General features: G+C 37.1%; 3 protein-coding genes across 4 annotated transcripts in view; 1 reads left to right on the forward strand and 2 right to left on the reverse strand.

Annotated features, from left to right (window-relative positions):
• Window positions 1–6,986: 6,986 nt before the first annotated feature.
• On the forward strand, window positions 6,987–14,380 carry LOC104104310 (zeaxanthin epoxidase, chloroplastic). The gene is made up of 16 exons (XM_009612360.4): window positions 6,987–7,629; window positions 8,228–8,390; window positions 8,577–8,651; window positions 8,853–8,953; window positions 9,075–9,190; window positions 10,167–10,378; window positions 11,412–11,503; window positions 11,827–11,941; window positions 12,038–12,141; window positions 12,606–12,651; window positions 12,783–12,847; window positions 12,947–13,033; window positions 13,464–13,518; window positions 13,626–13,714; window positions 13,800–13,887; window positions 13,976–14,380. The coding sequence occupies exons 1-16, from the start codon at window positions 7,127–7,129 to the stop codon at window positions 14,057–14,059; spliced, it is 1,995 nt and encodes a 664-aa protein (XP_009610655.1). The 5' UTR covers window positions 6,987–7,126; the 3' UTR covers window positions 14,060–14,380.
• Window positions 14,381–34,273: 19,893 nt separating this feature from the next.
• Window positions 34,274–36,113, reverse strand: LOC104104311 (uncharacterized). The gene has a single exon (XM_009612361.4). The coding sequence runs from the start codon at window positions 35,812–35,814 to the stop codon at window positions 34,600–34,602; it is 1,215 nt and encodes a 404-aa protein (XP_009610656.1). The 5' UTR covers window positions 35,815–36,113; the 3' UTR covers window positions 34,274–34,599.
• A 29,937-nt stretch (window positions 36,114–66,050) lies between these two features.
• The window catches only part of LOC104114697 (uncharacterized), a 7,798-nt gene continuing 1,759 nt past the window's right edge, over window positions 66,051–72,089 (reverse strand). The window contains exons 5-13 of one of the 2 annotated variants that reach the window (XR_004511706.2): window positions 70,605–70,899; window positions 70,418–70,527; window positions 70,260–70,307; window positions 69,961–70,170; window positions 69,597–69,698; window positions 69,269–69,428; window positions 68,959–69,097; window positions 66,463–66,624; window positions 66,051–66,389 (exon numbers count right to left, since the gene is read on the reverse strand). Coding sequence is in view for 1 of the 2 variants with exons in the window: in XM_009625205.4 (XP_009623500.1) it covers window positions 66,365–66,389; window positions 66,463–66,624; window positions 68,959–69,097; window positions 69,298–69,428; window positions 69,597–69,698; window positions 69,961–70,170; window positions 70,260–70,307; window positions 70,418–70,527; window positions 70,605–70,899 (1,222 nt within the window). In the remaining variant the exon portion in view is untranslated. The remainder of the gene's footprint in view (window positions 66,390–66,462; window positions 66,625–68,958; window positions 69,098–69,268; window positions 69,429–69,596; window positions 69,699–69,960; window positions 70,171–70,259; window positions 70,308–70,417; window positions 70,528–70,604; window positions 70,900–72,089) is intronic. The other variant, XM_009625205.4, reaches the window with a different exon arrangement.

Here is a 72,089-nt window from a genome sequence, read left to right on the forward strand (position 1 = left end):
GTAAAAGTGATTGTATCATTTTTAAAAAAAATGGCATATATCCTAACTAGCATTTTTGTTGCAGAGAAACTGTTTTAAGATTGAAATAGTTATATATGTCTTCTTGAAAGTTAATTCACTTATGCCTATAATTATGAAGTAATAATATTTAAAGGCTCGAGTGCGAGTCCTAGTGAAGTTTGGCCTATTATGCCAAAGATTGAGGGTAAGACAATGGGTTCAAGTCCCAACGCACTATGTTGATGAAAAGACGTTGGATTTAAGTTCCAATACATTATGGCCTAGCATGCTTTTATATGGGTAAGGCATTAGGTTTGAGTCCTAATGCACCATATTGATAATAATAATAATAATAATAATAATAATAATAATAATAATAATAATAATAATAATAATAATAATAATAACTAAAGAAAAATAATATTTTTTTCATGAAAAACATGAAGCTTGTCCCACTTGATTTGCTCCATTCTTGAAGTGAATGTGATAGCAGTGCATGATAAGTCTAAATAAAGACAAGTGATTGACCAATGAATGTGGGTGTGCGAAAGGCCAAAATAATAATAGTTATTACTATGGTAATTATAAAAAGGGAGAACAAGACAATGTTTACCATTAAATTGGTATGCAAAAATAAAAATAAAGCACATTGTATGATTATACTCCATTCTTTGAAGAGAATGTGACTTGTGATAAACATTGAGAATGCATACTTATTCCTGAAAGTGAATGTAAAAATATATATGTGATAAAGATTTTGCATAATAATGTACTTGTGCATGGTTGGATAAATACTACAACTCACCTCTAAGGGAGGTTTGAGAAAACGAAAGATAATAAATATTATTATGTAGTTACATGAATATATCATTGATCGCATACATATGATACGCCAAATATTTTGTCAAGCCTTATGAAAGTTATTAAAGGCAAAATTAAAGTAAGAAATTATTTTGCTTATGATGATTTTGAACATGACAATTATTATGATATGATTCTCTTTGTGAATGAGACATTCATTATATGGATGGTGTGACAAAAGATCTTGTAGTATAAAAGCAGTTAAGAGCTTTGAAAGAACTAATTTGTTACTATCCGGATGAATGAAATTGTTTATGACATTAATCTTGTAGTAAGTCTCAAAAGAAATATTTTGATTTACAAATATATTAGCCAAAGTGGTTGGCATATTGAGACTATAAATGAAAAGAAGATTGAATATCTTTATATTACTATAATCATACCGGGTAATATGAAAGGTTACCTGACTTTTCTTCTATTTGTACTACACAAGTATAAGCATGATGATGCAATCACAAGCCACAAGTAAACTAGAGGTTTACTGAAATATATATTAGTTGGCATGACCGGCTGACCATCTCGTTCCAATTATGATGCGAAAAATTAATTGAGAATTACATTGGCATATACTGAAAAAATATAAGATTCTTCAAGAATTCTAATCTGTTGTTTATTCTCATGATATACCAGTTAAGATTGAGATTGAATCCCTTGATATATGGAACGAATAAAAGGTGATAAATATATGGGCTCAGTCACCTTCCATGTGGACCGTTTACTTTTATATGATTTTAATAGATGCATCTATTCTATGGTCACATGTGCATTTGTTATCAACTTGCAGTTTGGCTTTGGCAAGATTGATTGCTCAAATAATTAGAGCACAGTTCCAGAATATAAATAATAATGATTTATCTTGATAATACTGGTTTAAATCCAAGTTGGTTTAGCAAAAATTGTATGCCTCCAATTATATCTAAACCATTGGTTATGAGAACAAAATTGCCAAAATAAAATTTGGTATGTGATGTATTATTTAATATACAACAGCACTTGTACGCATCTAGCCAAGTTATGATAAGTTCTCCCTATCACAATCGATTCAGGGTCAGGAACCAAATAATTTCCATCTAGAAATATGAATGTGCTATATGATTTAATTGTTCCACCACAAAGCACAAAGATGGATCCCCAAATAAGGCTAGTGATATGTGTTGGTGATCCCAACAATAGGGGGAGAAAATGGGCAGCTGAAAAAGTAATACATGTAATGAATTATTATGAGTACATCTAGATCCTCGTACGAGAAAATGTGAACTTGAAGTTCAAGTGATAATTCATTTGCAAAATATTGCCAGGCGTATTTGCTGACCCAAAACTAAATATCATATTCAGCTGCTAATGCTCTAAATAAAATAAAGTTCATAATGAATAGAGTCTATGGCATGCATGAACTATAATAGACTAATCGGTTCCAAAGATAAAACTCCTTGAAGAAGGAGATGAACAAATGTTCAAGATGGTCACAATAAGGAGGCAAGTGCTCTAGAAGAGCATCACGACATAACACTTCATAAGGCCTCATGGGAGAGGCTCAGGTACCTAAAAATAATAAGATAAAGAGATCTCAATAAGTTATGTCTTTATTGGGTAATAGTAGAACCGATATAAAATGATCGTTGACGATATTGTTAATATAATATAGCTCTCAATATTATTAATATTGACGAGGATCTTGAGCTCAAATCTGTCATGAAATTTGGACAGATAAATGACTGGCCAAATGAAAAATACACAATGAAAATTGATTTCACCTGAAAAATATGAAGTTGGATGGATAGTCCCAACACCTGAAAGTATAAAGTCAGTGTAGGTATAAATGTATTCTTGTGTGGAAAAAAAAGGTCAAGTCGATAAACATAAAGACGACTTATGTCACAAGAAAATTTATAAATATCCTGGCATTGATTATATAGAGACATGTTCTCCTGTGGTGGATGTCGTCATTTCAGATTTTAATCTGGCAATACAAGAAAAACGTGATATGAGTATAATGGAAATCATTGAAGGATTTAAATTGTTCTGAAGCATATTAAGGTTTCCAAGAAATTTATTAAATAAAGCTTCAAAAATCCTTATACGGATTGAAACAATCATGGCACATGTGGTATAATAGCCTGAGTGAGTACCTGTTGAAAGAAGGGTACAAGAATGATTCAATTTGTCCTTGTGTCTTTATAAAAAGATCTGGATCTAAATTTGTTATAATTACCGTGTATGTTGATGATTTAAATATCATTGGAACTCCTACGGAGCTTCTTAAAGCAGTAGACTATTTAAAGAAAGAATTTGAAATGAAAGATCTTGAAAAGACAATTTTATCTTGGTCTACAAATTGAGTATATGAAAGATAAAATTTTTGTCTATCAATCAGCATACACTAAAATGATTTTAAAGCGATTATATATGGATAAAGCACATCCATTCCGACCTCATGAAAATAATGAAGAGCTTCTTGGTCCCGAAGTACTATATCTTAGTGCAATTGGTACACTAATGTATCTTTCTAACATTACAAGGTCTGACATAACTTTTTCAGTTAATGTGTTAACAAGATATAGCTCTACTCCTACAAGGAGACATTGGAATGGAATCAAACACATATTGCGGTATCTAATAGGGACTACCGATATGGGATTATTTTATGGCAATGATTGCAGTCCCGGTCTTGTTGGTTATGCCGATGCTGGGTATTTATATGACCCACACAAGGCTCGATCTCAAACAGGCTATGTGTTTACATATGGAGGCACTGCCATATCTTGGCGATCTACTAAGCAATCAATCGTGGCTACTTCATCTCATCATGCTGAGATAATTGCTATTCATGAAGCAAGTCGAGAATGTGTATGGTTGAGGTCTATAATACACCTTATTCGAGACAAATGTGGTTTGAAGTGTGACAAACTACCCATAATTTTGTATGAAGACAATGCAGCATGCATAGCCCAATTGAAGGGAGGATTCATAAAGGGGATAGGACAAAGCAAATTTCACCAAAGTTATTTTTCACACATGATCTTCAAAAGAATGGTGATATCAATGTGCAACAGATCCGTTCAAGTGATAATATGGTTGATCTGTTCACCAAATATCTACCGACGTCAACCTCCAAGAAACTAGTGTACAAGATTGGGATGCGAAGGCTCAAGGATGTGAATTGATGCTCTCATCAGGGGGAGTTAATACGTGTTGTACTCTTTTTCCCTTACAAGGTTTTATCCCACTGGGTTTTCCTTGCAAGGTTTTTAACGAGGCAACCAAAGGCGTATTTCTAAACATGTGTACTCTTTTTCCTTCACTAGGATTTTTTCCCATAGGATTTTTTTCTAATAAGGTTTTAACGAAGCACATTATCTATGGACATTCAAGGGGGAGTGTTATAAGAAAAATCATATTATGGTGGATGTCTAGTCTTCCTCCATGATCTTCTCAAATGCTTAATGACATATTCAATGACATATTTTTCTTTACTTTTTATGCCTATATAAATGCCTTGTAATAGATAAGAAAATACACACAATTGAAGAAGAAAATCGTTTCCTTCTCTCTATCTCCGATTCTTGTTCATATTTTAGTAAATTGCTTTTATTTCATAACATATATACTTGATCTTTTTATTCTTTAACTCCCCCCTCCCCCCTCAATATAATAGGAAAGTGATTTCCAAAAATATTAGGACAATGAAACAGAGACGTCTTACCTTCTCACAACATATGTTTTACATAACAATCCCCGTGGAAACTTCGAACAAATTTTCCACCACAAGATCATCAAAAGATCTAAAACCAAATACCCGTCTCACTGCCTCCCTCGGCCCAAATCTCTCTCCTTTTTAAATTCAACCACTAAATTAAAGTTGAACTAAGACTCGTGTTTTTACAGCTACGTCATTAAATATGACCTAGGTAAGGATGATAATTGAATAATGATTTGCAATCAAGAAAAAGTCATTCTCAAAATCCCGAAATCCTTGAGATTTTACCCATGCTAGTTACTTTAATGATCATTAGTTTGGTCAAAGTTTATTGTAACTTAAGTTCTCATATGTAACAATGAATGAGTTTAAGAAATCGTTATTTGAATTTCTTCTATATAGGTTACAAAATGTTCAGGTGTTTTGTTTCTGACGATATCTTAAAGTTAGAAGAACATGCGTTAAGTGAATCGCCCTTTCAATTGTTTTTAGTATTTTTAGGAAGAAAAAGATTATGAAACATACAAAAAGAAGAAATCGTGTACCCAGTTTAAGGGCACTACTTTTAAGTTCGTCTTTTCTAAAATGTATCAAAATTTTAGTCTAATTATTTTCTGGCTATGGTCTGGACTACGTTGTGCAGTATATGCCACGTAATCTATTTCCAATGCTCTTTAATTGTTTTTGTAAGTTAGTTAACTGAAAAAATCGTAAAACCCACTATATGGACCACTAAATATTCTTTTCTGTTCGTTCCACTACCGCCCCCGCGGGAAAACCAGAAAACCAAAGCCAAATATTTTCCTTTTTGCTTCACTTTTTAAGATCTTATGTTAAGGCAGAAGAAGGTCGGTTTGGTTTTGTAATATCGTCTAATAGAAAAACTTATAAAAGACTAATACGGCAATAATAAACAATCACATCTTCGAATTGATCAGTCGCACTACTACTTTCCACTCATTTATGTATAGTTAGGTATTTTGTTTATAGCAGCTTGATTATTTTATTGGTATCGGCTACTTTCTTTCACTACAAAATTCAAGTAATTTTGTTCACTAAAAAGTAAACAAATAAAAAAAATTATTTAATATATAGTTTTTTGCTTCTACTAGAATTCGAAGCTGAGATCTGATGATTCTCTCCCTAATATTTATGTAGTGAGGTAATTAGCGTATATATTCTCCTTTAATATGTCAGCCTTTAATTAGCTGATAGATGTTTCATAAAGGCTTAAAGAGTCATTTATGATATGACACGTGTATACCATCACAGATTAGTAATATTATATACAGCCTAGTGAAAAGACACCGCACATGATGAAAGATCGTAACTCGGCTCGGCATGGATATAAACATTTGTAAAGTGCTGAAATAATCAAATTAAAATGCTTGATCTAATATTGTTGTGCAAAATATTACAGTGGATGATAATATTGTTGTTTCTCTCACTAAATCCGCTTCACTAAATCTCTGTAGCATGCTATGTATTAGTTATACATAGGATAATACCAAATAGAATATATAACTAATATTTGTACTATTAGTAATACATAAGTTAAAAAACTGTACCAAATAAAAGATTAATAATACCAAAATTAATACATACATTTTTATCTCTAATTAATCCTACCAAACGATCTCTTAGTACATATGATTTATAGTAAAATAAGAATTTTTTCAATAAATACTAAAAATATAAAGTATGTCAAATTTTACGTTTGTACGCAGTTAAAAAATCCCTATTTACGCATGTGCTATCCGATAACAATCCCTATTTAAAAATTTATTCCCTAACTTTGTATAGCTTAAGAAGAAAAAACTAAACTGGAGTTGGACCAACTTCAGAAAACTCCCAAATCTAAGCTAGCATCCATAACAATCAGTACAATGCAATTACAAAAACCAAACTGCTATCTAAGAATAGAAATTTAATTCCTCCAGCCTTCTCGCTAATCTGAGCTTCATACCTTCTCTGCCGAAAAACTCTTACCATTTATTAACATCAATTAGTAAATCTATACTGGGAGAGTTAGGAATGTGTTAGGATAAATTAGTACAAAAAGCCATAGAATCTTCTTTAAAAAAGAGTTTCACACGAAAGAGACTTATCAGATATTTCTTCCTCTTTTTTTTTTTTTTTTTTTTGGGTTTTTAAAATTGATTTTAAGAGATGCATAACCACAAGAACCATAGTCAGGCAACGAAAAGAAAAAAATAGTAAACAAATACCGACCATAGAATGGTGGAACAAGTGTCGAACATCTACCTCAGCTTAGTAAACCCAAACAAGCAACATTGACATGCCACCTGTCCGTAGAGAATCTCCCTCATTGGTTCAGCTTCTTCATGTCCTAATGGATTGGTTCTCAATCTCCTTTGCCCCACCACTTATCAACCCCCCCCCCTTCCTCTTATTACATTTCCACTTCCTTTCTTCCCTCCTAAGGCCTAACGCACTTTGGCCTAATTAACAATTTTCTATAAATAATCTTCATTTCTTCCTTCACCAAATTATTTTACATTGCTAGAGAAGACTACACTCTTTCTTGAACTTGGGTTCAAGTAAAAGATGTATTCAACTGTGTTTTACACTTCAGTTCATCCATCCACTTCAGCTTTTTCAAGAAAGCAGCTGCCTTTCTTGATCTCTAAGGATTTCCCAACAGAGTTGTATCATTCTTTACCATGCAGTAGAAGCTTGGAAAATGGTCAAATTAAGAAAGTCAAAGGAGTAGTAAAAGCCACAATAGCTGAAGCTCCAGCTACTACTCCTACAACTGATTTGAAGAAGGTTCCACAGAAGAAGTTGAAAGTACTAGTAGCAGGTGGTGGGATTGGAGGGTTAGTGTTTGCATTGGCTGCAAAGAAAAGGGGATTTGAGGTGTTGGTATTTGAGAGGGATTTAAGTGCTATTAGAGGAGAAGGGCAATATAGAGGACCAATTCAGATACAGAGCAATGCATTGGCTGCTTTGGAAGCAATTGATATGGATGTTGCTGAAGACATAATGAATGCTGGCTGTATCACTGGTCAAAGGATTAATGGCTTGGTTGATGGTGTTTCTGGTAACTGGTAAATTTCACATCACTCTAATTTCTTCGTGCTAAGTCTTGTTTTTTCCTGGCTAAGTAGCTGAATAGACATTAATTTTACAAACTCCTCTTTGCTGTATGACTCTTATTCGAATTGACGGGTAATTTGATTGGATCATCTGTTATTTCACACTTAATAATAACTTGAATCTCTCTTAATTCTTAGATATGAAGTTTGTCCTTTGGCCAGTTCGAATTCACTAGTTATTGGTGCTTTAGAAATTGGAATCTTGTCTTCTTTATTTTTCTTAGTAATAATCTTACATAAGCTTTTAGTGAGGAAAAACCAAGAAAATAATGAATTGTTTGAAGTACTTAGCCTTTCAGAACTTAAACTGGAACTTAGTAGAGGGGAAAACCTTTAGAAATTGAATTAGTCAAAAGTTTACTGAGTCATAGTTGTCAAACTTATTTCTGGAAAAGGATCCATCTTTACCCTGCAATTTTACTGATAAATTGGTCTCAATTATTGTATTTGTATGAGCAGCTTTATTGCCTTTTGGGTTTTGGCTGACTTTGTTACGAGAACAGTTCCTTTAAATCTTGAGCTGCAAATTGTGACAATAGTTGGGTGTCAGGTATTGCAAGTTTGATACTTTCACTCCAGCAGTGGAACGTGGACTTCCTGTGACAAGAGTAATCAGCCGCATGACTTTGCAGCAGATCCTTGCACGTGCTGTTGGGGAGGATATAATTATGAATGAAAGTAATGTAGTTAACTTTGAGGATGATGGTGAAAAGGTAATATTAGATTTGATCTCTTTGTTTTCTTCTCTTCTCAAATATCAAGAAAGATTATAACTTTCTTAGTTTCATTCACGATCGTGTAGATCTTTCTTTGGAGTTTCATCAGTGTTAACTGTACCTAATTGTTCTGTCTTATTCATCAATTTTGAATACAGCTTCTCATGTGTTGTTTGAAATCAGGTTACTGTGACTCTTGAAGATGGACAGCAATATTCAGGTGATCTTCTGGTTGGTGCTGATGGCATAAGGTCTAAGGTATTCAAAATCGGTCTCCTTCTATTTCCTTTTATTATAATTACTACTTTGGTTAACAAGGATAGAGTGACTTGTGTATATTGTTACTTTAAGGTTGTGGTCCAGGTTAAAAAATAGGCCTGAGTCTGTATTGCGCGGTGAACCTTTGTTGGTTAATTCTACTTGGTTTAGAAGATCTCAAACATTGGCCTTTTATTGTAGGTACGGACTAATTTGTTTGGACCCAGTGATGTTACTTACTCTGGCTACACTTGTTACACTGGAATTGCAGATTTTATTCCTGCTGATATTGAGACAGTTGGGTATGAAATTTTACTTAGGATTTTTTTTTCCCTCTTCATGTCCTTATCTCTGTTGGTCTCGTTACGCTCACGCTAATGTTTTGATAGTAGAGGTTAAATTAAGTTATTTTTTTTTCTGAAGGTACCGAGTCTTTTTGGGCCACAAACAGTACTTTGTTTCTTCAGATGTGGGTGGAGGCAAGATGCAGTGGTATGCATTTCATAATGAACCAGCTGGTGGCGTGGATGATCCAAACGGTAAACATTCTTAGGCCACTTTAAATTATTTACTGGAAGACATTTTTGAATGCTTGACTTGTTACATAACTTCAATTTCATCCAAGGGGTTTCTTAACGGATTTTTCCTCACTAAGACCTGATTATAGTGTGGCAATAAGGTAAAGAAGAACTCATAGATTAGAATGAGATAAATTCGACGAATTATGCGTTGGGAAGTTTTGAACTGAAGTGCTGATTCGTATATAAACTAAAATTGTGGTAAGCAGGTGCACTCTAATTAATCTACTTAATTTCCGTAGAAGTTTCAGAGAATGATGCACGACAATTGGTTGTATCTACTCGTATATGTGAGGTTCTTACTTCACTGCAGAAATTGTTTGTTAACATATAGCTGAAAGTACAAGAATATTTTCATCGTAGAATTTATAGTGACAGCATCTGATTGTGTAGCGTAAAAAAACAAAGTCAAAACTGATAAGGTTCAAGAAACATCCATACTCTCGCAGCATTTGTGTAGACATTTATGTCATTGTATTGCAGAAAATGGTCATCAGGTTTTTATCTATTAGACCTCTAATATTCCATTTTCACTCTCTTGCCATATATTTTAAAGAATGATTCTTATCTCTCCCCCTCCCTTGCCTGCAACCATTAAAGTTGTAATCAAAAACTTTGTTTTCCGCACTCTCTATCCCCTTTTCTGGGGGTCCCCATGAACCGCATTTTAGTATTCGTGTTCGCCTTCTTTCTTCCTTCCCTTCCACACGGAAGGATCATGGGGTTCTCCTAACATACATATTCGGGGTGCAACTGTTTAGTAGGCAAGGTTCAGAACGGGTGGTGGTGGTTGGGGGGGGGGAGGGGGGAGGGGGAGTTATCAGGCAATAAGTATGTTATCATGAATATTTAAATTGCCACTATGATGCTCAAGAAGTTGAGAAATATTTATAGTCATTACATTGGTTTTACAATATATTTGTTGTTCATGCTGCAGGTAAAAAGGCAAGATTGCTTAAAATATTCGAGGGATGGTGTGACAATGTTATAGACCTATTAGTTTCCACAGATGAAGATGCAATTCTTCGACGTGACATCTATGATAGACCACCAACCTTTAATTGGGGAAAAGGTCGTGTTACATTGCTTGGGGACTCTGTCCATGCTATGCAGCCTAATTTGGGTCAAGGGGGATGCATGGCCATAGAGGTACACTCTTTATATTAGCCTTTGTGGCTTCACTTAATTAAAATGGCATTGTTGGTCGATTGTACCCCTTAGTCCCCTCTTGCTAAGAAGCAGGGCTGAGTGAGGACTTAAAACAATCGTGCATGACATAATTGTTAGGAGTCATGTTTAGGGAGATTGTAGTTTAGAGAACCTAAAAGTACAAACTTAGTCAATGGTTATGGGGGTATCTCTGGAACGTTATGGAATTTAACTACACCTAGCAAGAAAAAGTTTTTTGTTTTAGTTCGACCTGTCGTCGCATATGAAATAACGGACGGTATAAATTTAGCAACCCTTTTCCCACCGGATCCATTGCAGGAAAGGGATAATGTGCAATTTCGAATTGTCAATTATATCCTTTATGGAAATGGCAAACCGATTCGAGGAATTTCTGACACAAGTATTCAATTAGCTCGGACATGTTTAGTATTAAATTGGAACCAAGACAAAAAAAGTTCTTCCTGGTTAACTAGTCATTGGTCTTTGGCACCAAAGAAAGTCAAGAAGGTTGGGATGCAAGGTGGTTGTCGCTCAAGCAACTGTGGAAGTAGACTCCGTGAAATAGTCATGTGCATCAAAGAAATGGAAGGGCTCTCCTTCTCTATCTTGAACCTAGCTCTGCCCAGTTTGGATGAACAAAACCTTCGAGTGCGTATCTGGTGAGACTATGACTGTGTCAAGCGGGCGGGTACTTTGTTCTTTTTTCTTTTTTTCTTTTTAGTGGAGGTGGAAAGTGGGTATATGAGATTTTGGTTTCTGCCTTTTTTCCAAACTAAAACCCTTTGTCATGAGAAGACATTTCTGTATTTCTCTCCATCTACCAGTTTTTTAATATTGTTCCTGTCGTTAAATAAGGGTTAAATATTTGGAAAAACATTGGGGTTAAATATGTCCATGTAAGTAAGTATCATGAAGTGTAAACTGGATCACCTAATGCTCTTTGTATATCATCTTTGTCAAATACACGTATTATTGTAAGGTTGTATATGCCACTGAAATTTTCCTACCACAGGATAGCTATCAACTAGCACTGGAACTTGATAAAGCATTGAGCCGAAGTGCCGAGTCAGGAAGCGCAGTGGATATCATCTCATCTTTAAGGAGGTAATACATTATTTATTGGCTCAAGTGCTGTATAGTGGTTGGTTGAGTACGGGTTGCAACTTCATGATAATTAAAAAGTCAGTTCTAATTGGATGAAGTTCTAACCCACTCTACCACTAGCCTGAAAAAGACCTGCTTTAAATGCCATATCTGAACAAGTGCAGGAGATGAGGCATAATATTTGCATAACATTATATATGGAACTTCTCATCCATTAGTTCTGAAGCACCTCTCTCGTAGTCTGAGCTAAAAATTGTGGAGTGACTTGAACAGCTTCTATTTCTGCCAGTTATCTGATTTTTTATGATTTCCCTTGTCTCCAGCTATGAAAGTTCTAGAAAACTTCGAGTTGGAGTTATCCATGGACTGGCTAGAATGGCTGCAATCATGGCATCAACTTACAAGGCTTATCTTGGTGTCGGACTTGGTCCATTATCAGTATGGAGATCTGTCAATAACTTGAAATTGGAGTAGCTAATTCGTCTGATTTAGCAGAGCTCTTCTTATAGATATTGTTTTCTATTATTTTTGCAGTTTTTGACCAATTTTAGGATACCACATCCTGGAAGAGTTGGTGGAAGATTTTTTATTGACTTGGGAATGCCGCTTATGTTAAGCTGGGTTCTAGGAGGCAACGGGTAGGAATATGCAATCCTTATCTTGCTTCAATATGCTTAAACATCATCTTGGTTTCCTTGCGAGATCAGCCCATAGCTAGAGAGTAAAATTGCAATGCCACATCTATTTTTGCTTTTCGTTATAGCAGCTCTTGGGGTGCCCCTGCCTTTTATCTCAGTTCGTGGTTATTTGTTGATTCTGTTTCGTCAAAACTTATACTGGAAATTCTTTTATTACATCTAAAGCTTTCAAATTATTATTATTATTTTATTTTATTTACAGAAATATTAGAAGTTTACGATTTTCTATTGCTAGAACGATGCCTAGCAACTGATTTATAGGATGTTTTCAGCATCTGACATTAAATCTTTGAAGATACTAGTTACTGTAAAGTCAAGTGCCAACATTTGAATCCATGATGAATTTACTGGAATTCTTGGAAGTTGATACGTCCTCTCGGTTGACTCGTCTGTTTTTCTTGCAGTGAAAAGCTTGAAGGCAGAATAAAACATTGCAGGCTATCTGAGAAAGTAAGTTGTGTAAGGAACTATTCACTCAGCACACGAGCACAGAAAAGATTTGTGGCTTCTATTGTTACCTAATAAAGGTCGAAGTACTGAATTTTATGGGAGTAATAATATACTGTTTTGTGGTGATGAAGGCAAATGACCAATTGAGGAATTGGTTTGTAGATGATGATGCTTTAGAGCGTGCTACTGATGCAGAGTGAGTTTGAGAAACATAATATTTACAATTTTCATTTTCACCTGTCCCCTATTTTTCTAGTTTGCTTACTAAATTTGGTGCTCACTTGTTATCTTTCAGGTGGTTACTGCTTCCTGCCGGGAATGGCAATGCTGCTGTAGAAGCTCTTGTTTTAAGCAGAGATGAGGATATGCCTTGCACTATTGGGTATGCTTCTAGGTCTTAGCGCAAAGTAATCTTTGTTATTGTTTGATTTAAATCTGTTTTTAAAGATTTACAGCATTTAAATGACACAACTTTCTTTGAGGGGATGGTTTAAGTAATTTTACTGGATAAACTGAGCATTGAAGGCAAGAGTATAAAGCTACAGAACTTGAGATTTTTGTTTGTTTATTTGAATTCTTATTATTTAAAGCTCTTGAGGTATTCATAATTGTTCAAAAGATCATGCGTTGTGGTGCATCAATTGCAAATATCAATCTCCTCTAATAAACATATCTGATCCATTTGCATATCAAAAGTACTAAGCAGACAGGAAAGTAATGTCATCTAACCGAACATTGCTGTACGTAAGAGAGGAATAATTACTGCAATATTTGCTTCATTAGAAGAGTCACTGATGATCTTCTGGTTTCAGGTCTGTCTCACATACAAACATTCCTGGAAAATCACTAGTTATACCTTTGCCTCAGGTGGTTGCCATCTGTGCTCATCTCTTAAATGAGTCTAGAGCTAAGTATTGGACATTCTCCTAGTGAATGCATGCTTAGGTCATCTATTTTTCTTTTTCTAATCTCAGGTGTCCGAAATGCACGCCCGGATATCCTACAAAGGTGGAGCTTTTTTTGTAACTGATTTACGAAGTGAACATGGTACCTGGATTACGGAGTAAGTTCTACACTCAAGTATACTGTACTATTACACTGACTAGTATTTTATGAAGAGAAAATTAATGATTGTCCTGTCTTTGTAGTAATGAAGGCAGAAGATACCGAGCGTCTCCAAACTTTCCTACTCGCTTTCATCCATCAGATATTATTGAATTTGGTTCTGATAAGAAGGTGAGATACAAAACCTCTTCCTCGATATGCTTTAGACGAAGTATTGGCGTTAGCATTATTCATTTAAATTTGTGTGTATGTTATGCAGGCAGCATTTCGTGTAAAGGTAATGAAATTTCCTCCAAAAACTGCTGCAAAGAAGGAAGAGCGTCAAGCAGTGGGGGCAGCTTGAGAATTCTGAAGTTTGGCCTGATATAAACAGGGAAATTGTACAGCATTTTTATAGCAACAGCAGAAACTGAGCCATTTAAATCAGCTAATTTTGTATACTGTAGGTTTAGAAGATTGATAAACAGAACACCATGCAAGAAAATACAAAGATTATATAGTTTCCTCCTAAAGAAGCCTGGAGTTATTGGTCATTGTTTCTTTCTACCATTGCTAAAAACATAGTTTTGTATGTATATACAATTACGCAGTCCATAATGTTTAAGTGTCTTCCTTCATAAATTACGTTCATATATTTTCTTATAAATCTTTTATTGGAATTCAATCGCTATTTCAACTCTTTCTTTTGTTATTTTCTCTCTCAAAAAATTATATAGTGGGGAAATCTGGGGCAAATATTGAAAGTCAGGCCCAATCTCATTGGTTCTTTCTTTTGTTCATATTTGCTCGAAAGTTTTTGTTTGTAGTTAATTTCTCTAGGTGATTGATTACACTATTTGTTTTGTACTCTCAGACGATATATTGGAATTAAGAAATATTTTGAAAAATGTTTTCTTATTACTAAAAAATTATTTTTCAAGTATACTGCAGTTCTTTTATGTGGCTTTTTAAAGATTATTTATACAATGTTATTTTGTTTGCAAGACTTTTAATGTTGATGATCATTTTTTGTTATCTTTATCGCTTTGCCAATGTGGTAAAGGGATTCCGAAAACAAATTTATAATAATTTTATTTGCGCAGGGTCTAGTATTTTTCTCAGAGAAGGTGAAGTAATTTACTTATAACGCAATACAATAATGTGTGGACATTATCTTTTTCATAATAGTATTCGTAGATTTATCGTGTCCGTTTGAAATTCTCCCTCACACTGTTATTGAACTTGCACTTTCACTCTTTGTTAATTTTACACTTCAATAAGAATATGAAACATAAGTTAGCAAATGAAAAGTAATACTCTAATCATTTTTCAATGTATAATTTTTCATTTACCAACTAAAAGCTGAAAAGTAAAAATCAAAAAATGTTTTCCACGGAAAAAAATTCCTAGTGAATGGTCACATCAACTATTCGTTAAAAGTGGAAACGTTGTTGCCAAGCAGTGTAACACTTCTAATATTTGCCCACTGTCTGGACATTTGGGCCTTATATGCAAACAATTTGGGTTTATGATGTTGTCTGATATTTTTGGGGTATTATCATTTTTAGTCAATGTCAAAATTATTTATATTCACTAGCCAAAAAAGTGTATAAAATTTATATAACCTTGTCAGTATTGTGAATGTCTTTAGTTTTTCAATTGATTTTGTGACACGTAACCCCTTATTGACAAATCAAGTCGGAGATAATCATTAATCAAAGAGGTCGCAATACAGAAAAATTCAGGAAGAGTTAAATAGGATGGATACAAAGTTGAAATATTCCAAGAACAGAAATTGAAGAAACAGATGAACAATTTCTTTTATATCCTTATGCTTACTTTTAATTAGCACTATCAGTGGCGGACCCACACGGTAGAAAGCGGGTTGAACCCGCTTCGTCAAAAAATAATACGGTGTATATGTATAAATTATGATTAAAGTTGCATAAAGTTTATATAAATATTTTATTTGAACCCACTTGACAACTATTATTTTACGACTAAAATTATGTACTTATAAGAGTGAACTCGCATGCACAAAATCCTGAGTCCGCCACTGAACACTATGATTTTCGATCCCTATATATGTTCCCATCTACAAGAGGAGGTGTATCTAGTGTCACTTAGAATTAATCAAGACATAAGCCCAAATAGAAATTTCTAATGCTCCTAATGATCATTAGAATAGTGAGGTGACTTTTATATTGGCAAGGCCCTTGAACATGGCAGGTGGTTCATGCATTATGCATTAGTACTTTTATTTTATTATTTGGGATCTAAAATTTACTAACTTGACTAATTATGTCAAAGGAAAGCACTCCTTATAGGAGTTTGTATATTCTCAATATCCAAACTTGAGATCTTTAATTAAGAGTAAAGGAATCTTCATGCCATCATGCTCATTGGTAGTATAATGCATATTATTGATTGCTATGCACAATCATATGAACAAAGACGGATGTAACTCTACAAGTTCAAACTTTATATATATGTATATATATATATAGATCACCAAAATTTCGATAAATATTACTCTCGTGTGACCTCTTCCAGAGGAAGGACTCCCCACTCCCTAAGGTGTCGTGTCATATCCACTCCTGCCTAACTGACAAATCTCATTTCCATTTTCTTTCTTCAATTTGTCCTCACATCACATGGCAAATGGAGAAAATGGCGTCAGTGCTATTAGTATTGAGCAGTAGATCAGACACCACCATCTATGAACATAACTAACTTGTAGGATAAGGTATTTTTGCACCATTTCACGGACCAGAAGACAAAGTGAGGCCACTGGCCACCGCCACTACTTCTTCTTCAGACATAAGACAAATTTCATTTAATGTTGCATTCCTACTAACCGTCAAATTTTATCCCAACAAAAAAATAAGGCCCTCACCCTACACTTTGGACTGGCAAACTAGAAAACCGAACCGATATACTCGAAATATGTCTAACGCCAGTGGTAACAATTATATATCGCACTATCTACACTTATCAAAGTGTAATTTCTTCTTTTATCTTGTTTTCACCCTAGCTATTTACTTCAAAATTAAATTACGAGCAAGGTTGTTTACCGATATTTCTTAACATAGTTATTAGGAGTAGTATCTTTCTTCTATTTTCAACTGTTAAATATATAGCTTCTGGCTGGTGCTTTTCAAGGCGTTCAATCATTTGGGATCAGATTTAATAGCACAGAACACAATTTTTATACCCTCATCTCTCTGATCTTTAGTCCAACGCTGAAATTAAATGGTTCAAAATTTCTTACAAATTACATGCAAGAATAAATCAAATATGCGAATTTACTCTTCTTAAAATATATTCAGCTGGCTACAAACGAGGATAACCTTAGCTCATTCTGTCACAAAACCTACAAACACGTTACAACTGAGGCTGAGCTCCATACTCTTAAATCTTAGTTCTATCTCCAGTAGTACTGTATTTAATAGTATACGCGTGGGGGTGACAAAACTAACCCAAACCCATTTGACCCCTTCAACCCATGATGATGGTTTGGGCTGGAACAATTTTGAAGATGGGCTGTTTTGAACTAGCCCAAGTTAACCCATAAAAAATCATCAGCCCAAATGAATCCATGATAATGCCAACCTTGACTCATGAAAATGCTCAATCTTAAAGTTCTACCTTGATTCATGTTTTGAAAAATATTTTCTAATTTTTCAATATTTTGTTGGTTTAAATATTTGAAAAATATTTTCTTTATAAATTCGTTTTCTTCAATTGGTGAAAAATATTTTCCATATAAAGAGAAGGGAAAATATTTTTTAAAATTTTTTTTCAATCTTCCTCATCTCCACCAACCCATACCACCCCAATCCCCACCTCACCCCATTCTCACCCATGCACCACCCAACCCCAAGTCCCAACCCTAACTAATTGTTATTGACAAAAATAATCATCAAACATGAAAACAAATATGAAAATAAAGAGAAACACACTATCACAATAGAAAAAATAACAAATAAAATTTATATCAATAAAATGAAGAACGATATTGAGCTATTTTTTAGGTATCACAATAAAATAAAAGAAAGTACTCATTTTATTGAAATAAAAGAAAATATTTTTTCTTCAACATGAAAAGAAAGTATTGTTTTTATGAAAAAGAAAATATTTTTTTCATATCATGAAAAAAAGTAATCTTTTTCTTGAAACAAAAGAAAATATTTTTTCTACAACATGAAAAGAAAGTACTCATTTTATGAAAAAAAATATTTTTTCTACATAAAAATAAAGTACTTATTTTATTGAAATGAAAGAAAATACTTTTTCTACATTATAAAAAGATAATATTCATTTTATTGAAATGAAAAAGAAAATACTCTATCTACAATATTAAAATAAATTACTCTAAATAATATTTTTATTTAGGGTGGGGTGGAGGTGGTAGGTGGGAGTGGGTGGAAAGTTTCAATTTTACTATTTTTTTATTATTCTAATCTTTGTTATTATTATAAGACGATGAACTATCAAATAAAATTTTAAATTCAAATTGAGGAAACAAATCACTTGGCATGAATTGACATTTATTTCAAAATATAAGATAATTTTTATATATACTTATTTAAAAATTAAGAATAATACAAAGATTTGGGTCAATTTGGACGGGTTAGATTACAAGATCAGTAGCTCCAGAGACAAGGTAATACGCCAGTGTAGGCACATGATCACGAGCCAATGGCGGTGGGATTGACATGTGATGAGCCAACGGTCGGTTCAGATTCAGGTGGTAACCGTTGCAGCATTTACTCCCTCTCTTTACCAATTTCAGCTGAATTCCACCAATAAAACCTTGCTTACATTTTCAAGCAAAGATGTTGCAATTAAATCATGAAGTCAAACTTTCACATTCAAAGCAAATACATTTTCTATTGATTCCCGCAAATTGGATTAAAAATAACTCTTGAATGAGGTCAAACAAATAAAAGTCTTTATTGATTTTACTTTCTGTACACACCGATAACTACTGTAACAGTACTAGTCTCAAATAAATTGGAATCGACTATACTCAACTCATGTCATTATTAATACTAAATAAACTAAAAGAAAAAAGTTAGTTAATGTATATATATAACACTAGTAATAATAATAATAATATTTTTATTTAGATTTTTACCCGGTATTCGATACCTGCATTGGAGTCCGACTATATTCGGATTCGCACCGCGCAGGGCCCCATTCGGGGGAAGCTCTCCCTACTAAGAATTTTTCAATACCCATAACTTAAACCCGAGACCTCTAATTAAATGAAGAGCAGCTTTGCACCCCATCCTTTGGTGGTAATAACAATAATAATATTAGAAGTTATATAACAAGACTAAAAATTATTCCCGAATAAAATATATACCTAAGATTCTTTTTCTTTTTTAATTGTGCATGTCTTTAACTAAGTTTGTATTGACATCAATAATTTTTAAATCTTTCTATATACACTGATAGTTTAAAAATAAATTTACTATCTAATTATAGAGATTAATAACCTAAAAATAAGAGATATTACAACAATTGATGTCATAAAAATATCGCAAAGATTTTTCAAAATTATAAAAGGATCTAAACTTAAAATTAGTGGGTTCAAATTACTGTTCACTTACTATTAGTTTTAATACTAATACATATAAACTCTGTATAATTTCTAAAAACATTTTAATTGTATAGACAAAATTTGACAAGATATTGTAAATTGCACTAATCCCAAGTTCGCAAGTCCCAACCTATGAAAATCACCCCCTTAATGGCTCCTACTCCACTTCGCTCTTCATTTTTCCTTAGGTTCTTCATCGTTTAATTATATCGTTTGAAAGGATTCCGTTGGCATCCTTATGTAAGACCAGTCAAATTGAAATTCAGTCAAATACAAAATAGTTACCTGCCTCTCAGATTAGGACCCCGAAAGCAATTGAAAATTTCATCCTTTGGAAGATTTTTCTAAGTTAATAATCCAACATCTCCTTTTTATGACATGATATAAGGAATGATTATTAGGAGCCTTTTGGCATAAGCTTCCTCTTGAAGCAAATAGATGATCACCACTTAAATTTGTGTCGTTACAAAACAAAGAGTGCCCATTTTCCCTAGGAACTAATTATGACACTTGTCAAACAAAAGATTATCGATACATTAAGAAAAAAAGGGGTTTGTAGTAAATTGTATGATTACATTTTGAATAACCTTGAGTTAACACAACAGTAATATCAAGGGGAAAAACAAAAGGACTAGAGATAATCCTTGTATTAGCAATCTAATATTCTTTGATGCCCTCTCTAAAAGAATGCCGTTATGGTGTAATTGATAATAAAGTACCCTCAATGCAATAATATATGTCTAACTTGTACTTATTCGATTGCTTCAAAGTGGAAAGTGGCCCCTACTAGAGTACTACTACTATTTTTCATGCTTTGGCATTAGCCGTTCCTTGGATTTTGTTCAGTTAAGCAATGAGTACCCCTTTGCTTTCCTTTCTCAAAGCTTACTCGTTTGATAAATTACAGCACTCCATTCGTTCCATTTTATATGACTATATTTTTTTTCTAGTTCATTCTAAAAAGAAGATAATTTAATTTCAAATTTTTTATTTTATTTTTAATGAAATGATTTGGAGTAACACAAATATTTATGATTTGTTTTATATCAGAAGTTTCAAAAAAATTTCATTCTTTCTTAAACTCTGTGTCTATTCAAACTTTACTATATAAAATGGATCGGAATGGAGGGAGTATTAATTTTAGATATTTGATTTCTTAGAAAAATAATAAACATTTCTTACATCTTTTCCTAATTCACATTTACTGTTTCAATTAGAGGATTTTTACAATGGTTTAGATAAATACAATTGAGATGAGTAAATTTATTAAGGAGTACTGCGGAAAAATTATAAAATGAATGAAGGTAATATTTGTTTTTACCTGCTTGCCAAGTATAACAGAAACTCAACTAATAAAGGAAATGGATATGTTTTATAGCCTTTAATTGGAATGTCTTATAAGGACAAGGCATAGGAACGAGATTATCCCAAACTATCATCACTACCAAACTATTTTCACTATGTATATTGTGATTATAACAGCTGACAACGATAATTATGTTGCCTAGTATATATTTTTTATGTTGCAAGCTAAATATGATTTCAGATTTAGCTTTCCTACCAAAATGTTGTGCTTAGTCTTTTTTAGAAAATTTTGATATCAGAAGGCAAAACAACGGCAGTGGATACTCGGTGCCTAACCTCATTACGATGGAATGAAAGGGACATGGTCTTTTCAGAATAAGGCTCAACTGTCGAACTGGAAATTGACATAGTCGTTATTTATTAAGGCCATTATATTAAACCAACCTATTATTGTGTATCGTCACTCGATTATTATTTATTTTATCGAATTTAATAAATTGTTTTTATAACAGAAAAAACACTCTACTTTACTTAGTGTGTACGGTCAATACCGATTCTCGGTCATAAAGACTGACCGAAATGATGACGTCTCGATCAAAGGGTATCCACATAACCAACTGTGACGAATTCCGACGTAAGGGCGTCGAGTTTCGAGCTATAAGACCGATCGACGACAAAACTCGGTATCATTATCGAGTCTGTATCCGAATCGAACTACGAAGCAACTCCGACCGGTACAGGCCCTGAATGTCGATGCCCCAAGGTAGAATGGACTCGAACCAAGACCAGGGGTTCGACCTAACACCAAGCCCGAGCCAGCACCGAGCTCGCCGACAAAAGCCATTATAACCGCACCGAGGGAGAGAATCTTGGCAGGAATCAAGGAAGAGACAAATCATCATGGGTCATCCACTATATGTATTATTTTATTATGTTACTATAGATAAAGTAGTTATCCTCTATTATAAAAAGGGACATAGATTGCAATAGACCCATCCTCCCCAAGATACATTAAGAGTTCATGTTGCTTATTGAGCCTTCCAATTGATTATTCCCATTTTATAGCAAAATACTGGTATTGTCATTTTTGTATCATAAGGAATTTATGTATCCTTAGAACCACACCTAAATTCAAAGTTTTTCGATTTTCAGGTAAACAATTTGGCGTCCACCATGGGGCTAAGGGTAACATTGATTGTTTGATATAAATCTACAGTACACTCCAGCTTAAAACCTCAAATCAGCAATGGCTCTACCTATCGACCTCGAAGTCGGCCTTCAAGATGAAACCAACAACTTGGCGCCCGGGGCCGGAAGGCTACCTGACAACGGCAACGAGGCTCGGATCGAAGAAACCGAAATTCGAGCCGAAGTACCATTGGATATCAATTCACAAATAGCTCTAGGAGCAAATCAACGTTCTGAACCGGAGAGAAGCATTCAGGGCGGTGCTCGACCCATAGCCCGAGACACCCACAACACGGAGAAAATCGGGGTCAGCTTGCGTATGATTTTCTAAATGCTACAAGCCCAACAAGCAGCGACAACTCCGTTACAGAGCCAAACTCATATGCAAAGCAGGCCGAACTTCAATCCACTTCTTCGAGAAGTCACCCCCGTGACGGAGCCCGCCATAGTAAAATCAAACAAGCAAGAATTAGGGACCATTCCTGAAATTTCTAAATTACTCGAGAAACTCACAAAACGAGTCGAAGCGAACGACAAAAAAATGGAAACATATAATGCTAGGGTCGATCAAATCCTGGGGGATCCGCCGATGATAAAAGGGCTTGATTCGAAAAAAATTCATACAAAAACCTTTTCCCTCGAGCGCGGCCCCAAAACCAATCCCCAAAATATTTTGTATGCCCGAAATTCCCAAATAAAATGGTACATCCGATGCTAACGAACATGTCACCTCCTACACATGTGCCATCAAAGGCAACGATTTGGAGGACGATGAAATCGAATCCGTGTTGTTGAAAAAATTCGGAGAAACCCTCGCAAAGGGAGCAATGATCTGGTACCACAATTTGCCGCCAAATTTCATTGATTCTTTTGCCATGTTAGCAGATCCGTTCGTAAAAGCACATGCTTGTGCCATAAAGGTCGCAACAAGGAAATCAGACCTCTTCAAAGTAAAACAAAGGGGTAACAAAATGCTGAGGGAATTCGTATCCCGATTACAAATGGAACGTATGGATTTGCCGCCGGTCACAGACGATTAGGCCGTACAAGCTTTCACTCAAGGGTTGAACGGGTTAAGTTCGACAGCATCACGTCGGCTGAAATAAAATTTGATCGAGTACCCGGCAATAACCTCGACAGATGTACACAACCGTTACCAATCAAAAATCAGGGTCGAAGATGATCAATTGGGAGCCTCGTACGGACCCGCGCACCAGAACCGCACTAACACTAAAAATCAGAGGGAAATCAACAGAGAACAAAGAATGAACAGAGATCGATACCAACCATACATCACAGATCGGATGGATAATGGTTCAGCACGTGATACGGTTTGGAACAACCGAAGGACTGATCGGGGACAAAATTCTCGGGGACTTATGAGTAAGAGCGACTTTGATAAATTTGCCGATCCTATAGAAGTTCCTCGATTATCGGAATATAACTTCAGCATCGATACATCTGCCATCGTATCGGCCATCGGACGCATCAAAGACACTAGGTGGCCTCGACCCATGCAGACCGATCTTGCCCAAAGGAATCCGAATCAAATGTGCAAATATCATGGAACCCTTGGCCACAGAACGGAAGATTGCAGGCAATTAAGAGAGGAAGTAGCCCGCTTATTTAACAAAGGGCACCTTCGGGAATTTCTGAGTGATAGGGCGAAGAATCAGTTAAATAACAAGGACTTCGGCAAGCAAAACGAGCTAGAAGAACCGCAACATGTAATTCACATGATCGTCGGCGGCGGCGATACCCCTCAGGGACCAGTGCTTAAACACACTAAAACATCGATTGTGTGGGAAAAACGATCTCGAACTCAGGATTACACACCCATAGGGACTTTGTCTTTCAATGATAAAGATGCAAAGGGAATCATCCAACCCCATAACGATGCACTGGTAATATCCGTACTCATGAATAAAACTAAAATTAAGCGTGTGTTAATTGATCCAGGTAGCTCGACCAATATCATCAGATCGAGGGTCATAGAATAGCTCGGTCTGTAGAACCAGGTCGTACCCGCGACTCTGGTTCTAAATGGATTCAATATGGCATGTGAAACCACCAAATGCGAGATAACCCTATCGATAAATGTGGCCGAAACTATCTAGGAGATAAAGTTTCACGTGATCGAAGGCGATATGAGATATAACGCCCTTTTCGGAAGGCCATGGATCCACAACAAGAGAGTTGTACCTTCGACCCTACACTAGGTCCTCAAATTCCCTACATTGGGAGGTGTCAAAGTTGTGTACGGAGAACAACCGGCCGCAAAGGAAATGTTCGCCATCGAGGAGGCAAAATCAATATCTTCATCTTCACTGATAAAAGGAACGGGTTCAGAAGGAGATGCAATCGAAGAACAGAATGCCAAATAGCAATCACAGACATCGGCTTCGACCTAGTCAAGTAAGCGAAACATTGAAGAAGACGATGATCGATGGATCCCTCAATCCTTCGTAACCCCCGATGATTCCGATGCAACCAAATCAACGATTGAGGAACTGGAGCAAATCATACTGATCGAACGCTGGCCCGAGCGAAAGGTATACCTGGGGACGGGTTTGAACCCCGAACTCAGGAAGAAACTCATTCGATATCTTATTGATAATATCGATTGTTTTGCCTGGTCCCATCTAGATATAACAAGGATCCCGCCGGACATAACGATGTACCAGCTAAGCTTGGACCCTAGGTTCAGACCGGTGAAGCAAAAAAGAAGACCCCAGTCCGAGGGAAAGCATGCATTCATAAGGGATGAGGTAACCAAACTTCTCAAAATAGGGTCCATTCGGGAGGTAAAATACCCCGAATGGTTAGCCAATGTGGTTGTAGTGCCTAAAAAGGGGGGACAAACTTAGAATGTGTGTGGACTATAAAGATTTGAACAAGGCATGCCCCAAAGATTCCTTTCCACTGCCCAATATCGATCGCATGATCGATGCCACGGCTGGCCACAAGATCCTCACTTTTCTCGACGCCTATTCCGGGTATAATCAAATTCAGAAGAACCTGGACGACTGGAAAAGACTTCATTTGTGACCTAATATGGAACATATTGCTACAACGTAATCCCCTTCGGACTAAAAAATGCAGGAGCTACTTATCAACGCCTAGTAAATAAAATATTCGAAGAACATATAGGTAAATCAATGGAAGTCTATATTGATGACATGCTAGTTAAATCCCTGCGTGCAAAGGACTATTTAACCCATTTGCAGGAAACGTTCGAGATTCTGAGGAAATACAACATGAAGCTCAACCCCGAGAAATGTGCTTTCGGGGTCAGTTCGAGCAAATTCCTCGACTTCATGGTGTCAAATCGGGGAATCGAGATTAACCCCGACAAAATCAAGGCCATCGAAGACATTACCATCGTGGACAGCGTGAAAGTTGTACAAAGGTTAACGGGAAGAATTGCAGCCTTAGGCCGGTTCATTTCAAAATCAACAGATCGAAGTCACAAAATTTTCTCCCTACTGAAAAAGAAGAACGACTTCGCCTGGACACCAGAATGCCAGCAAGCGTTGCAGGAATTAAAACGATATCTATCGAGCCCACCACTGCTTCACACTCCAAAAACAGGCAAAAAACTGTACTTATACTTGGCGGTATCGGAAGTCGCCGTTAGCCGTGTCTTAGTTCGAAAGGAGCAAGGTACGCAATTTCCTGTTTATTACGTAAGTTGGACCTTAGGAAAAGCAAAAACTAGGTATCCGCACTTAGAAAAATTGGCACTTGCGCTAGTATGCGCCTCCAGAAAATTAAGGCCGTACTTTCAATGTCACCCCATAAGCGTATTAACCACCTACCCACTCTATAATATTTTACATAGGCTCGAACTGTCAGGCCGATTGGCCAAATGGTCCATCGAACTCAGCGGGTACGATATCGAATATCAACCCCGTACGGCCATTAAGTCTCAAATTTTAGCAGACTTCGTGGCCGACTTCGCGCCAACCCTCGTACCCGAAATCGAAATAGAACTCATTGTGAAATCAAGTATATCATCAGGGGTATGAACACTTTTTACAGACGGGGTTTCGAACGTAAAGGGGTTCGGGCTAGGCATGGTTTTGAAACCCCCCACGGGAAACATTATTAGGCAAGCCATTAACACTATCAGGTTAACTAACAACGAGGCCGAGTATGAAGCCATGATTGCAGGTCTCGAACTAGCTAGAAACTTGGGAGCAGAAGTCATTGAGGCGCATTGTGACTCTTTGCTCATGATGAGTCAAGTAAACAAAACCTTCGAAGTCCGAGAAGGTAGAATGCAAAGGTATTTGGACAAACTGCTTATCACTTTGCACCATTTCAAACAATGGACTCTACGGCATATTCCACGAGAACAGAATAATGAGGCCGATGCTCTTGCGAATTTGGGATCGTCGGTCAAGGTAGATAATTTGAGCTCGAGGACTGTCGTTCAACTCTCAAAATCGTTAATCGAAGATGGGCACGCCGAAGTAAATTATGCTATCTTAACCTGGGATTTGAGAAACAAGTATATTGAATACTTAAAAACGGAAAGCTCCCGCTAGACCGTAAAGATTCCAGGACCTTACGAACAAAAGCTGCTCGATTTACGTTGGCCATTGACGGAACACTATATCGAAGGACCTACGATGGACCAATGGAAGTATGCTTAGGTCCGGGAGATAATAATTATATCCTCCGGGAAGTACACGAGGAGCTTCACTCGGTCCTATCCCCATGGTCGTTCATGAAATGGGGAATGGACATCGTCGGCCCTCTGCCATCGACCCCAGGTAAAGCCAAATTCATTTTATTTATGATTGACTATTTTTCTAAATGGGTTGAAGCGCAGGCGTTCGAGAAAATAATAGAGAAGGAAGTTATAGACTTTATTTGGGATCATATCATATGCCGATTCGGGATACCCGGCGAAATAGTATGTGATAATGGGAAGCAATTCATTGGCAGCAAAGTCACAAAATTCTTCGAAGATCACAAAATAAAAAGGATACTATCAACGCCATACCACCCCAGTGGGAACGGACAGACCGAATCAATGAACAAGACTATTCTTCAAAACCTGAAGAAGAGGTTGAACGACGCCAAGGGACAATGGAGAGAAATCCTGCCCGTAGTCCTTTCGGCATACCGGACAACGTCAAAATCCAGCACGGGGGCAACCTTATTCTCCTTAGTGTATAGTTCCGAAGCATTGATACCGGTCAAAGTCGGTGAACATAGTCCCAGATTTCGATTCATGACGAAAAAATCAAATAACGAGGCCATGAACACCAACCTTGAATTATCGGACGAAGGACGAGAAGCTGCCCTCATCCGATTGGCCGCCCAAAAGCAACGAATCGAAAGGTATTATAATCGAAGACCTAATCTTCGCCATTTCAAACTCGGGGACTTAGTATTAAGGAAAGTCACCATCAATACCCGGAATCCAAACGAAGGGAAATTAGGACCCAATTGGGAGGGACCATATCAGGTGCTCGAGGGCGTCGGGAAAGGATCATACAAGCTCGGCATCATAAACAGCAAACAGCTATCAAGCAGTTGGAATGTATCACATCTAAAATGGTACTACTGCTAAGGTACGAACTTCCCACATTTATTTAACTAACCCCTGCAGAAAGTCTGGGCAAAAGCTAAATGTTGCTATGTGGAGTCGATCGCTAAACCATCCAGAGCCTTTGAACCCACACCACATAGCTGAGATGGATCTTTCACTTAAAATCACGTGTTGCACTCTTTTTCCCTTAGACCGATTTTTATCCCAAATGGAATTTTCGGCAGGGTTTTTAATGAGGCAACCATCGATCGCGGTGCACTTTTAAACAGTATCTGAGGCATCTATCCAATCGACCTCGAATACCGGGGAGGGCATAAGGACCTCAAATACATCAAATTCAGATACATAAAAAGTCATTTCACAACAATAGGGTTCCAAGAGGAAATATTATAAGAGCCAAAATGGTCAAAACGAACCATGCTCATGTAGATTGGCCCGAACATAGGCGCAAAACATGAACACATGTACAATGACTTGAGATTTATTGTGCAGCCAGAATTAAGATTCACTCAATTATTAAGCCTACGGGCTACATTGTCTCGATTTCGATACATTCACTCAACCATTAAGCCTACGGGCTAGTTACACTTCGAGTTCGAATCATTCACTCGACTAAGCCTACATGCTATGTTTATTTCGAGTTCGAGCAAGCACTCACTCGACCATTAAGCCTAAGGGCTACTTACACTTCGAGTTCGAATCATTCACTCGACTAAGCCTACGGGCTATTTTTATTTTCGAGTTCGAGCAAGCACTCACTCGACCATTAACCCTACGGGCTACTTACACTTCGAGTTCGAATCATTCACTCGACTAAGCCTACGGGCTATTTTTATTTTCGAGTTCGAGCAAGCACTCACTCGACCATTAAGCCTACGGGCTACTTACACATCGAGTTTGAATCATTCACTCGACTAATCCTATGGGCTATTTTTATTTCGAGTTCGAGCAAGCACTCACTCGACCATTAAGCATCTGGGCTATTTACACTTCGAGTTCGAATCATTCACTCGACTAAGCCTACGGGATATTTTTATTTTGAGTTCGAGCAAGCACTCACTCGACCATTAAGCCTACGGGCTGCTTACACTTCGAGTTTGAATCATTCACTCGACTAAGCCTACGGGGTATTTTTATTTCGAGTTCGAGCAAGCACTCAGTCGACCATTAAGCCTACGGGCTACTTACACTTTGTGTTCGAATCATTCACTCGACTAAGCCTACGGGCTATTTTTTGAGTTCGAGCAAGCATTCACTCGACCATTAAGCCTACGGGCTACCTACACTGCTTCGAGTTCGAATCACTCGACTATTAATCCTACAGGCTACTGTTATTCCGAGTTCGAGCAAGCACTCACTCACGGGCTACAATATTTCAAAACATTCACTCTACGGCTAATAAGCTACTTTTACAAATCACCTACGGATTATGTTCCTTCAAATTTTGATTCATCGACTCAACAAGCAAACCCAAGGGCTACAAGTCTGATCGATCAGAGAGACTACAAGGTCAACATTCGATTAAAAGCCTTCACAAAACAAAAACAAGTCGACCTCGTCATACACATATATACAAAAATTGCCCATGTGACTAATTTACAGACACGAAGAATCAGAAACTAAGCTTCCTAGTCGAGCTCTTCCCCATCCCCGGATCCGCTTTTACTACCATCATCGTCATTATCATCAGAAACGAAGGCTTCAGCTTCCGCTTCGAGCTCTTTTGCCTTTTTTACCTCTTCGGTAAGGTCGAAACCTCGATCGTGTATCTCCTCGAGGGTCTCCCTCCGAAACCTACACTTGGCAAGTTCGGCAACCCAATGAGCTCGAGTATCGGCGGTCTTCGCCGCTTCTCGGGCCTCGATCTAAGCAGCCTCAGCATCAGCCCGATATACAGCAATGGACTTGTCCGCCAAAAATTTTGATGACTCAACTTCCGCTTTAGCCTCAGCAAGTCGTGTTTCAAGCTCCTCGATACTCTTTGCTTGAACCGACCCCTTTTGCTTGACAATTCGAAGTTGAACGTCGGCCGATAATAATTTCTTAAAGATGGTTTCTTTTTCCGCTGCCAGGCGGTCGAGGTTCTCCTTCCACCGATTGCATTCAGCTCGGATTTGGTCGACTTCTTCTCGAAGTAACCTGATCTTTTCGATCTTTTGCTGCAACTAAGACAACGAAGGGTTAACTTCCACGGTTGAGTCAGACCCATACTTTAACAGAACAAGGCTCACCTGTTTATCGAGCTCGATCCCTTCTTCACGGACCTTAGTCAAATCCGCTTGAAGATCCTTTATAACCTCATACTTTTGGCTGCAAAGAAGCCGCATGGCATCTCTCTCACCTGAGACCTTCCGGAGCTCAGCCTCACACTCGCTAAGATCGACTCGAAACCTAATAATAGCATGCACAGTAAGAAACAGGAGTCAAGTATGGGAAGGAACAGAGAAACCAAGTATGAAAATATCATTACCCGAGTAATGAAACGCTAAGCCTCCTCTAATAAGAGAGAAACATCACCGATATCAGAACCATCGTCGACCCCAGTAAAACAATCCCTAAAAGGATCTCCTGCACCAGAGCCAGCACCGATATCAGGAGTCTTCAACTCTCGAGCTTCCTTCAATGCCTCCTTAGAAAAAGACGGAAGAGAAGGCGAATGACCCATTGTCAAAGCCCCGAGCAATTCACTCAGAGCACTCTGGTCGAGACTCAGGTCTTCGGAACCAACCCTGACAAACACAACCGCCATCGGCTCGGGAGCTCTAGAAACCTCGATGGCCTCCGTAGATCGAATCACCAAAGTCGAAGAGCTATCTTCTTCTCCTTCTTCTATCAGTCGTTGGACCGAGTCCATCGAAAGGGCGATTGCTTTTCTCCTCACCCTTCGAGTTTTGGGCTTCGGGTCCTCTAACCGAGAGGAAGCTCTTCGCTTCTTATCTTTCCCCTGTTCGAGAACCAGGGACTTGTTTCCTTCTTCACCGCTCGAAGGCCTCAGAACGACATCCCTGGTTACGCCTGCACGAAAGAAAATCGGTAACAAAAAGAAAGTGAAGAACACTTCGAAGAAAGAAGGAAGCAAACCTCACCGTGATTCTTGGCCTCTTATCTGCCTTTTGCCAAATCACGCCAAGCGCGTTCGGCATAAGAGGAGCTCGAGGCTAAATTCTGAACCCAGTCCTCGAGGTCAGGCACTGCTTGTGGCATCCATGGAGCAGCTGAACATCGGGGAAAGACATCAGAAAAAAATTGAAAAAAGACATGAAAGGTGAACGAGAATCACTTATGATCAAAATTCAATTCTTCAGGGAACGACATCTTCTCCTCCTGAATAATATCATGGGTCCTCACTCGAATATATCGACCCATCCAACCTCGATCCTTGTCTTCATTGATGCTCTACATCAAAGCCTTCGATGCTCGACGATGAAGTCTAATTAGTCCTCAGAAAATCTGAGGCCGGTACAGTCGTATGAGGTGGTTTAGAGAAAAATCCACCCCCCCGGCTTTGATAGAGAAGAAGCGCAACAAGATTACTATACGCCATAAAGAAGGATGAATTTGGCCAAGAGTGACCTGATATCTTTTGCAGAAATCAATAATCACCGGGTCGACGGGTCCCAATGTGAAGGGATAAGTATAAACACTTAAAAAAAACCTCCACATAAGTAGTGACGCTCTCATCGGAGGATGGAATTTGCAACACAACCTCGGAACCCTAGTTGCAGTCTTTCCTGACGGCCCCAAGATGATCCTCCGTTATAGAGCACGCGTACATCGATACATGCTCACATCGACCCGGAACGGACGTAAGATTCTCCACCCTAAAATCGGTCTTCAAAATACACGGGCCAGGAACATAGTTGTGAACGGACGGTTCCGCCGGCGCCTTATCATCAAACGACCGTGAAGAAGAATCTTTCTCCTTCTAAGGTACGATTTTGGAAGTTTTTGCCATTGATATGAGAGGAAAGAATGCGAAGGAAGGTGAAAAGATGGACAGCGCCAAAAACCCTGGTATGAGCGGCCCTGAAGTAGCGAAATAGAGAGAATAAATGAGAGATATTGAAAGAAGAAAAGGCACAAAAGTGGTATAAGTTGTATGAAAAGACTATTTATAGGCTAACGCATGACGATTCGGTATTAGCGGTGGCCGACCACCGTCTGACACGCATTAAAAGCCTCGGTAAAACCGAGCTGATGGGACAGTTATCACATACGTCATGATCGGGGTCGATAGAAATGTCGACATAAATTTGATCGAGCCGTAGAGAAATCATATCGTTTCTCGCTACATCCTTTCCGAGAAACGAGGGGACTATCTGTGTACAGTCAAAACTGATTTTCGGTCATAAAGACTAACCGAAACGATGACGTCTCGATCAAAGGGTATCCACATAACCATCTCGGACGAATTCCGAAGTAAGGGCGTCGAGTTTCGAGCTATAAGACCGATCGACGGCAAAACTCGGTATCATTATCGAGCCAGTATTCGAATCGAACTACGAAGCAACTCCGACCGGCATAGGTCCCGAATATCGATGCCCCAAGACATAACGGGCTCGAACCAAGACCAGGGGTTCGACCTAACACCAAGCCCAAGCTAGCACCTAGCTCACCTACAAAAGCCATTATAACTATAACGAAGGAGAGAATCTTGGCAGGAATCAAGGAAAAGATAAACCACCATGGGTCCTCCACTATATTTATTATTTTATTATGTAATTATAGATAAAGTAGTGACCCTCTATTATAAAATGGGACATAGATTGCAATAGACTCATCCTCCCCAAGATACATTAAGAGTTCATGTTGCTCATTGAGCCTTCCTATTGATTATTCCCATGTTATAGCAAAATACCGATATTGTCATTTTTGTATCCTAAAGAATTTACGTATTTTTATAACCACACCTAAATTCAACTTTTCCCGATTTTCGGGTAAACACCTAGTATTACAGTACGTTCGTCTATTGAACTTATCTGATTATAGTGGCTTTAATAATATGTTGATTGCTCGAATTTACCGTTCTACAAAATTATGAAAATCAGTATTAAAAATGCTAAAAATAAATAGTACGTGTTGCAGAAAATTCAATTGAACATCATTTGTCAAAAAAGTATATTGTGCATAGAAGTCAAATATTACTCTCTCTATTATATATATATATATATAAAATCTTGAATACGCTTAACAAATTTCCTTCCTTCGCTGCTTGATTGCGAGAAGTATCTCAGACTAAAAGCCACCAAATATTTGTGGTAGGGTATCACATTCCAATAACATTACCGATTTGAATTTTGAAGAAATACTTACAAAAACTGTACAGATGTACAAACGTGAAAGCCCCCACCAGTTGGTTCAGTACACACCATTAGCGAGCGTTCCGATCCCCACAAAACCACATAAACTATCCCTTCCTACCGGTACGGTCAGTCCTATTATATATATATATATATATATATATATCAAACAATCTACAAGCCACCTCACGTGCTCCACTTCACCTGAATTTTGCTTGTCTTCTACATTTGTTTGTTTTATAATTATTTGACTTATCGTATTAAGATTTGAGTTCGAAAATCAAATTCTTTTACATATAGTATCAGAATTGAGTTTTGATAATTCGTGGTTGTCATTGTCTCCACCTATTCATTTGGAAGAGCAAAATAACATAAAGATGCGTCACAACATATCTAACATGTATTATATACTAGAGTAATTAGTACACTCTATTAATCCAACTTTTAAATTGATACACTTTGTTATTTAAGATAGGTCATATTTCTGTGACGGACTAACCCCAGAAAGTCTGTCAAACATTAAGCGATAGAGCCTAAACTACTAAATTCAATATCCAATCTCATGGGATGAAGGTGGGAATAAAAATTCTAAGAACCTGTTAAAAGGACAAGTTGACTAATTTGTCCGTGAAAACCAAGCAAGCAATCTCTCGTAATCCCATCACTCTAACCTGTACAATGAGCTAAGTAAAAGAAGACAAAATGTGAACAAGATTGATTTAATTTTAGTACTAAACGCTCTTTTCGAAAGACAAATCTCTTGTACTAATTCCCAACTGAGGGTACAAGGAGACCCTCCAACTCTAATATTTGGAATATTTTAGGGCAGGAAAGGAATGAAGAGACCAAACAAAAACAAAAGCAATAGAAAAAAAGGGAAAGAAAAGGAATAGAAACAGAGCCGGAATAATTGAAGTTTCAAAAGCAAAGCAGCACCTCGTTGTTGTGTCTCTTAAAAGCCAAACGATGAGAAAGTTTATGTGTCTGCTTTCCTCTGCCTCTAAAATATTTATACAAAGAGAAATTTCTCTTTCCCATCCCAAATTCCAAGGCATAAATATATGCTACCCCCCAATTCATATTGCTATCGCTATCCCTTTCTCAGTGTCTCTACTCAAAGACAGTGCCTCAAAAGAATAATGGAAGTATTCCAATTAATGTACGTACGTTCACTAATTTAAATTTTAAGTTTATATATGTTACAAAAACAAGTTTTGTGCACCCAGGAAAAGGGTTGGTGTGGAAGGAGGAAACTGAAAGAAAAAACAGAAATTTCTTACTACTGAATTTCCTGCCAATCAGACAAAATTTTAAATTTCCGCACAATTTGCCAAACAGCACGCGCATCACCATTTATTACACTGATGAGCCACAGACAATTATAGAAACGACGCCGTGGCTATCGCTTACCTCGAAAGCAATGAAACTGTCCCACCCCACTGCAAAAAACTCGAACCTCTAGCTTAGGCCATTGATTTTGAGTTGATATAAGCTAAGTTTTCGTTAGGGACCCCAAAAGCAACGTCTCTTTTTCCTCAGAAAGGCACACACGTGCACTCCTCCTTTCGAAACCTGTGCAACCTTAGCACTATACATGCAATATTATTACATAAGTTTACCAAACGAAAACATTCATTTACATATTTGCAGCTGTCTAACATTAACATTTTTACCAACAAGTTTTATATTCCAATATGGAAAAAAGTAAAAGAGAACTTAATACACTTTCTCGTATTTTTTTTCCACCTTTGAATTTCTTTGTACTTTTAATAATACATCAACCCGCGTATTTGTTTTTTTTTTCTTTTTTCTTTTTGGCTACCTTTATCAATTGTGCCCAAAAAGAGGCATATACCAAACCCGAGGTTACGACAATCTAAAAAAGAACATGGAAAAAAAAAAAGGAATCTCGATGTTTGCCGGTAGCCTGTAAACCGATTCTATGATGATGACCGCGAACGAGTTACCGATTCAGCCAATTTCCCGATTCTTTCCGCTAACTCCGGTGACAGCTTCTTTGCCGGTTTCTTCTCCTTTTTCTCCGGTCGAAAATCAAACCCAAGCGCGTAAGAAACTTCTTCGGAGCTCCACCCGGCTTTACGGAGCGAATCCGAGAACCGATCCGCTTTCACCAAGAGAGCATCCAAAACTGCTTGATTATCCAACAATATCATTTCCCCTTCGAAGAATCCAGATGCTGAAACTTGTACCATCTCCTTTACATCCGATTCATCCCACCCCCCTTCTCTCAAAACCGACCCGATTTTATCCACATAATCATCGACCCATTTCGGCATTTCAGACTTTGGCATTTCGAAGTACCGTTCTGGCGAGGACGAACATGAAGACGACGAATTCGAGTTCCTAAGCCTCCGATCTACGGCGGCATCGCTCCAGAACTCCACCCAACGCGGCGTCCGACCACCGGAGAACGTATCGAGACTCCTTCGTGAAAAATTGGACGATGAACCAGCTGTTTTTTCACTTAGAGAGCGTTGTTTAGAGAGAATCTGAGGATCTGAACTTTGGTGGAACAGAGATGATTCACGATCAAAGAAATCTGATAAATCAAATCCGCAGCAGAAAATCCGATTCTCGTCCACGTAGAAAATAGGGTTTCCAGCTAAAGAAGGATTACAAGGAATGTAACAATGGTTGAAAACGGGTATTAAAAGTGGAGCTCTTTTGAGCGCATTTCGAGCAATCCTGATAGCTTTTTCACGGTCACATGGCCTAGGACCCCAAGACTTAGACCACAGAGCATTACGAGCTATATGGAAAGAGATAGCAGCAATGGGTAGATCAATGGAAGCACGAAGCTGGAACCGGGCCGGACCAGTGGAGCGCCAATCAGGAAAACCGGGTCCGATGGGTAAACCGGCGGAGAGAACCGCTTTCAGGTCTGGTGGGAAAGCAAACCCGAACTCAGCTTCAGCTCTGGCGAACTCCACGTCAGATAACCCAGCCTGGACTTGAATACCGGAGGTCTTGAGGTGAGAGATGACTTTATCAGCAAGGGAGGAGAAGGAAAGGAGACTATTACGGGGAGGAACCGGAGTGGAGGGTGCTGCAGCCGCGGCTCTGGCGGAGAGACGGCGGAGGCCGGCTAAGTGAGCCGGATTCAGTCCGGTCATCCTCCGGTCTACGTCGACCATTATTGTGGTTTTCAAGTTCCGGTCAGAAAATAATTAAAAAGAGGACCGATTACAACAACAACAACAAATGGTAGTCTTTTAACAGAAACTGCGAAATGGAGCAAAAGCGAGTGTGTGGGAGTGGTGGAGAGGGTTGAGAAGTGAAATTGGGAAAAAGGAGAAGTTGAAATCTTGGATCGTAAAGAAAGGTAAAGGATATTTATAGCAAGTTTCTGGAGTGGTGTCCCACTTTATAGATTTTGGAAATAGACCTCTATTTTATTTTTATTGTTTTTGTATTTTTGTTTTGCCCTATACATCAAGAATTTATGGAAGTGCCACCGTAGCTTTAATTACGCCTCCGCTTTAATTAGTTTTTGAACTTCTCTATACCGTCCTACGAAGTGTGGGGGTACAGTAGCAATTTACAAAAGTATCTTAGTTTCACAAGTAGGCACCTATTTTTTCTTTTTCTTGGTCCTTTCTAACAAGAGTGTGCAATTGTTTAAGAAAGAAAAAGTTTAATTGCTTTCCTTCTTAATTTAGATATGTCATTTAATTTAGGTATGACTATTAAAATAATATAATTTTAATCTGTGTGAATAAAAATATATCCAAAGGTATAGATATGTTTACTTTAAAGAAATTCCAGTGTAATCTGAAATACAAGAGAATTTTAAAATGTCTATTTGTATATATAATTACTAAAGGTACTGATAAGTGTGAAGAAAATTATAGGAGATCAAGGTTCAATCCCAATAGAGGGAAAAAAAGTTAAAGTGATTTGACTAACTTAAAATATGGTAAAACATTTAATCTGGAGCATATGGAAAATATATTTCTAATAATGCATGGATCATGGAAATCCTCTTTTAATATTCAAAAATTATGTTTCACTATTTTATATTTACAAGATTACAAAATACAATAATTAATATCAGATATTAACTTTATAAAAGCCTAAACAAATTTTTTGAAATACTATCTTAATAAAGCAAGACGGAAAAAAATAAAATAAAATAAAACAAGATGGTGGAAACCATTCACATCTAGTGGGAAAGAAAATTACTGCATTGAGGTCAATACTAAAATTATCGCTATTTAAGGGGAACGGCACGTTGTCATGTAGAAGAGGACCTATTTTGTTGTCCACTTGGAATTCGATTTTCTTCAGCAACAAAAAAAAAGTCTAACTCAATACTTAACACTTAACCTTAAGCACTATTGGTTTTATTTTCCTTTTAAAAAAACATGTAAATACTTATCTGAACTTATAATCCCTCCACTTTGTTGCTATCTTGCTAACATTACTACTTGTTACAATTGCTTCTTTTTTTTTTAATCCTTCCTTGAACCAAAAATTTATCGAAAAACAATATTTCTATCTACTCAAGATAGCGATAAAATTAACGTATACACTACTCTCTTCAAATCTCACTTGTAGGATTACACTGAATTTGTTATTATTATTGTTGTATTACTTTAAGCAGAGAATGCCTTTAAAGAGAAGAGCTGATTGTATAGGGAAAAATGCGGCATGACACGTGGCCGCTTAAAGGACGGACACGTGGAACAGAAGATGGGGATGGCCACCGAACATAGCTATTCCGCTTGTCACCTGAAGGAATAACGACCATAAAAGGAGTATTAAATGCTTTGCGTCCGGTAACATTTAATACATAATATTTTGCAGCATTAAGGATGATGGCTCGTTACAAGGAATTTGGCATTTATGTATAACGTTACATCTTCATCAATGACCGTCATGATTGACATTAAAGAAGGACATGATCCTAGGACCTCATTTCCTAGACGTAGCTATAAATAGTGAGCTATGTTATCATTGTAAGGGGATGAATTTCCTGGCTAACTTACACAACATTCTATATAGCATTTTAATACAATTTTACTTTCTCGCTTTTGATCTTATCATTGTTGTACCCGGAAACCCTGTTCTCAGACTCTTTAGCTTTGTCGTTCCATCTACATTTTAAGACTAAGTATTTTATATTTCATCAGTTATTTCATTAATTTTTTGATCAAATTAATTCATTTGTCTAGAAACCACGAATAAATTCAATTGTACCATTTTTCGGGTAAACATTGATATTCAAATATTTCTATATTACGTGTATTATATTTATTGGGAGGTGGGTGGATATAGCGTTTTTGTGTTTTGTCGAGAAGTTCAACAAAGAAAAGGTTAAGTTAAAAAGTACGGGTGATCGTCGGTCAGTACGGTATGGTATTTAAATATTTCGATTCGATTTCGTAAAATGCTATATCAATACAGTACCTAATTAAATTCGGTATGGTTCGGTTTTTCTCCTTTCGGTTTTGGTTTATTCGATTCGGTAACTTCGATTTATTCGGTTTGAATACTAACTAGTGCACATAGTCCTAGACGGTAATATTCTTAATTAAAGTACTCAAAAATACAAAACTAAAAACGTTTGTTGACAAAAGTTTTGTCCAAAATCAGCATATACCAACCTAGAGTGAGAAAATTTACAGAAATATCTTGTTACTTGCTTAGAGTTAATTGATTAACTTAGAGAATAAAGGAAAGTAAAATTTTAGATTTCTTATACTTATGTTATAATTAATAAAATGTGTATTGTGTAATATAATATATATTTCGGTACGATATCAGTATTTTTGTATTTCATTCTAAAATATCAAATACCATACCTAATACCAATTTTTTTTTTAAAACTTAAATCAAATACCATACCGAATACCAAAATATCGAAACCGAATACCAAAATTTTCGGTTTCGATACGGTAATTCGAGATTTATCAAATTATGCACGGCCCTATTAAAAAGAGTGAAAATGAATGTCACGTAGTTTTCAGTTATATGATTACCATTTTAGCACGACTTAAAAAATAATGTAGTGAAGTGCCTTACTTTTAATTTTGTATTAAAATTGTGTCATTCCCAGAAAGAAAATTTTTTATTCCAGCAACAGCTCAATCCGTTTTCAACGTTCTATTATAATAAGTCTATTTACATTTTTGGGCCCGTTTCATTTAAGTACGACTCAATTCTTACTTGTGTATACAAAGAAAATCGTTTCTAAATTGGGACAAATGATCAAAATAAATTACAATTAATGTATCACAACTTAGAACCACAAAGGATTTCTAAGTATATACATAAATAAATTATATCAATTCTGATGCACTAATTTAATTCTAAGTAGTGGATTTTTCTTTGCATAGCAACTACTAGTTGTCAAGGGTAAAGTAATAAAAGGAAATAACTTAGACCTTAAGGTGAATAAAGAGAAGAAAATAGTTGACTACATATATTAAAGGGTTAATTAAAGCGTAATTTTTTTTTCTTTGCTTCCAACTTTTTTCCCCATCCAAGATAAAGTGAACAGAACAAGTATGTAACGGACAAGCCAGTTGAAAAAACTTGAGTCCACTGCAGTGTGAAGTGTTAATGTGTTATTCTATTAGAGATTTGGATATTCTAAAACTCGCAACGCGGAATTCAAACAAGTGGCTAATTAATCCTTGAAATTATCATACGAAGACAAGACTAAAATTGAAATGGGCGTGTATATGACATTTTCAGTATGTTTTTCATCGTGTAGGTAGATATTTCCAAAATTCAACTTTAGGTAGGTATTCTTTTCTTTTTAATAGAAACCTAAAGATATACATGAGATTTATGAGTCAATAAAAAAAACAGTAAACTACTTAGAAAAAACAACTTTTTTAATAAATTTGGGCTTGGATGAGTTATAATCGATGGTCTATCGGAAAATAGTTTTTCTACCCTCTTAAAATAGAAATAAAATCTACGTACACACTACTCTTCTCGAATCCCTATTACGAAATTACTCGGGTTTGTTGTTATTTTTATTAGACTCGTTAGTATAACAAACAACTTTATCAACTGAGGAGCAATTGTTATTGTCGAAATTTAAACACTGAGGATTTTCTTGATTGTAGTGGAGCATTTGATTGGTGGAATAGGTGAAGAAAGCTATGTCTTTTGGGAAAGATATTCACATGAAGTAGTGATCATCTGTTGGCACGAGACTACCATGAAGTATTAGCAATTCCCTAATCACCTAACCACCGCCCTTCCTAATAACTGCATTCTTTTTCATGTTTGTTTAACTTCAAATCGGATAACAATTAAATTTATAAGTTGTTTTAAGTATATATGATTTAACTTGATACTGAACGACAAATCAGATTGCAATTCAAATAAGTAATGAAAAAGTAAATGCTAACCAAAGACGGAGCTAGGATTTGAAGTGCGTGGGTTCTAAATTTTAAAATAAAATACTGCTTTCAGCAGGAATCGAACCACCATCTTTCCCAACGAACCCACAACCCTTACCGTTGAACCAAGACCCCTTGTGTTACTGGGTTTGGCAGTATATATTTATATAGATTTAGTAAATATTTCAATACAAATACAGGGTTCTAAAAAAAGTCACTGAGTTCGCCCGAACCCGCACCCACTATTGTAGCTCTGCCCTTGATGCTAACCACACAAGTTGAACAGTCTTCGCCTTGGAAGGTTTGCCACCCTCGAGCCAAAAATACTTTTATTGATATAAGAACAGAAACAGCAAGAGAGTAACAAGAACTTGAAGAGAAAAATAATATATTGCTTTGGGATGCGTGTTACAATGTCCTTTACAAGTAATCACACCCCCTTTATATAGTAGGGAAGTTCTACTTTAGGTACAATTCTATAAAAGGTAAAACTCTCCTTGTTTGCTGATTTGTTGGTTCCCTATTGATACGTGTCGAGATTCCCGCCGTGATATCTGACCGGTTACGGATACTTCGGCCTTCCGTTATTTCAGTATTCTATTGGTTATACCGACAATGTTTCCTCGAGCTTACTCGGGGTCACGGTCGATTCCGGGATCATGGACTCAATGTTCTCGAGGACGGACGTTCTGACCTTGTGTTTTGGTTCGACGAGACTCGGGGTCGATCTTCAACCCCTCGCGTTCTGAGTCCGATCTGTCATGTAATAATCGACCCCGATTTCGATCGTATACAGATAGTCCCCTCATTTTTCGCCGAGTAAGCGACGAGAAATGATATGAGTTTTTGATTCTCTCCTCGATACTCCGTATCAGAAATGACAAAATGAACGAAACGCCTCATCAATCATGTCTTAATGGCATTAAATGTTCGTCAGTTGCTGGTCGGCCACTCCTGGCTTTGAACCATCGTTTGAAAATGATAAATACTCCCTTCTTCATTCATTCAAACTTTACATCCAAATCTTCTCTACTCCTGTTTCTTAAAAATTCTAGCACTTCTAGCATTAAATTTTTGGTTATTCTGAAATCCTTTTACAAGAACTTTAGCTCTATTTTTATCCTTAACCATCAAGCTTAATCTTTAAACTCCCTATCTTTTTTTCATCTATCCAAGAAATGGAGAAGACTTCCAAATCTATTCCCCAAAAAGAAACTTCCTCTGCCCCGCGACCAGCTGCAGAGAAAAACATTTCGTCTGCTGCTACCGAGGAGGAGGCAGGAACAAAAACTTCCGAGATTCGGGCAAAGCTCCGCAGGAAACACTTGGCTCGATAGAAATTTCTGAGTCGCCCTCGTTCACAGAGTCGATGTTCAACGAGGCCCAAGGTGAAAAGGAACGCCCCATCGAGGGGGCCCGCAGAGCAAACGACCCCTTCCGTGGTTATTTTGACGGCGTGGATTCAGTGTCCACGGAGGGCACCACAGGATTTGGCGATTTAGAGATATCGAGGACGAGCTCACCCTATGAAGCAAGCGGTCCTTCCTCGAGCCTGAAATTGGTTGATCGATTCCCTGCCCCAAGTGCTAATCCTGATCGGAAGCGATCCATTATTATCTCCCTTCCGGAGGATGCCTAAGTCCTCTCCGCCACCGTAGGGGTAACGAGTTATCTTTGGTGTTTGGTGACCGAAGATGATCAATCCAAGATGAACGAGGTGGATGCACCCTGACTTTTCAACCAAGCACAACAGACACTGAACCGAGTAACTTAATGCTTTACTAAGTGATTTTTTGAGTTACACTTAGATTATTTCGTAGATAACTTAGTGTTTCTTTTCGTGCTCATAGGTCTCGATGCTTTATCATGAGACTTTTTAAGGTACCGGGACGAGCTGAAGCAACTCGAAGCTAAAGTTCGTGAGCTCACTGAGAAGAGAGACGTCTTTAAACTTCTTAGCGACCAGTTCGAAGGGGATGTTAAGAACCTCCGTGCCGAGCTGGTAGTTGCTCGGAAGGAACATGCTGATTTGGTCGAGCAGGTAAACATTTTTTAGGTTAGTGACGATGAATTTGATTCAGTGACTAATAGTCAAAATCCGCAGGTCCAGCAAAAACTCGATCGGATTGACCAGCTTCGAGCTGAAATGGATATTGTCAAAGTTGAGACCAATGAATGGAGAGGTCGAATAGATCGTCTGGCCTTGAAAAAAAGACTGTTCGGGCACACCTAACTTCGGCTAAAATCCAGCTTAGTGCAGCAAAGGAGAGGGCCGAGGTTCAGACAAAAAAGGTTGACGAGCTCCAATCCCAGTTTGTCTCAAAATCGAGAAAGTCTTGCCAAGGAGCTTAAAATGGCCAAGTCAAAGGTCATCACGGTCAAAGCCGAAGATGATGAAATGGTGACTCAGTACAAGGCCGATGCCGAGGCAGATCAGAACTTTGTAAAAAATATAGTTGAGCATGTGAAGTGTCAATCCCGAAGGGAGGCCCTCGAGGAAGTTCACGCTCGGGGTTTGGATTTATCGGTTGAGATCGAGATTGCCAAGATGCTCGAAGCCGAGGCTAGGAAGCTGGCCTATCCCGAGGAGGAAGATTCTGATGAGTATGAAGATTTGGGTTAATCTAAGGGTGTCGGAGACCCCGAAGGCGATGATGCGGCCCCCGACGAAGACTAGGCCACTTAGGACCATTTTAGATATTTTTTGTTTTTTTCTTTTTGTATCACCCTTTTGTTGAGGCCATTCGGCCTTTGTAAAAATTTGCATCGGGACTGTTTGGCCCTTGTAAAAAGAATTTTTGATATGTATATAAGGTTTTTTTTCCTTCATTAGCTTTTGAATTTTCCCTTTGCTTTATTATTTATTTTCGCAAAAATCGAAATGCCTTAGCATGAAGTAGTTAGGTTACCTTTGGAGGTTCGAACAAACCTTGCCTTTAACATTATTTCATTTTAAGGTATCGTGGGAAATCGGTATTACCGAAAACTTTTCCCAAAGTAGTTTAAATTATAGTTTGTCGAGGGTAGCCTTTAGAACCAGTTATGAAATTTTTTGAAGGCCTTGTTTAAGTTACGGGTCTCAGAAGTCTCTGAGCTGTTTCAGTATAGCCGTAGCCTTTTTAGTTCGGGTGTTTCCCAGTGGCCTTTACTTCGATGATTCGGGCTTTGCCTAAGATAACGGTGCCCGAATGGGAGTGGCCGTAGCCTTTAAGTTTCGGGGAGTTGCCTAATAAGTCTTGTGCCCCTGGGCTCCGATAGCCCGAGCCGTCCGAATTTGATTCTGATGATAGTCCCCGATTGGGGTGATCATTTGAACTCGGGTAAAGGTGGCCCTTGGGCTCGGTACCTTTAGGAGATGGAATGTACGAAATTCCTTAAAAGAAAAAAGAGAAATTCTTAAATAATAAGATATTTATCCGTAAGGTAGAAACTTCTTTTATTCTTGTGCATGATAGTTACACACGTGTATAGGTTTCGTGCCAGGGCTCGAGTAGTCTATGTAGGCACAATTTATATGACTGTTTGGCCCTTACACTAAATCCTATCGATCGAGCTGAGATCATTGAATCATAAAAGTTTCCTTCCTTGCTAAAGTTGTTATCCGAGGGTGATGCCCCCCAGTGCATGTTGAATCCATTTAGAGCTCGGACTGCAGGCACGATTTGGTCTTGTAGACCAGGCTGCTCCACGACCATCGATCGAATGATGTTGGCCGAGCTACCTGGATCAATTAACACACATTTAACTTGAATTTTATTTACGAGTACAGATGTTACCAGTGCATCATTGTAGGGATGTATAATCCCTTCCGCGTCCTCGTCGTTGAGAGATAAAGTTCCTTCCGGTATGTAAACTCGAGTTTGTTTCTCCCTAGTGATGGATACTTTGGTACATTTCAACATCAGCCCCTAAGGGATATCGATCCCACCGATGATCATATTAATAACGTGTTGAAGTTCTTTTTGTTCTGTCTGTTTGTTAGAATCCCTGCTCCTGAAATGATTATTGGCTCGGTAGCTCAAGAATTCTCGAATATACCCGTTATTGAATAGTCGGGCTACTTCCTCCCTCAACTGTAGATAATCTTCCGTTCTGTGACCGTGAGTGCCATGATATTTGCACATCTGGTTAAGATCCCTTTGGGTTGGTGACGAGCGCAAAACACACACTTAAATTATGTTCGCTAGTCAAAGATGGTATAGTATAATTATCATATCTATAGGAATTCAATTTAAACAGTATTATCGTAGTTTGTAGCTAGATTGCTATCAAGGAGGATCAACAGTTGAGATTTATATAATTAATAATCTAAAATCTACAACTATTGATAAATGACAATCGCAACAAAACTAAGCAAGAAAGTTATCAATGGGAGAAAATAGGATTTTGACGGAATAAGTGCAAGATACTTTTCTGGGATTTAACTCTAGATAATTCACTTCTAATGTTCAAGTGAGTCTCTCGAATTCACTTAATTATCAGTACAAATATTTAGTAGAAACTCTTCTCTCGATTAAGTTTCAACCTCACAATATGAACCAATTTAAGCTCTGTGAATACATGCAAGAATGCGTAGTGGATCTGTCTTTAGGAAAACCTCTTTCGATTATTATCCTAACTAGATTTAATCAATAATTCAACTAGCCTCTTTCGATTACTTAAAAGAATCTATGAACTCAACCAACAATATAGTGCAAAGATATCACAAGCTATTCCTCTTTCGATTACAAGAACAAGTGAATATAGATGCAATAATTAAATCTTTCAAAAATGGTTCAAATTCATAAAAATAGAGTTATACTCTACAAACACTCATCAATACACAAAATCCGTCAAAATCCAAAAGGATCTACTCCATAGACATGGAGATATTCTTCACAAATGAAACTAAAGTATAGGAAAACTTAAATTTAATCCAAAACCGGATCTTGAGCGAGGAAGGAATGATGAAATCCTTGTGCTTGTGTTCTTCCAACTCCTCATTAGCCTCATTGGCCTCCTTAGGTCGAAATTATGTCAAAAGTCCGAGAAATGATATTTTTCCCTTGTATTTAATTATCGCCCAAATAACCGTGGATGAAAATACTCTTTTTAGCGGAAATGAGAAGATACTCTAAGAATTTTGCACTACCGCGTCGCACCATGCGGCGCGCTTGTGGTAATTTCAAGAACGAATTGCAAAACACTTTCTGGCCATATTTTACATAGCCTCGACGCCCCATGCGGCGCCCCATGCGGCGCGACATTGTAGTTTTCTTAGAGTAATTCATTTCTTTCCAGTTTTGACATCCGGACTTGGTTCTCGACCCCCGAACGCGATCCCGATTTAATCCCTTGGGTTTCTACTCATACTTCAAAAATCCAAATAGCTTGAATTTGCTTCTTAACATCTAAATAAGTCAGAATCACTCCGACACGGCATATAACACATAATAAGTGTAAAACACTATTAATTAAAGCTCATCATAAGTAAAGTATAGGAAATTAGAGTGCAATAAGCGACTAAAATACGGGATTATAACCTACCATCAGTTGGATCGTATTGTAGAGGTCGAGGCCATTTGGTATCTTTGATGCGCCCGATAGCTGATACAATGGCAGTAACATCGACATTAAAGTTATATTCCGATAGCCTCGGTGCTTCTTTAGGCCCGATGGACCTGTCGAAGGTGTTTTTGGTCATGAGTCCCCGGTTGCTCTGACTTTTATCATTTCTCCTTTCGTTTCTCATGGGGTTCCACCCGGACCCACTGCTTCTTCGGTCTCCATTAAATGGCTGATACCGATCCTTGTTTGGTCTCGGTTCACGATCGATGTCTCTCTTGACTCTATCAAAAGTTATGAGGGGATAAACAGACCCCGAAGGGGCCCCAAGTTGATCATCGTCCACTCTGATCTTCGATTGATACCGATTATGCACGTCGGTCCAAGTAACGATCGGATATTCTATCATGTTTTGTTTCAACTGTTGTGAAGCCACCGAGCTTCGAACATTGAACCCTTGAGTGAAAGCCTGAGCAACTCAATCATCAGTGACTGGCGGCAGATCCATTCGTTCCATTTGAAAATGGGATACGAACTCTTTGAGCATGTCGTTATCCTTCTATTTTACTTTGAAAAAGGTCTGATTTCCTGGTCTCGACCTTGATGGCCCCAGCGTGTGCTTTCACGAAAGAATCAGCAAGTATAGCAAATGAATCAATACAATTAGGAGGTAAGTTATGATACCATATCATAGCCCCTTTTGATAGGGTTTCTCCGAACTTCTTCAATAGGACACACTCAATCTCATAATCTTCCAAGTCATTCCCTTTGATGGCACATGTGTAAGAGGTTACATGCTCATTTGGGTTAGTCGTTCCATTATACTTAGCAATCTCGGGCATGCGAAATTTTCTACGGAACGGCTTCGGAGCCGCGCTTGGAGGAAAAGATTTTTGCACGAACTTCTTGGAATCCAGGCCTTTTAATGTTGGCGGCGCTCCTGGGATTTGGTCTACCCTAGAATTTTAGGTTTCCACCTTTTTGTGAGTAGCTTCGATTTTCTTCTCCCCTGATTCTATCCGTTTTGTCAGCTCCTTGAGCATCTTTATGATCTTGGGGTTAGCCCTCGATTCATGTTCATTTGACCTTTCTATGACCGTTTCATCCCTGCGGGTGACTTCCCAAGGCAGATCGGGTTCGGCTCTGCTCGGTGCGCGGCCCTGGTTTTGTAACTGGGCTATTGCCACTTGTTGAGCTTGCAACATTTCAAAGATCACCCTTAAACTGATCCCGTCTCCACCAATGTTTTGCGTATTTTGAGCCGCTGATCGGGCTCCTCTACGGACGCTATTTTCGGGATGGGTTGTCAGGTTCGCGTTGATAGCCACATGTGAATTAGCGTCAATTGGGTCTGTGACCGGAATTTCGACGGGATCTGGAGGCGATACCTCGTTACCAGGCGCTGACCGGACTCGTTGTCAACATGTAGGGGGGCTGATTGAGAGTTTGACATTTTATGTTTTAACCTGAAATCAAAGACACTTCAAAGAGCAAGTGTAAAATAGTGTGTGTTATGGAGATTTGTATCAAATAACCACTATTATCCTTAGCCCCACAGTGGGCGCCAAACTGTTTACCCTCAAAATCGGATAACAATTGAATTTATAAGTGGTTTTAAGGATACGTGATTTAACTTGATGTTGAACGACAAATTAAATTGCAATTGAAATAAGTAATGGAAAAATAAATGCCAACCACACAAGTTGAACAGTCTTAGCCTTGGAAGGGTTGACACCCTCGAGCCAAAAATGCTTTTATTGATATTAGAATAGAGACAACAAGAGAGTAACAAGAACTTGACGAGAATAATAATATATTGCTTTGGAATGTGTGTTATAATGTCCTTTACAAGTAATTAGACCCCCTTTATATAGTAGAGGAGTCTTACTTTAGGTACAATTCTATAAAAGGTAAAATTACTCCTGGTTTGCTGATTTGCCGGTTCCCTATTGATACGTGCCGAGATTCCCACAGTGATATCTGACCGGTTACGGATACTTCGGCCTTCCGTTATTTCGGTCTTCTGTTGGTCATATCGACAATGTTTCCTCGAGCTTACTCGGGGTCAGGGTCGATTCCGAGATCATGGACTCAATGTTCTTGAGGACGGACGTTCTGGTTCGACGAAACTCGGGGTCGATCTTCAACCCTTCACGTTCGAGTCCGATCAGTCATGTAATAATCGAGCCCGATTTCGACCGTACACAATGTTGATGCTCAAAATATAACAATTTTCTTTTAAAAGTCGTTGGATCATTGTTTTAATTTACCTGGAATTCACATGCTCAATTGTTTTATGATGTCCACGTACTTTAAACATTTAGTTTTTTTTTCGGTAAACTAAATCTAATAAGATGATTATTTAGTACTAAAGGGTATTAAAAATAAATTAACACTAACGGTCAGTTTTCAAACCTTTTTTTTTTTTTTTTCATTCTCAAAGTATGGTCCAACATGTGGATGTGACATTAAAATTTAGTAGTTGTTTGACCAAGAGAACTTTAAGAAATATCATGGATTCCCACTTGTCGGTTTGGATCAGACTTCAGACGTCTATTGATACTATAGTAAATTTTGGGTCTGAGTTAGTTATACACTATTTGGCCCAATGATTTGGTCAGTAAGCAGGCTAATAGAAATCAATGTTTTGGTTGCTCGGAATATACACTTAACATAGCAGCTACTTTATTCAAGAAAAACATAACATGGAGGCTTTATTTACGTATTTATACATTATCAGATCACCTCAAAAATAAGTATTTACAACTGTAAAAAAATAAATTAGATTAATTAATAAATTGCAAATGATGTAGTTATTAATTTGCTACCGGGGGTTATAATACATTTATAGTGTAGAAACGTTTCAAAATGTAACTAATTAGTTAATATTATGTTCACCCTTTTTCAATTTATAACTTTGTATGGACTATATGACGCCGAAAGTCACTACAACCAAATTATTCAGCAGCTCTTACTTTCTTCATTAACGGATTGTCACTTTCACGGCATCTACAAACGACTTAGAGAACCCTTTTTTCTTTCTTATTAATGTGGCAAAAAGAAAAAGTAGTACTAAGATATAGACGAATTCATATTTTCTCCAACTCTAGATTTGGTAATCACAAACATAAGTCGTAATAAACTTACGCACCATATGTTACTACTGTAAGAGGCGAATCCATGATTTAAATCATATGAGTTCAATTTTTAAATTTATAGTGTTGAACACATTATATTTTTAAAGTTATGAATTCATATCTACTATTTATGCAATTTTAATAAATTTTTACATATAAAATTTTACTCTGCATTAAAAATTATGGGTTCAATTGAACCCGTCGGTAACACACTACATGCGCCCCTGAGTTTATTGTTAATAATATTTCTTTTTGTCGTACATTTAAGTCATTTAGCTAAATAAAACAGAAGATATTGTATCACCAACACATATTCATATAGAAAAGGAGAGGAGTGAGTTAGCTCGATTTGTAGTACATATGAAGAGAGAAGGTAATATTCAACAGCACTCAGTGGCGGACCCAGAATTTTGTGTAAGCGGGTTTAATTTTAAAATTATATAAATTTAATCGTAAAATAATAGTTGTCAAGTGGATTCAAATAAAATATTTATGCAAAATTTATACAATTTTAATCATAATTTATACATATACACAGTATTATTTTTTGTAAATCGGATTTAGTTGAACACGCTAGCCACCGCTTGGGTCCGCCACTGACCGCACTTATGGCCAAAATTATGGAAGTCCATGAAATGTCGAAGCTGTAGTCAAAATCTAGCTACAACGCCAGAGAGGACAAAACAAAACCCTGTTATTATTATAGGAAGAAACGGACGAAACACTACTGATCTTATGGCCATGCATTTTCCATAAATGGCATTATAGACATGTTCTAACTTCGGGAATCTAAATTCGACCCCGATATCGAAAAGTCCACTCCAGTCAAACTTTTCAAAATTCACCCAACTTTTCAACGTTCGCCAAATAATGCCAAAATGGCCTACGGACCTCCAAAAAAAATCCGGACACGCTCCTAGGATCAAAATCACCCTTCAGAACTATTGGAATTATCGAAACTCAAATCGTCTTCACACAATTCAAACTATGGTTAATTCCTACGTAAGGGTCATCAGGGACGGATCAAAGATTTGAAAAATTACGAATTTTGGTAACCCTTTTGGTTGTCACCAAACTCACAATTTATTTATGTTATTGGATTCGTAGTTCTATTGTATATATGTATTTAATTGATTTTTCAACGTATTGAAAGGGTTTGAGTCAAAACTAATGAATTCTGACGAACACATACCAATACATCTGCCTTGGGTCCATTAAGAATGAAGCAAGAGTATCATATTTGATCTTGGGAGCATGTGGAACCATAGTGGGGAACTATTGCTTCCTTATCCTCCCCAGATCTAAACCTACTGTTCCCTTAACGTTTGATTAGTCAATCTATCAAATTCCTCCATTTGCCTTGCCTCTAGGGGAGTCTTTTGCTGACACCTTTCCCCCAACAAAGATGGCGATTTCTCAGAACGTTACGTTGCTTTTCTTATTAAATAGGAGTAGTAATTATTTGGTTACTCCTGTTTATCAACATGCACACAAGTAAGATACGTAAAGTTTTAGAGAACTTCTCATTTAGTGATCGAATTATTGAAATTATTGCGAAATATATGTTTCACCCTGCAGGTCAATTTGATCTTTAAGCTAATTCCAGCTAATTGTTCACTGATAATCTATATTCGAGAGTCCACTGCTAATGGGTAATAATATCTGGATTAGTACCCTGGTCTAGATTAAGTTTTAACCCTCTCAAAAATATGGAACTTACAATATATATAACGCAGACGTAACGGTAAAGCAAGACATAATACTTGCATGGACATCCATAGCAGAAGGTTTTTTTTCCCTCTGGGGGGGGGGGAGGTCATAGAGGGGAATTAAGTACTGATTTAGGTTAATTATGGAATTTAATATAAAGGACCTAATTTATTCTTCGTGGATGATATGTGAGCAATTTTAGCGATAGTCCCGTTTGTAATAATGAATCATTTCCACATGCTACGCCAATCTTCCTATGATTAACCTTAACCAAGAGAACTAGTCGGCTAGGCTCTCTGTGAACAAATCTATATATCAACACTGAAAATTATATACTACGAGTAGATATGGCCGGTCCTTCAAGTCTAATTAAAACCTGTTGGCTTCGGAAAATATGGATTGCGCTTCATTTCTTCATTCTTTATTAGAAAGTGATAGCCTTATATATGAATATCAAATGCATGAATCTAAGGATCATCAATGTTTACCCTCAAAAATGATAATAATTGAATTTATACGCGGTTTTAAGGATATGTGAATTAATTCAATACAAGTGATTAATCATGTTAGATGAACAGGTTAAAAGTAGAATAAATGGTCAAACCAGTAGTAGTATCGAGTCCGGGCTCGATTGTGAGCCTAACAATTAGCCTGCCTTCTCTTCGGAACCCAACACTTATGAAGAAATATGAACAAAATTAAGAACTTTGAATAACCTTTAGAAGCAACGAAAACAAATGTATATTGCCTTGATATGCGTGTTACAGTGTGTCTATTGAACAATCAGCTTCCCCCTTATATAATAGGGGAGTTTTACCCTAAGTACAATTCTAAGAAAGGTAAAAATCTTCCTTCTCGCTAATCACTTATCTGCTGCCGATATGGGCCGAGATTCACGCCGTGATATCCGGTTGGACACAGATATCACAACCCTTTGTTAATCGTGTATGGTCGGTTAGTAATGCTTTTCGAGGTCTTGAAACTCGAACCGGATCTGGGGGCGTGGTCTCGATGGTTCCGAGGGCAGGTGTTTTGTTCGGGCATTGATACGAGAGGCTTCTGGCTTCGATTCTGATTCCTTATAGTTACGTCCTTGCTTCGTTTGCTTTACCGGAAAATCAGGGTGCTCATTAGCCTCGATTTTACCCGTATACAGATAGTCCCCTCATTTTTCAAAGAGTAGGTTTGCCGAAACTATGAGAAACGATAGACGTTCTTTGGTTCCTTCGTCCGTACCTTACGACGAAGAAGTTGAAACGTCCCATCAGTCGTATCGTATTGACTTCGGACATGTGTCAATCATCGGCCGGTTCCTTCCGAATGCGAAGTGTCGCCTACTTCCCCTATAAAAGCTTCAACCCCATGTTCTTTCTCCACTTTGTGATCAAGCTTTTACCTTCGAATACTCTAGCTATCACCAGCTTCCTTCAAATCTTCATAGTTGTTCTAATGTTTTTAGCTAGATTTTCTTCGAATCTCCATACTCTATTCTTTAGCCTTCAAACTTGTTTCTTCAAACCTCTATACTTTTTCTTTAAATCTTCAAACTTTCTCAGATACTAATGGCAAAAACTTCCAAGTCAGTCCCTCAGTATGCTGTCTCTTCATCTTCCTAACCGACCATCAATACTGAGGCGGTCATTCCCGAAATAGTTGTTCTCGAGATGGCTGCTCCCGAAGTGGCTGCCACCGAACCGACTCCCGAGTTCCCGTTGAAAATGTTTATTCCCGAGGATTGTTCAATTACGGACGACTTCAAGGTCGAGAATCCCTCATCCAAATAGGACCAAGGTGAAGGAGCATCGAGGTATATATGCTCATTTATCGAAGACGTCCATTCCGCGGTCCGAGAGGATTGTAAATGGAAAGGCAAGGACGTAGTAGTCCCCGAGCCCGATGATGCTATTACTACCCACATAGATGGGTATTTAAGTGTTTACAGTTAAACCCTTCACACTAGGCCTGGTAGACCCATTTGATTTATATTTTTGCAAGAGATACAAGGTGTGCCTTGGGAAAATCCACCCGTCTCTATGGAGGATCGTGATCCTCCTTCGTTACTTTGTGAATAACACCGAGTCTCGTTGGTTCACCATCGATCACCTGCTCCGCCCACATTCTCCCCAACATCATACTCATAGTTTTACCTATTGTGATTATACATACTTTATCTTTATTAGAAATTCACATAACATATTCATAGAGAAAATCTTTAGAATAACTCGTTCACTTTCTTCAATTCTAAATCTCTACATCGAACACCCAAACTAAAACTTTTGCGACCTCCAACAATTACTCTAAGATGTGCTAGCATGAATATTACCATAAAATTTTCTATCCAATATATTTGATCACGGAATGATGCTTCTTTTTTGACGTGTTTGAACCTTTAACCCCCATAGGTTTACTAAAAATAGGAACAACGAGGTTCGAGATTGGGCTGGAATTATTCAAGAATCCATCAATATGCCGAGCACGACATTTCAGGAGGTTATATCCTAAGAGACATAAAGGTTACTTCCAATAGTGCTGACATGGTTAATCATTGTGATGACATCATTGATTCGACACATGAGGCATAGAGTTGCCTAGTAGGCATTGATAATGTAGGGATCATGTTCATGATTCTGAGATTTAAATAAATGATTCATTTTAGACATGTGACATATGTGAGGCATGGTCAGGAGGATAAAGACATTAGTGTCGGTTATTCTTGGAAGACTATGAGCCATGAAGAGGACAACAACAATTGCTTCATTCCATACATGCCTTGTTTGGCAATAGTAAGCCTCAAAGAGAGATAGCACTTACGTGACACCAGTCGCCTCTTGGAATGTAGGGAAAATCAGTTTAACTCGAAATGAGAATATTCTATCACTCTGAATGTGATATGGGTTTCAAGATACACAAAGTTGCAGTACGCTCTTAACTGTATTTGACACAAGAAATCTATACCACAAACCCATGAGGATGAAAAGGAAGTTGATCATTTATGAGATTATTATCATTCTGACAACTTAACCCTTCCTGATAGTTGATTTTATATGAGAGGACTAGAGATACAGTGAACTTTTCTTTCAAATCAATATGCTATCATGTTACTAGATAGTGAAAAGGATTCATGATAATATACACAAAGGAACAAAGTGATTGTTCAAACAAAGGAGCAACATACACCGGAGAGAAAAAGAGTGGCTCAAGAAGGACCTCAACACTAGGCTGTTTTACATTAGATCTGATACCTCATAGGTAAATATTATGGTAGTGCGTGCATAGGCACAAGTGAGCATATGTTATCCATTTGAATCAAAACATTTTGTAAGATATTCAATAGGTATAGTTCCTTGTTGAGAATTTAGGGAAGCAGTGGAAAGTATTAACCTAGGGTTATAACCCAATTCAAGGAAATCATTATAGAACTCAATTTCTCTAGGTTGTAAATATAAGAGAATTTGTGATAGAGTGGATTCACGAATAATATGTCTCGTTCAAAGAGTAGATACATGCAATGTTTTGCTATTCAACGTTTTGGTTAAGACCATATTTATGTAGGCCTCTTCAATATGGATGTACATATACAACAAGGAATATAATACGGTGTTCATAATGATGTACTAAGGAGTGACTTACTTGATGACTTTAGATTGATAGGGCAGTACCTTAATGATACCCCTCTACACCACATCCAAAACATACACTAATACCATAGTGACATACCACCGAATGACATCTCATACATTTCACACGATGAGGATGGGGTCCGCTAAACTGATTCGCCCCACTTACCCGATATTTACCCTTTTGTATACATCATAAGCATTCCCCTTAGTCTTTCTCCAAGCCTTCATGCTCGGAGTAACAGTTTTCTGCAACAGCTCGTTGTATGGACTTTTAGAATTGCCCAAATCTACCACCCTAACACGCTTCTGAGCATACTCACAACATAATGCAAATTATTTTCGCCCACATATCGGGCAGACCGGGATGGGTGTATCCAACCTAAGGGCATTTGTTCTTCTTGTGCCCCCTCTTTCCATAACCATAATATATTTCAAGAATCATTCAACATAAACCGAGTGGCTAAACCCGAGTGGCTCTTCTTTCATATTAAATATTTCGGCTTATTGATTCCAATAACCCTCTTTCATTTCTTAGGTGCTCTCACCACATAAACTGGTGGCAGGATAACATTAATAAAAACAGGGACACTTACCCTAGCAACTGGTTCTTTCATTCACTCCTCGCTGCCTCGAACTTGTGGGTTACTCATTTAGAAAATGAGACATGACGAGGAAATTAGTTTCCTATCTTGAGCTCTATCGCACGATTTGGAGTATCAAAGAAGTGTGAAATTCCTAAATATACAAGTAGCCTCCTCATTATAGATGTGGTCGACAACATATCGATAAGAAGGACTCTACTAGACACGGCTCTGAGACATCCTATGACACTTTAAAACCTTAGGCTCTGATACCAAGTTTGTCACGCCCCAAACTCGGGGAGCGCGACCAATGCTCAACCGAGTAAACCCGACCGAGCAAGCCTGTTAGATTTTCTTCTACCCAAACTCATCCATGAATAAAGAAGAGATGCACTCCATAAATCAAACACTGAAAATATTTTATTAACAACTCCCATTTCATTCCATTAGTTACTTCATTCATCATTTCCAAAGTATTACAAGTTTATAGATATAATGCAAAACATGTTTGCCAAATAGCAACATTTCTAATTCAATTCCCAACATCATACACCACCCACAACCTGTCTACGAAGCCTCTAAATATGACACAAGAATAGTATGGAAGTTCTGGCAACAAGGCCCCGGCTAAACCTCAAGACACAAAGTGTAACATCAAGTGACATCGGGCCCGGAATAGAATAGGGCTCACCAAAACCTACTAAATAGGGAGTAACTGCTAACGAGGACCAAATTTGCACCGCTGATGAATCACCTGCATCCATTGAAGATGCAGAGCCCCCGGCAAAAGGGACGTTAGTACATATGGAATAGTACTAGTATGTAAAGCTAACTATCCTCTTTCAAAATAGAATACCAATGTAATAAGGGGAAATCCATAGAAACAACAAGTCATAATCAATGATATTCAAATGTCAAGTTAAAACATAATAATTTCCAAAATATGAAGATAACACTGGGAAGTGATAATCAAATTATGATGATAATATTATTTTTGGTTGGGAGATCTTTAGCACTGATATACCACTGTTCACAATACCAATGCCACCGTACTTTTAGCACAGAGTCTGATCACGACTAGATCAGCTAGACTATCTCATTAGAGAATTAACCATAATTACTATCAATACCAATACCACCGTAATTTTAGTACGGAGTCTGATCACGACCCGATCGGCTAGGCTATCTCATTAGAGAATCAACCACAATTACTATCAATACCAATACCACCGTAATTTTAGTACGGAGTCTGATCACGACTCGATCGGCTAGGTTGTCTTATTTGAAGACATCAACCAAAATCTCAATTTCAATTATAATTTCCAGCACAATCACTACCATGTGTGCGACATGATGTCCGATCACGACCCGATCGGCTAGGCTGTCTTATTCGAGACAGCGGCCCTTTTATATCAATCAATCTTATCCCAATTAAGAGGAATAATTTTATCACATCAATTTCATCCCAAATAAGGGGAATAATTCACAAAAATAACATAGGTGCAAATGTATTTACCTCATCATCTTCCACATTGTATAAATATCCATTAGTACTTTCAACCAATAACAACAACAATATTTTCTTGGCTCTTTTGGCCATTCACATGATTTTTTATTCAAGGCACGGTGGCCATATTTGTTATTCCACACTTTTATTTCTTTCATCTCATGTATCATCATCATAAATATCAATATACATATAATATTCCGGAAATCACAACTTTAAGTTCATTAGAATGAACAATTTAAGCACCATAGATTTCTTTCCGAGAAATGGAGTAAAATGATTGGCAATTGATGCGCAAGTTAAAATCATCAACAAATAACACACCAGTTATTCTTGACACATTTTCCCTCACAAGGGAAATACACAATTTCCACTCACGAATATGTAAGAACGCAAAACACATTGAAAATACTCACAAATCATAACGTCTGTTAAAACAGCCATATATGAGCATGACTTGAGTTTATAGGCTTTTAGGAAATTCTATTTTTGAAATCAATTCGGAATAGTTGAATCGAGGCTCATTTCATAACCTTTCTCACATCATTTCATTTCATTGGCTCTATTGGCCACAAGTATAACTTTCACTTATATCAATCATCGTATTTCATACGTCTTTCACACCTTTTAATTTCATTTGCATCATTGGCCACAAGAATAACTTTCACTTATATCAATCATCGCATTTCATACTTCTTTCATATCTTTATAGGTTATCAACAGTAAGACATTTCCAATCAAGGCTTTAGATACACATATGAGCAATTAAGAGTCTTAAGCATATTGAGTTTTTTCACACAATTTGGAATCATAACCTTCATTTGAATCACAATTCGAAGACATGGCATTTTAATACACATATCATTCTTGAACACATTCCCAAAGGATAACATAATGTGTTAGAAACATTCAGAACACGTTTTGAATACTTAATTCTCGACACTTTGCTTATTCGGGACAATCGAATTTATTGGGAACAACTCGGAATATAGAATAAGGAATTTGAGACAACCATACTTGAAACTTATGAGAACATCATTGAATTCAATTCTAAGAGAGTAGTTTAGCCAACATACCTTGCTTTGAGCTTTCCTTAAATTACTACAACGTTCCGGAAATTCTAGAAATCCCAATCTATTTTGAGACATAACAAAATTGAACCATTATTAGGAAGATATTCATGATCTCAGCTCATTTGAGCATTTTATCAAACACCAGGTGTGCAAATTTAACTACAAGGTTCTTCTACAAGATTTCCTTCACTCCACAACCCAATATTTACTTATTTGAGCTAACAATCTTCCCACAAACCTTATTAGTACAAGCATGTATAAATAATACCCCTATACCCAAGAATCATACTCCAAATCAACCATCTTTTACCCAAATTCGAAATTGAAAACTTGGGTATGGAACCTTACCTATTAGATGAAGATCTTGTTAGATTTCCTTGTTGATTTCAAAGTTTGGGCAAAATCTTGATGAATAAAATACTTCATCTACTTTATCTCTCTAGAACACTCTCATTTCTCTCTAAAAAAAACCTCAGATAATTGCCCCAAAATAAGCCCCAAAGCCTATTTATCAAAATGGGGTCGGGTTATGAAAATAGAAAAATTAACTCTCCGGAAGCAGGTCTACGGTCGCATAATGGATCGCAGAATGGGTATGCGGGCCGCACAATGGTCGCAAAAATCGGTGCCCAGAACTGGGCTGTTCTGGTCCATTCTGCGACCAATTTGCGCCTTTGCGGTTGCAGAAGCACTTTTGCGATAGCATAATTATTATGCGATCGCAGAATTGGTCGTAGAATCGTATTTTTCCAGCCTTTAGTAATTTGATCATAACTTCTTGTAGTAGTGTCCAAATGGAAAACGATTTGAAGCGTTGGAAACTAGACACATAGACCTTTCTTTTTATAGGTAATACACAATATAACTCTTCATATCAAGACAGGTATGTTTGTTGGAAATTAGGTCTTGTGCGAACTCACTTGAAACTTTATCCCATCAATAACCTTTTTACTTGCCTTAGCCTTGGGGCTCTTCTTAGACCATAAACCATTCTTAATGCACCTCATACATATATTATTATGATCAATTGATATCATTCATATAATAGTCCTTGTCTGCACACAAAATAATATAATTAGTGCATATCAACTTTCTTAATAGCGCTTAAGTTCTTAGAAATTTTTCGGTGTGTTACACGTTCCCACTAGGGTGATAGTGTGTGGGGAGTATCGCTTTAAACTTATGGTCTTCGAAAAACTTGTTTACCTTGATGCCGATGAATTTCTTCTCATTATCACATAAGATCTCGGCCGGTATCCCGAACTAGCATATTATGTGGTCCCAAATGAAGTCAATTACTTCTTTTTCCCGGACTTTCTCGAACGCTTGAGCTTCGACCCATTTAGAGAAATAATCAGTCATAAACAATATGAATTGAGCCTTACGAGATGCCCACGACAGGGGACCGATGATATCCATTCCCTGTCATGGGGACAAGACCGAATGGATACGGATATCATGACCCTTTGTTAATCGTGCGCGGTCGGTTGGTAATGCTTTTCGAGGTCTTGGAACTCGAACCGGATTCGAGGGGCGTTGATCTTGATTGTTCATAGGCATGTGTTTTGTTCGGGCCTTGATACGAGAGTCTCCTGACTTCGATTTCGATTCCTTATAGTTACGTCCTTGCTTCGTTTGCCTCACCGAGAAATCGAGGTGCTCATTAGCCTCGGTTTTACCCGTATACACTCAAAAAAGTAAATTGCTTTTGAATATTTATTTAATGGAGCATATTAGATAGAAAACCGACTTAGATTAACAGGATCTCATAAAGCAACACAACTAAATGATGTTTTATCAAGTAGAGAAGTCAGGACACAAATTTCATGAATATATAACAATTATTACATAGACTTTAGTAATTAAGGATGTGTCATAACGTTCAATGAAGAGGTGATAATTTATATCGGAAACATATGGTTTAAATCCTTTAAAGCCCATATGGTTTAAATTCTTTAAACCCAGCAAAAATAAAGTCTTGGTGGGTAGAATTATCATGTATTAGTGTTGGTGGAAAGCAACTATTACTATGCAAATTAGTAGAAAAAGCGCAAGCTAATCGGAATACTAATGTATAAAAAAAGTTACCGAGAAGACTTCCTAGCCTAGTTGCGTAATGGCTGTCAATTTCAAGAGAATTGAAATATATCATAGAGCGTTCTAGGTGGAACCCAGTTTCGATATGTCTGGGCAATGTCAATGGCCCAAAATTAATAACTTGTGATGGAGTTAAGCAAAAGAGGCATCATTTTTTGCTTTTCCACTAAGAAATAAAGAATAGAACTTATAACCTAAAAGTAAATGAATACTAGTACTCCTTTTTCTACGCTCGTGTGGTGATTGCCTTTTGTTCTAATCTATCTATTGAAAGGTCTATCTAGATGACTAGATAAGAAAAGATAGGTACAAACCTATAAGTAAAAAGGGTTGGGAACCACACAAAAGTTGTATGAGAATAGAAGATTAAAGTTAACAAATGGGAATCTCTTTCATTTCATTAATAATGGGTCACAGGGATACCTTGCTTTTTGATCGGATTGGAATAAAGCAAAGTTTTCATTCCATCAAAGTAAAGTTTTGCTAAATAGAACTAGTGTGTGCACGGGAGATACACCAGAGGATGTAATTACAATTTTCCTTTCTTACTGGTCGATCACAAATTCACAAATGGGAAAGAAAGGTACTCAAAATAGAAAAAAATAAAGATAAAAAGAGAACAGCTTTTGGAAAAGAAAGAGCCTCCTTGGAAAATTTCCATCAACCTCTTTTGCTTTAGCAAAGATGCAAAAACCAAACGGTAAGAAAAGAATAACGTGTAGTTTGAAGAATAATATTGTTGGATTATCCTAAGGGAAAAGTACCATACCAAGAAGTTACAATTTTAATCATAGTATACGATTCCGAATCGCAGTGCGGCAGTGGTCTCACTGTCCGTTTGGGCTAAAAGTACTCCTAATTAGTATTCTAATACTGATGGAACTATTTTCAAAATGGCCTATTTACTATTAGTTTGTTTTGCCTTCCACTTAATATATGCAAGATGCTCTGTGATGTTCTTTACTCCTTGTCACATTGAATGGTCTTTACTTCTTGTCGTTTCAAATGACAAGTATTTTGATATTTCAAATGCTTAAGATATATATATATATATGCAGTGAGAGCTTGATTTTGGTGAAGAACATGTGAATGCGACCTTAAAATTAGCTGTTTGACCAAAAGTTAAATACTTAAAAATATCATGGATTCACACTTGTAATCGGCTTAGATCATTCGAAGTAGTAAAGATAATAATATAGGATACCACAATAATGATTACGTCGGTAAGCACGTAAATAAAGTCAACTATAAATTGGTTGCTCAGTAAATGGACATAACTAGCTCACGTTTCTTCACAAACCTGAAAGTTGATTTTTACAACTCGAAAGGAACACTGTTGCCATTCTTTCTGTGAAAGACCAAGGGAAGGCATAATTTAATATTGGACACTTTTTTCTTACCTTTGCATGGACTATATGACTCCTGATGTAACTGCAACCAAATCACTCAATATATGGAGTACTACTCTTTTTTTTCAAATTGTGAACTGTCTTTAGCTTTTTTGGACGATGGTCAGATTTGAACCAAATTAAGATCTCTATTGCCTGCTCTAATACTATGTAGTATTATATAAATTTCTCACTTAAAAGCCTAGAATACTAATAGATATTATACTTTTATTCAGTAATTATAGTTTGTTTCAACATACGCTATACAGACGACTTCTTATATAATCAACTAGATCTAGGGGCGGATGTAGCATAGAGTTACCGGGTTCAACTGAACCCAATATTTTTAACGCGAAATATAAATTTATATGTAAAAATTACTAAAATTTCTATAAATAGTAAATATGAACTCATAATTTTAAAATATAATGTGTTCAATGCTAAAAATTTTAAATGTTGAACCTATAAAATTAAAATACTAGATCCGTCTCTAACTAGATCGGTCATTAAACTTCATAACCATATATAAGGAACACTATGTAAGCTAATTATATTACTTGTCTTACGTTATGTACATGAATATCATTTAGCCAAAATAAAGCAGCAAATCTCTAACTTACATACATACATTCTGATAGAAAAGAAGAGAATCGCGGGTTACGTTAGCTAGATATGTAGGGCAAACGTGGAGGATATGTAATATTCGACAACGCATACATGAAATGTCACAAAGCTGTAGTCGAGATCTACAACCCAAAGGAGACAAAACAAAAACCTTCGCAAATTAAAGGATTTGAAAGAATAGGGGATAAAACCTTTGCGATTTCTTGGCCATGCATTTTCCATATAAGGGGTCCATTGAGAACAAACAATTGTGGGAACCATTGCTTCCTTGTCCTCCCAAGATCTAACCTATTTGTTCCCCTTCAATTCTTATTTGTATTCTATCACTTCATTCATTTGTCTTGCCTCTGAGGCACAAAGATGGCGATTTTTCACAAATGTTACGTTGTTTTTACTAATTATATCATCAATTATGAGCTATCTATAATTGATTAACACACACGTAAGTATTTAGATATTGAATTATTGAAATTATTGCCAAATGTGTTGCACCTAGCTGGTCCAATTAGTTATCAAGCATGCATCACTTTCTCATAGGAAAAGACAGATGAATTCAATTTGACAACTTAAATTTTTCAAACTCATGGCATTTCGCGTGTGATATTATCTCTGAATAAGGATATTAATCTCGAGATAAAATATGAGATTATATTTATATCATGTTTTGTTTACCCGAAAAACGGTACAGTTGAATTTATACGTGGTTTATAGATAAGTGAATTGATTTGATCCCAAAAATGATAAATAAATTAAACAAGAATGTAAGACTTAGCGTTAAGATCAAGATCGGACAACTAAAATCTTGTTTCCGGGAGCAGAGCTTCCGGAGGCCGCAGTTACAATATTAATAAGCAAGATGACAAAATATTTTTGAGCTTTGAACAGTGTATAGCATTAGTTTATCAAAAAACTCGTGCCCCTTACAATGATTGTTGAGCTCACTATTTATAGGTGCACCTAGGGAACAAGGTCCTAGGATCAAACTCATCTTAAATGACAATTATGAGAGCCATTGAAGAATGTGTAACAGTAGGCAGTGAATATCATATTCTCTATAACGGACTACGTACTTAATACTATAGAATATTCTCTATTAAATTCTACCAGGTAGCGGACATTTATTTCACCTTTATGAACATCATTCCCTTCGGGAACAAACGAGATTGTTGCCTTCGGACCTAATTGCCTTCGGCTCCACGTCTCGCTTTATTATGCAAGCATTTAATATGAACGTATTTTACCCTATACAGATAATCCCCCTGCTTTCCGGTGGCATATTTTGTGTCAACGAGAAGTTGGTAAAGATATCTTTCTTGGCGAAAAATTCTTCGAACGGATCCACTATCGTTCCCTACGGCCTTGTCAAAAACGACATCGCCCCTCGGGTGTTGTTGTCGACCCTCTGCGTTGTTTGATTTATAGGAGCTCCGGGAGGAACTAGGCCACGTCCATTCGCGTTGTTGGAAGCACCCGACAACGCCTGCCTTAACTCTGTCATGACCTGATTCTGTCGTGAGAGATGACCCATAATAGCTTTTTGTTGCTCCATCAGGATCCTTACTGTTTCAGCAATGTGCTCTTCTTCAGCATCATCAAGAGTTGCCTCTCAAACATGACGTAGATATTGCCCGCTATGGACCGGCGTGGCCTCATCCCCTCATTGCGGGTATCACTGATCGAATCTTCGGATTGAGGCTGATTTCTTTGGGCCTCAATGTTGTATGCAATATTGACATCGTTATCTGTCATTTTCTATGATTTTTGCTAAGAACAAAGAATCAAACAAGTTAGTAATAAATGCAAGGATCAACTCAATTACACAACTGTCTATCCCCATAGTGGGCGCCAAATTGTTTACCTGAAAAAGATGTATAGTTGAATTTATACGTGGTTTATAGACAAGTGAATCGACTTGATCCCAAAAATGATAAATAAATTAAACAAGAATGTAAGACTTAGCGTTGAGATCAAGATCAGACTACTAAAATCTTGTTTCCGAGAGCAGAGCTTCCGGAGGCAGCAGTTACAATATTAATAAGCAAGAAGACAAAATATTATTGAGATTTGAATAGTATATTGCATCAGTTTATCAGAAAAATCGTGCCCCTTACAATGGTTGTTGAGCTCACTATTTATAATTGCACCTAGGGATCAAGGTCCTAGGATCAAGCTGCTCTTAAATGATAATTATGAGAGTCATTGAAGAATGTGTAATAGTAGGCGGTGAATGTCATATTCTCTATAACGGACTACGTACTTAATGCTATAGAATATTCTTCATTAAATACTACCGGGTGGTAGGCATTTATTTCACCTTTATGAACATCATTCCCTTCGGGAACAAACGAGATTGTTGCCTTTGGACCTGATTGCCTTCTGCCTTTGGCTCCACGTATCGCTTTATTATACAAGCATTTAATATGAACGTATTTTATCCTATACTGTTTTATTATGGGTATTTGTTAGTAGAGGAATAAATTTTATTCAAAATGATGTTATTAGCTAATTCCATAGGATATCCTTGTCTCTCCCACCCGATAACCAAACGACCCCAAGGCTTCAAACTAATCCACTGCAGCACTAATATTTTCTAGTAAAAAAAATAATTAAATTGATAGTGCCCTAATTCATAAATATCTCGAACAGTAGCCTGATGTAGATCTAGTTTTTGATAATAATAATAAAGAAAACATCTCTTGGAAAATATGAAATACATACTGCTCGCGCACGCATAGACGTAAGGGAAAGTTTGCACTCGAGTCCTGCATCCCATAACAAAACTTTTATTTTTTATTTTTCAATATTAATTAAGTAAACAGAAATTTATTTTTCTAACAAATTAAACTTTTAAATAAAATAGTCAGATAATTCAACATATTATCAAAGCAAGCATTTATCCTTTCTCGCTGCAACTTATTATTTAAAAGGAATTTTCAATGTTTATGACACATAATAAGTAGTGATAATCGCACATTTGTATAGGAGTAGAATCATGTTGTACTAAGTAGTAAGTATACCCTAACACTTGCGTTCTTTCTTCATCGCAATATATACAAAGTATTAATATTAAAAAATCCTAAAGAGATTCAGCCTTCCATGTGCTTCATCAACCGTCCTATAGTTAACTAATTGCATAATCAAGAAAAATAGTCGCTTAGCTAGGCTCTATAGGAACGACCTATTCAATAGAAAATTAAATGTTAGTACTAATTTACTAGGTCAGTAGGACTAATGGGTTAACAGAAGTCGTTTCGGAAAATATGGATTGCCCTTCGTTACTTGATTTTTTATTAGAAAAGGCACAACCTAATGAATACGAAACGCTTACATAAAAGGTGATCCTCAAAAAAGCAATTGATTAAATATTTATTTAATGGGAAAGCGAAAGCATACCAACCTAGATTAGTAGGGTATTATAAACAATAAAACAAAATGATGCTTTATTAAGTACAATATTTAGGATGCAAAGTTTCTAAATATATAACAATAATAATCACAAATGATTTCCAAGCTTAGTCGCGATTAGTGGCTGTCAAATTCAAGAGTGCTGACATATCCTACTCGTACGTAGGTGGAACCTAATTTTGATATTAGGGGGTCAATGGGCCATATTTATAACTTAATGGAGTTAAGCAAAGAAGGCATCATTTTTTCCCACTGTGAAAAAATAGAGTTTAATTTCTATTAGATACTATTAAAAAATTTATACATTACAAGGTCACTCAAAAGATAACTATAAATAAGTACCCATAAAAAATATGATTAATAATTTAAAAAATAAGACACGTGCGACAAACTTATAACAAGTTAAAATAAATTGATTATATAAAATTTGCTTAGATTAGCAATGCATATAATATAAGTTAAATACATAAAAATTGGATTTGTAATCTAAAAGTAAAAGAACATAGTACCCCTTTTTCTCCGCTCGTGTGGTGGTCGCCTTTAAATTATTCCAATCTGCTATAGAAAGGTCTATCTAGATGACTAGCTAAATGGAGATAACTATAAAGTTTGGGAGCCAAATAAAAGCTTTATGAGAATAAAAGATTAAAGTAATACAAATGGGCATTCCCTTCATTTCATTTAATGGGTAATTGGGATACTTTGCTTTTGATCGGATTGGAATAAAGTTTAAGTTTTCAAATCAAAGTAAAAGCTCCATAAAACAAATCTCACATATATGTGAACGGGAGATACACCAGGGATGCAATTACATTTCCCTTTCTTTCTGATGACAAACAGTGAACGAATAAAAGAATATTTATATTAAAAGAATAAAGTGCGTATGCAATAAACCTGAGGAGCTCGCGAGGCATCGTAAGCTTCAGTAATCTTTTTGTTAACAGACGACTTCCTGCTCAAATATTTTCAATTCTATTCTATAATCACAAACAAATAAATTTTAGCTCTAATCCAGCTGTATTTGTATCGAATTCAGTTACTTGATCTCGTCCACCTCTTATATATGCAACTACTTCCCACATATGCTACTCCAATACATTATCTCCGATTCAGTCTCCAAATTCCTTTTAGTGAAACTCAATAAACAACAAAATATTAACAATGGCTAAATCTCCAAGTACAATTACATATTTCAAGATGATGCTCAGTTTTCCACGTCAGAATATGCAATGAATTTGCTTTCTTATAATTACTGCTGTCTCTTCTACCAATGCTAAAAATGTATAGTTTTATATACATACGCAAATTTAGAATTAGAATGCCATAGAACCCACTTAACCATTTGAGTTACTTTTTCCGAAATTTAGTATTTGTACATATTTAGAAGATTTCTTAACACACGTACAAAATGTTGTACTTTTGTCTTCAAAGAAGCTGAAACCATTTACTTTCACACAAGTACCTCTAAAAGTTCAGAAGAAACCAAAAGAAATAAACACAACACGGGAATATAAGTTTCCACCATCAGCCAAATTCAGCTTCGGCATAAGGTTACCAGTCTAATATATCAGTAATCTATATCGCGCACAGCCGACTATCGATCAGCTAGCGCTCGTTTATGCCCAGTCATACCTGAAGTATCAGTGTCTAGTTCGCCTCCTAATCCTGCAATATTAGCACATGTAATAAGTTACCTAGTATATCAAAACGAAGTGGCCATACACGCAATAAACCTTACCGAGGTGAACGAGACCGGGAAATGGAACGAGAAAGCGAGTGTGAACTAGAGTAAGAACGCGACGGTGAATGAGAGCAAGTCCGCGACCGAGAGCGAGACCTTGAACGCGAATGATATCTGCGAGCACTCCTTTCACGGATAGGACTCCGGCTAAGTCGGTGCCTACATAATTTCAAACATTAACAGTGAAAGATAATAATTTGCTTAGCAAAATCGTGAGAAAGTTAACCAAGTTTTTTAAATTAAAAAAATGGATGACACTGCTAAATATTTGTTCAGTTTGGATGCAGAACTATTCAGTCTAACCTGAAAAAGAAAAAGAATAACAGATAATGGTTTTCGAGGGGAAGCACAAGAGCACCTTTTGCTTAATAGGTGTACGAATCGCATGATGACAACGGAATTGTGGAATTTTTTTCTAATAATGTTGGTTAGTTGGTAATTCCCAATTTTTCAAGAAGCTTCCTGAATGCTGGAAACTGAGGTATAACAGACTACGAGATATCCTCCAACCGGTAATATGGCTTGTTTCGAAAGAGGAACCAAAGGCTTTCACGGATTGAAGAGAACTTTTCTGACTGAATGGGAAGGTTAAACAGGTTAAATAACTGAACCGATCTACCTGACAAACCCATATTTTTGCTTGGACCAAAGTGGGTTAGTTCAAAATAGATTAGCGACGGGTCCTGACTTAACTCGCCAAACTCGAGTTATAATTAGGGCACTACATCCATGCCCATCTATCAACAAAAACTACAGAACAATGTAACAAACAAACACACAACAATCACACTACCGCATACTTTGATCTGCAAGAACATCTAACACTCACCACGCCATTTATAGTTTCTACCACTAATGCCCAAGCGTCCAAGGTTGAATAAATTCTCTAGAATTTCTTCAATGAATCACATTTTTTTCTTGTTGTAGCTTTTTTCGACAAGTTATGCGCTTGTTTTCTGTTTAACAAAGACAAACTCTTTTCTCCCACTTCCTTGACAATTCCTCTTTCCCAGTTTACATAACATTATAGTTTTTTGGGGAGAAATACTTTTTATTCTTTGACTAAGAATTATTTTTCCAACATTTTATATACTTTTGATTATAAAAATTTCATTCCCTTTTATGTAGTTCTTGAATCAGTAAATTCTATTCCAAATGAATAAGGAATTGATGGCCATTTCACACCAAAAGCTAGATATTTTAATCCTTGTACTCTGAACCAACAATTCCCTTTTCAATTAAGGGAGTATCAAAAATGTATATCTCATTTGGATCGCAAGAGATACATGAAAATGCAGAATATTACTGCAAAAGTCCCCTTTTTTGCTAAGCAACCAAGTAATAAACTGGATTTAAAACTCTCAATAAATTGTTAAGGTGAGCCACAAGTTCATCAGGAGATCTCCAAAAAATAAAACAAGTGACTGATTAGTGATTAGATAGTTAAATCTTCCTCTTAACTATAAGAATTCCTAATCTTCAGCAGTCTAAAAGGACCAAGTTTCTCTACATTTAATTTTCTCTTGCCTTAGTTATGAGCTTTAATGTGACTTCTATGTCAGACAACAACAAATGCATTTTTAAAAACCCACTAACACACAAATTCAAGCAAAGAAAATCCCAACTCCCTTTTCAACCCTAAAAGAAAAGAAAAAAGAAATAATCACCCCCACATCCTTGACATCACAAAATCAAGGGCCAGTTTTTCAATTGCATTACTCCTAGTCCAATTAGCGAGCTCCATTTAAAGCTTAATGTACCAAAAGATAAAGAAAAACACAACCCTCATTTTACAAAATCCATCAAGAACAAACTTGAGGTGGTATTTGTTTGGGATTTCCTTTTTTGTTGAGAAGGTTAGGGCTCTCAAATCTCTGATATTGAAGGCAAAGGAGCAGCCTTGGGTTCGGACTCTTTGAATTTCCATGAATTAAGGCAACAATAGACAAATTTTCAATATGGTTTCACCTAAAGCTAAAATGAATATGGATGAAGACGAGGGCTGAAGAGAGCTGTGCATACGCGCTTGCTGAAAACACAAATAAGAGAACCAATAACTGAAAGAAGCTTTGCTTTGACCATTAGATTACCTTGTTTCAACCCACATTACCAATTACTTGAAAGGTCAGTGTGGGCACAACCCATTTTGATTCATATAGTGTTTAGACACTTCCTCAAACCAATGACTCTACAAGGTTGGCAGGTTTCAAAATTATACAAAAGTTTACTATGTGAATAGGCGAACTGACTTTGTAGACAGGAATTATGGCCTCTAGCTCCACCAGCATGCATCTCGTAAACAGGCATCGCTCAATTTCTAATCAACAAATTCACAAATCCTTTTAAATAAAGAAACAACTAGATCAAGTAAAAAAGGTAAAGGTACTTTAAGGAACACTATATCATCAACTTAGGCAAGACAATACTCACTTTTGAAAAATTCAACAATCTACACATCAAGTACAGTATAACAAGTAGGATCAGTATTAGTACCTTCGAGGGGAACGACTGTAACTTCTGCTACGGCTTCGGCGACGATACCGACTTACTCGGCTTGTTTCTGCAAGCTTTTCAAGCCTCTGTTTCTCTTGTTCTCTTTTCTTGGCCATCTCAACAGCTGTATCTTTCTTGACTGAAAAAGACATCATTTAGGCAAAATGAACAATGCATTGCATGCAACAATATGACCCACTTAATCATACAAAAAGAAGAAGAGTTTTCATTTTAAAAAATGAACAGAGAGGAGATCCTCATTCTGGTTATATCGCAGAATGCAGCACATTATAGAAGACAAAAGGTTTACTCCTGAGATGCACATGAAGTAATATATACTTTGTTTGTTCAATTGTTTGCTCATTATCCGCTTAAGTCGCTCCTGAGGTGTTTCCTTCTTTTCACCCTGCTGTTTAGAGAGGCTTGAACTGCTAGTTGTCTTGTTTAACTTTGATAATGCTGAGGATGCACTGCCAAGACCCCAAAAAGAGGAAAATTAATTACTAGTTTTTGTTTTTTAAGGAGAGAACAAATTGAGAATTTGATAGCCCGAATCTACAAAAAGCACAAAAACATGCAGGGTCCGGAAGGACAAACAGACAAATAAACATAAAACCGTAAGAGTGTATAAGACACACCTTGCTGGTGTTTTCAATATTTGGGTACTCTTATCTTTCTCAACAGATACCCCAGATGCAGGATCTACATGAAGGGCCTCAAGAATACGACCAGCTGATGGCCTGCAGAAGAGGTGAGATATTAAACAAGAACTGTTTTATGTTAATAAGGAAATCTGGACAGCGTCAAGTAAGTTCAATTCGGGGAAAATGAGCTTCAGATCGGAAGCTTGCTCCCTCTTCCCCTTGACATTATCTCACAGGTGTAAATGTGAAATATTCTAAACCACATTAAGTTCCTCAGCTAACAAATGGATGATAAGCTGCAGCAGAGAAAAGACTGTCCAATCTAGCTTTGCAAGAATTAAAGGTCAAGTGCTCCGACCGGTTTAATGGATCAGTTCGAGTCGGAGGAGACGGTGGTGGAGAATATCCTCCAAATTTAGGCTCATTCTCATCGTCTGCGCCACCAAATTCAGTGATATACTCTATCTTCGGAGCTCTCTCCTTGCCTTGGTAAATATCATCAGATTTTCCTCCACGTTCATAGCGTCTTGAATGAGGAGGCGAGTATGAGAGAGACCTTGACCTCGATCTGTGCAGATGGAAAAAAAGATTAAACCAACATTACACAGACTACTATCAATTTGAAAATGCATAAATAAAATAACAAAGATAACAAACCTTCTGGAACGTGAATAAGCTTCGTATGTCGGACTCCGTCGAGACTCGCTTCATAAAGGAGAGAAAAGAGAGCGAGTGAGAGAACAATCCGTACAACTGGGATTTTAACCTGCACTTAAGTTTTAAGTATACAAAAGTGTAAGATTGAACTAGAGTACCGATAGGGATCATGATGGAGAACTCTGTTCCCGGTAATGCGGGCTGCTTCTCTTTCCCTCTCCCTTTCTAACTGAGAAGCCTTCCTTCTCTCTTTGCGACTCAGCTTTCTCTGCAAAGGAATGATTAGTATGACAGTATACATACAATCCAGCAACAGTTAAAAGTCCCATATTTTAGCAGACTTACTATTGCAGGATCTCCCTTGATTACTTCTCTTTGCCTCCTTTCTTCCTCCTTTGCCTTTTTGTCCATGTAGACAAGCCATCCATACCTTTTCACTCCATAATCTTTGGCAATTGACTCCATCACTTCGTCGTTGCTATCATCACTGTTAAAATCTTCTTCCTCATCATCATCCTCATCATCATCACCATCTTCTTCGCCATCTGAAAAGTGAGGCTCGTCTTTCCCCTCTCCGTCATATGAGAAACCCACTTGGGAATACGACCCCTTGCTTGCTGAAGGCAGAGAAAGTTGAGGTCTGCAATACTGAGAATATTAGAAAATAAAAACTGCCTTGCAAGTTAGACTAGTTAATGTAACATCCCATTTGAAAAGTGTAGTATCACAGAACACCAAGTAAACCCACAAAGAAATAACATGTTTTCATTAATCGCAACACTCACTTGCAGCTGAAGCAAATCAAGACACTAAAGATAACTAGTACAATATCTCTAGCGTTAACATTTCATTAAGCATCAAAATGTAAATACCCATCTACAGAAGTATATTTTTTGCCTTCACATCACATAGCTGATAAAAAAAGTGAAAAGAATAAAATCGTTGACAGTTTCGAGAGATAAAGTGCTTATGCTTTCCTGAGCCGAGGGTCTACGGGAAACAACCTGTCTATCCTCACAAGGCAAGGGTAAGGTCTACGTACACACTACCCTCCCCAGACCCCACGATGTGGGATAATACTGGGTATGTTGTTGTAGTTTCGAGAGATAAAAACCACAAATTACAATAAACAGAAAAAATACACAAAAATTATGAATATAACACATTTAGGCTGCAGTAAATAAAAACCACACACAAATGTTCTCTTTACTTATGACATAGAGTGATTTTCTTTACTAGGAATATTAATAATGGACAAGGCAAGAGGAGTCAGTTCTTCAATCTTTTTGACAAGCTAAATAATTTTATTAATTATGGAGAGACATCGTATACAAGCATAAAAGAAACTCAATCTTCTACACATATAAGAACCTCATCGGTGCACCGAAACAAGACACAAGAGGCTACTTTTCAATTTTACAAAATCATTGTCAACCCCTTCAAACGCTCTCCAATTTCTCTCTTTCCATATTACCCACATGAAGGCTAATGGAGCGACATCCCATGCCCTTGGTGTTCTTTTCCACCTTCTGACGGTCCACCTATGCAATACTTCCTTCAAAGAGAGCTTTAATATTTTATCAGTAAAGAGTGATTATCAAATAATTAAATATTCCTAGTTACTACATTGTCGACAAAAATAGTAAGCAAGTAAAAACTCAACAACATTCAGATCGCTTCACAAAATCTGTAATGTAATGATCAACAAGGCATGTAAGTTTGCAACAAATAATTGAACCCAAACAGATTTCACTTTGGGACAATATCATGAAGAATATCTTTCATTTTAGAAATCTACTTATATTGTCTTACTTGTCTTTTCTTTTAATC

Source organism: Nicotiana tomentosiformis, chromosome 2 (genome assembly GCF_000390325.3).
Source record: "Nicotiana tomentosiformis chromosome 2, ASM39032v3, whole genome shotgun sequence".
NCBI lineage: Eukaryota > Viridiplantae > Streptophyta > Magnoliopsida > Solanales > Solanaceae > Nicotiana > Nicotiana tomentosiformis.

Excerpts from the sequence above, each read along its gene's own strand:
- LOC104104310 (XM_009612360.4), top strand. The coding sequence starts at position 7,127 with ATGTATTCAACTGTGTTTTACACTTCAGTTCATCCATCCACTTCAGCT. Across the intron at positions 13,519-13,625 it reads TAGTTATACCTTTGCCTCAG|GTGTCCGAAATGCACGCCCG; the intron begins GTGGTTGCCATC and ends TTCTAATCTCAG. Across the intron at positions 13,715-13,799 it reads CATGGTACCTGGATTACGGA|TAATGAAGGCAGAAGATACC; the intron begins GTAAGTTCTACA and ends CTGTCTTTGTAG.
- LOC104104311 (XM_009612361.4), bottom strand. The coding sequence starts at position 35,814 with ATGGTCGACGTAGACCGGAGGATGACCGGACTGAATCCGGCTCACTTA.